Here is a 72,089-nt window from a genome sequence, read left to right as displayed (position 1 = left end):
ATGAATGAGGAACCATGTCATAAGCCTTTCTGTAATCTATCCATGCTACGCTCAGATTTCTCTTCTTCGTCTTCGCATCCTGCATTATTGCTTTATCAATTAGTAGTTGCTCTTTAGTACCTCTCGAGCCTTTCCAGTATCCCTTTTGTTCGTCAGAAAAAACACCATTACTCTCTAGATGTTCATAAATTTTCTCCGCAAATATTCCAGTCAACAGTTTCCACATCAATGGCAGACATGTAATTGGTCTATAATTATTGGCATCTGTTCATTTTGCAGGATCTTTCCGAATCAGTGTTGTTCTTCCCTTCACAAGCCAATCAGGGACATCTCCCGACTCTACAACCCTTTGCAGAGCAGCAGCTATAGGTGGATAAAGGCATGGAAACTGTTTAAACCAGAAGCCCATCACTCCATCTGGACCAGGTGCCTTCCAGTTTGTCATCCTTCGTATGCCAATCTTAACGTCATCGATGGTTATCTCAACGTTCTTCATCTGCTGCATTTCTGATAGCCCTTCTCTTACCTCTCCCAACCAGCTAGCCTTCTCATTATATCGCCCTTCGACGGACCAAATCCCACTCCAGAACTTCCTTGCGTCTTTTGTACTTGGAGTGTTGTTATTTCCCGCCTGTTTACTACCATTTAATTCTTTATACAGCTGAGATTGATTGTTTCGGAAAAGGTTGTTCTGCCGAAATGCAACACTTTTTTCCAAGAAAGTTCCTAATTTTTATATCACTAGTGTGGACCTTCTCTTTCAACATTGTTAGAACGTTCATTGTTCCCTTTTCCAGCAATCTATACCTCCTTTCAAGCTCGTCCTTAGCTTTCTGTCCTAGTTTAACTCTTTTTCTTATTTCTTCGATTCTACCAATGCCTTTCCGCCACCGTTTAATACTTTCTTTAAGCCGCCTCTACCAGCGTGGCCTTCTGTCCTTCATTTTCCCCGGTTTCTTCTATAATAAGCCAAGACGATTCGCAATAATGTATGACGCTGCATATAGAAGCCTGTTAAGTTCCGTAATCGATATGTTCTTTCTTATGATGTTGTGAATTACTCCTTGAATTATTTTTACCTCGTTTTTACCTTCCGCCTATCACTACTCTTCATACTTGGAATCTCTATAATATCGTTTCTAAGAAGAACCTCTCTTAACTTCTGAAGTACCTCTTTTTTCTACAGAAGTCAAAGTTCGAACTTCATCACCACTTCTCCATACATCTGCTCCTTTCACTGGCTCCATTGTCCCAGAGTCAATGATCTCATCTGCCTTAGATCCTTCAAACTCTTTCTCATTACTTCCCCTAACCATAGGATTCCATAACTCCTTAGTTGTCTGCCTCCCATCATCGTTTACATTTCCCTTCTGCACTTCCACTCTCTCAGTTCTTTCATCAGAGCTAGTTTCATCAATTTTACTTTCGTTATTCATTTCATTCCTAACCATCCATTCAATCTATTCTCTTGCAATCACTGAAAGTAGGTTGTTATTTTTAATTTGCTTTAACTGGGATACCAAACACGCGACACTTCTAGGTCCCCCTCCTCTTGATTCCCATTCTTTCTTCATTTTTCGGATATATTCACCAGATTTGGTACTTCCACTTCTTACAAAGCATTCTCACAGGACTCTTCTTTCCTCATCCGTCCATGTTTTTTTTTACATTTCCTGTTCCAACTCCCTTTGTGTCTTGGCTGGTGTAACGTAAAATACTTCTCTGTAAAATTCATCATCAATAATAATAATAATAATAATAATAATAATAATAATAATAATAATAATAATAATAATAATAATAAAAATAATAATAATAATAATAATAACAATAACATTAATAATAATAATAATAATAATAATAACATTAATAATAATAATAACAATAACAATAATAATAATAATAATAACAATAATAATAATAATAACAATAATAATAACAATAATAATAATAATAATAATAATAACAATAACAATAACAATAATAACAATAATAATAATAATAATAATAATAATAATAATAATAATGATAATAATAATAATAATAATAATGATAATAATAATAATAATAATAATAACAATAACAATAACAATAATAATAATAATAATAATAATAATAATAATAATAATAATAATAACAATAACAATAATAATAATAATAATAATAATAATAATAATAATAATAATAATAATAATAATAATAATAATAATAATAAGGATTAATTATTTACAAGAAGAGAAAATTATATACAGTTTATCAACAGGAAAACAAAATAAAAATATCGATTACATTTTTCTTTTTCTCGTATTCTACGATAATATTAAGATGGAGCTTTTTTTCTTTGTTTTTGATCTCTGATTCCTTGCTTATCGATCAATCACTGGACGAGTGTTTCACGCGCGGTGGGTGGGCCGGTAGACCGTCTTCCCAAAGCTCCAAACTCTTCAAAAACTTGAGATCAACTGACTTTTTCTTGGTCTGCACTGACTTATTTATGGAGGAATAGGTGGTGTCTGAGCAGAACAGGGGTTCTCACATAGCCAATCCCCGTTCACTCCATCATAATCTGATTCGCCCTGTTTGGATAATCAGCCACCTCCTCGATACATCCAATCATTAACTTTCCGCAGCCCAACGTTTCTCACAAACCAGTTGATTTTCGGCCCTGATCTCAACTGATGGTGTTGTTCTTTTTGTTTTTGTAACTTAATTTGTGGTTGATGGTGATGCTGTTTGTATTGCAATTGTAATTTAATTTGTGCTTGATGGTATGGCTCTTTGTACTGCAATAATTTGATTTGTTTTTGAATCGATTTATTTTGCTTTTTCCAATCTATTTTGATTATCTGACATGGTAGAACACATGGTTTTCGCAAATTTCATCAAGTTTCATGATTATATATCTTTTTAAAATACAACAGAATAAGAAAACTAAAAAGCGTCTCAACCTGGTCGATTAATCCAACGAATTGGTGATAAAAACCGTATTCGTCTCTTTTTCAAATAAAACTGCTTTCTACCTTCATACTTTTAATCGCCATATATCTGTTGGAAAGTTGACAGTCGAACGGAAAAAACTCAACAGAAAAAAAACGCACCCTAACAGATATATGGCGATTAAAAGTATGAAGGTAGAAAGCAGTTTTATTTGAAAAAGAGGCGAATACTGCTAGTTGAGACATATATATATATATATATATATATATATATATATATATATATATATATATATATATATATATATAGATAAATAGATAGATAGAGAGGGAGATATATATATATATATATATATATATATATATATATAGAGAGAGAGAGAGAGAGAGAGAGAGAGACCTTGAATAAACTGAACTTTTGTGAAAATGATGCATCCCTAGAATAAAAAAAAAAACACCAAGTAAAATAATTACTTTTTCGCTATTTTCTTCATCAGTCCGATTCTGACATCGGATCTTTATCCAACGGCGAACCCGACTGACCAGTGAGTGTCGAGAGTTTGAATGCCAAAAACCTTTTGTCCTTCAAGCTCGAGACGTTTGCTCCGAGGGGAACAGCCATTTGATCTCACCTTTCCTGTAATTGTCAGGCGAACCTACCGTCTTCGGTAAAATCGATTTTCGCTTTGAAATTACGTTTATATTTCAAAGCCATTATCCATAATTTTGGCTTCGTCGTTGGCAGAACGCACTTTTCACACGGACATACATTTCACTTCCCGTCGACTGTGAACTCTGTATTTGACCCAAATATCATACCGTCTGCTTCATCGTACTCTTCAATAATTAAACTGTTCTCTCTCTTTTTTTAAATTTTTTTTTTTAGTTAAAATGTGTTTTTAATAATAGGGTTTGTTTGTCTGGTTCCTATTGTTTAACACGAAATATAAAACAATATATAATGTAGGTGTCCGGTTCATTATGCATAAAAACATTAATTTAATTAGTTGAACCCTTGAAACTGATTCGTTAGATATATTTTACATTTATTTATTGAATGTGTTTAGAGATAGGCGACAAGATCAAAGTGTAGTATCTGTTCTTCAGATGCTGCACTTCTATTTCTTGTTCTCTTTCGGTGGAGGAGAAATCCTTCACGACTGAGAAAATTTTTATTTTTGTACCTTTTCTCCACGTTAAAAAACGACCCTGGTGTCTAACTCTGTCCCGTGGGGAGGCATAGTAAATAGGTACACCATCTTTGGTTGAGATCTATCTATGTATGGGAGTATTTGGTTTGTAGTTATCTATATATCTAAAAAGTGAGAATGTGTATGTGCGTGTGTGTGTGTGTGTGAGGATACTTCTAAACCTATATCCACAACGAAATTTTAATGTATAGACATTTGGTATATAGGGTATTCAGACCCGTTGAAAACTTTTTAATCGGTTTTCATCCGAAAAAAGATCTGTTAAGGGGTCAAAATTGAAAAATTGAAATGTAGGCCATCGGATTTTTATCTGTTTATCAACTTTTTTTTATAAATGTGCATGCGTGAATCGTTGAAGTGAGAGGTTCTTTATATTAAGAATAAGTAAATTTCAAAACATTTTTTAAAGATCGTGTCAAGCCGGCTTAATGGTTATCGTAATAGACTTACTGTCTTTTTGGTTTTGGTTTCGATCTCAGCTGAAGTATTCTTTTTTACTTACAAGAAAGAACTGTTTGAAAAAACACAATACTCGCATGCAAATGTCTCAATTTCTGTATGAATTAAAATATAAGATTTATACGTATTATGACCAGGCAACGCCGGGCGACCTGCTAGTGTATCTATATATTTATTAGAATCTGTTCATATATATCAATCAGTTTATTTTATGTATGTATGTATGTATGTATGTATGTATGGATGGATGGATGGATGGATAGATATATGTATGGGTGGATAGATGTATGTAGGTATGTATTGTATATGTATTTATGTAGCATCTATCTAAATATGTTCCGTCTATCTATCTATCTATCTATCTATCTATCTAATTTTCTTTTTTTCTTTTTATTCATATTTATCTATATATGTACCAAAATTTGTTTACATCTATGTATCGATTTCACAGTCTATTCATATGCATGCATATACGTGTGTGTGTATGTATGTATGTATGTATGTATGTATGTATCTATCTATCTATCTATCTATCTATCTATCTATCTATCTATCTGTCTAATTTTCTTTCTTATTGTCTTTCTTTCTATTCATATTTATCTATATATGTACCAAAATTTGTTTATAGCTATGTATCGATTTCACAGTCTATTCATATGTATATATGTGTGTATATGTATGTAGGTATGCGAGTGTATGTGTTCTATAGGTGTGTATATGTGTCTGTATATATTTATTATATATACCTATTAAATGCGTACATATGTATTATGTATCCTGCCTGTTCATCCATCGGCTAACATTCACGTCTGTGGACACTTCAACGTTCATAATGTCAATGTCTCGCCCACTCAAACAAAACGGATGATGAAGGGTGGTTCTGTCATGATTTCGCAATTGCTTATAAGATAACACAGATTGTTCAAGAACCCACCCGTTTGCTCGATACTGACAAACAATATGCAAGTCTCCTAGACCTTTTTCTTGTCCAGAACGGTGCCCATTTTCCGTTCTATCTCCACTGAGATCTCCCAATCAGTCAGTTGTATCAATTAAGATAAAACAATATGTAGTAAGTCCTCAGATGTATCCCGCCATCGTGCACTATATCGATACTTGGCGGCTGATTGAGATAGCTTCCGAACATTTATATCAGATATACCTTTGTATTTAAAAAGAAGGTGCCCTTTATAGTATAAAGTCTAGAGCATAAGATCTGACTGACTGATTAACGAGGATGAAACGCGAAAAATTCTGTGAAACTTAATTGCCACATGTTTTGAACGTTGCCCGATCGTACAATACGCTTAAACATGGTATTTTAATTTATGCAAATAACGTATGTTTTATTATAGAATCAATCCTCTATTGAATATATATATATATATATATATATATAATGATTTTCCACAGCCAAACCAATGTCGAAGCCCACAAGAGCCAAGAAAGCCAACAAACCGGAAGTTCAAAACTCGAGTTTCGCTCTCATTTGGGCTCATCAGTTAGACAGTTTAGACAGGATTTGAAACCCGAACCTCTTGCATGCTAGGCGAGCACTCTACCAGCTGAGCAAACACGCCACACACACAATAAGGTCTATTAACTTACACAGATCAAGCAACCCGCGGTACAGATCCGACTGTAGAAAGAACCTACTTCATATCGAACAAGGGACGAGGTATCAAACCAGCTTTAACCCCAGCCGACGTCTCACGAGTAGGAATTTTATATACTCGAAAGGGCGATGTCACTCAAGAAGCTAACCTTACGAGTAATCAATAGAAATGTTCAGAAAGTGTGAGAGAATATATATATATATATATATATATATATATATATATATATATATATATATATATATATATATATAATGATTTTCCACAGCCGAACCAATGTCGCAGTCCACAAGAGCCAAGAAAGCCAAGAAAGCCCCCCCCAAATATATATATATATATATTTTTTTTTTTTTTTTAAATTCAATTTTCACCCCAAACAAGGCACAGTGCCACTTTAAAGTAGAGGGCTACTATCGGAGACATAAGTTGCAGGGATATTATGAAGGGGGATGAGCAGCAAGATATCTGTTCACATTACACTTCTGCATGTCAGTACAGTTGGGAAAGCAGAATCTCGGAAGGGAGTGGACTATGGACATTCGTTACACAATCATCGGGAACAGTGGTCAGAAATAGATCTAGAAGTGAAGCATGTTGAGCTTGCTGGTCTGGGAAACGTGTCAGAATTGTAACCGTATGTGAAAGGGAATGAGATATAGCGATGCTATGTGTTATGCTGCGTCTGTGTAAGTAGAGAAACAAGCCAATTACTGTGGTGGACATTGAAGTCACCAAATACATGTACTTGTGCGCTAGTATCGAGGGAGAGTGCTGTATCTATGATGTCAGAGATTTGTTTATTAGGGCACCGTCCTGGGTCGAGGGAGATTGGTAGAGAAAATATAAGTAGCTAAGGTTATGTTGCATGATAATTCTGAAGTACATAAAGGCCTGATCGTCTGATTCTAGTTTTGTTTCGCTAGTCAATAGGAGGGTGTTTCGAATATAGACTCCAAGTCCGTGCATATGTGGCAGAGTGGGAGATAACCACACATTACGATGAATAATTTGCTCGGTGGACTAATTCGCCAAACAAAAACAAAAACAAACAAAACAAACAAAAAACAAAAAACAAAAACAACAAAAAATAATAATGATAATGTCGATCATCAAATTTCGTCTGTGTTTTTTTTTTACAATATCACGTCAACTGATATTTGGGCTTGACGATCTTAAAAATAGTCTTACTTCTCTTGTATATAAAAAGAAGAATTTTACAGTGGAGTATTTTACGTTACACCGGCCAAAGTTGCAAGGTTGTACTGTAAAATATTCCCATGTAAAATTCTTTTCTATCTATAAGACTATTTTTAAATCGGATTTTTTTGATTTTCGATATTTGTCGGATGAACTTCTGTACAAAACATATCTAAGAACACTGCCAGAAATATAAATTACTTTTGCATGATTTTGCAAAAGTTAGGCCCAGGAAGGAACTCACACACTCACACAAACAAAGTGTCTTTTATATAATAGATAGATAGATAGATAGATAGATAGAGATATCTGTCTAAATTCATTCATTCTGTCTACAAAATGTTCCTTATCTTTCTAAATATTGTTTCCCGTGTGGAAATCGAAGAAAAAACTATTTTAAATGTCGACAATTTTATTAGATTCGTCCCTTAAACGAATTTGTTTTAGTATTTCACGACATTTGGCGTCGATGAGATTTGATTTACGTGAAATAAATGAAAAGCGAATTGTTACAAATATTCTGGCGCTGACTGAACTCATTTACCGCCAAAGAAATAAAGCTTCAACCATTTTATGATCTTCAATTGTTTTTCTTGGTGTTTTAATTGTATTCTCGCCCACCTCTCACAATAAATAAGAGATTATAAATCACTCACTTCAATGATCTATCCATGAGTCAATGTTGACGATGCAAAAAAGATTGAACTTTAATTGAAGTTTAATTAAAGCGTTCGCTACCAACTCTGACAGAAGTTCGATATTCAGTAACAGCTGGCAGGTTCTTGTAAACAGGTTTTTGGTAAATGTGGGAGAAGGAACAGTGGAGGGAAGGGAGTTATTTACGGAATCTCAATGAAAAGACGTGGTGCGTATTTTAATTTTTTCCCTTTTTTTTATATCTGAATCTAGGTCTATCTATCTATCTATCTATCTATCTATCTATCTATCTATCTATCTATCTATCTATATGTATATATATTTCTGTCTCCCTGCCTATGTATGTATGTATGTATGTATGTATGTATGTATGTAAAGTACGGTATAATCACATTGACACACCGTTTCTCGCCAGATCACCGAAGTTAAGCAACGTTGAGCCTGGCTAATACTAGATGGGTGACCATTTGGGAATTCTTGGCGCTGTGTGTACTTTCCGCTCATTTCGGCATTGTTTCCAGTCGTCCTGAACCTCCATTTGCCACTGGTATTCAACAATGTCGACTCAGGAGAAGTGTGGTTGGGATTGCGCAACTCTTGCCTCGAAAATTTCATGCGCAGGCACTCTTAAAGAATATTTTTACAAAAATTTTATGTAGATATATGAAATAATAAAAAAATCTATCTATCTATCTATCTATCTATCTAATTTCTTTTATAGTCATTTATTCATTTGGTATATCCTTTAATACGCTCATATATTAACTTTCGAAAACTTAAAAGATTATTACTTAAGAACCGGTTTCTTCTGTGGAAAGTAACCATTTCTTTTCTGATGAGAACTTGTGGTTTTAACAGACCATCTGTCCGAAACATTAGCATGTCTAATGTGTCGACGTAGTAAATTTGTTTATATTAATAAAATATATCTTGTTTTTTTTTTTTATTGAGCACTCTTTTTAACCTGTTAAATTCGTTAGGTATCAATCTTGAATACCTATAACTTAGTAAATTTATCGTTCAACTGAATACTCCGAAAAACAAATTTGTTATTTGGAGCATTCAGTCGAACAATAAATTCAAATGTAAATTTTTATTTAAATTTTTAATTTCTTTTCTCTTATAAGCTATAAGACCCTTGAAAATTCAGTATGCTATTGTAATACATCTTATGAGATGACTGACCATTTTTAATGATTTCAGGTTCAAGTGATCAGTTACAGCAGGAATTTGAATACACCCTACTAAAGCTTAATTGTCACAGCTGGTGAATTTCAAAAATGCAATCTGAACGTAACGAGACTTTAGAAGAATTGTATGCAATAAAATTCCGTTTTAAACTCGGAAAAATGCACCAAAAACATATGGAATTCTTCAGACTGCTTTTGGACTATCTTGCATTAATCATGCATCAGTTTTGTAGTGGTGTAAGAAATTCAAGGAAGGCAGGAAACTTTGAATGATGATGCGAGGTGTGGGAGGAGTAAGGAAGTCAGAACACAAGAGTTGTTTTGCAAAATAAAGAGTTTCATGGATAAGAACCACTGTGTGTCTATAGAGTTAGTAAGTGCACAGTTTGATGTCAGTGTGAGAACTGTACACACATAGTTTGTGTATGTGAGGAACTGAAGATGCAGAAAATTTGCGCGAATGCACCAGTCCACAACTCTATCTTAAGACTATTTGTCAAAGACTATTTGTCAAAGACTATTTGACAAAGACTATTTGACAAAGACTATTTGTCAAAGACTATTTGTCAAAGACTATTTGTCAAAGACTATTTGACAAAGACTATTTGACAAAGACTATTCGACAAAGACTATTTGACAAAGACTATTTGACAAAGACTATTTGTCAAAGACTATTTGACAAAGACTATTTGTCAAAGACTATTTGACAAAGACTATTTGTCAAAGACTATTTGACAAAGACTATTTGACAAAGACTATTTGTCAAAGACTATTTGTCAAAGACTATTTGACAAAGACTATTTGACAAAGACTCTTTGAGAAATACTATTTGACAAAGACTATTTGACAAAGACTATTTGTCAAAGACTATTTGACAAAGACTATTTGACAAAGACTATTTGTCAAAGACTATTTGACAAAGACTATTTGACAAAGACTATTTGACAAAGACTATTTGTCAAAGACTATTTGACAAAGACTATTTGACAAAGACGAGCATCAAAACAATTCCTCATCATCCCTATAGTCCAGACTTTGCTAACTGTGACTTTTTGTTATTCTCTAAGCTCAAGTGAAACCCTAAAAGCTGTTATTGTGAGACAATTGAGGAGATGAAAGAGGCTGTGACGAGGGTCTTTGACATGCTTAAACAAGAGAACTTCCATGGCGCCTTCCAGAAGATGTTAGGACGGTACAACAAGTACATTGCAGCCGGAAGGGATTACATCGAAGAGGACTAGAGTTTCATGTGTGTACTATCAATAAATATGCTCATACGAAAAAAAGTCTGGAAATATATTGAAGGCACCTCATATGTATATAAGGGAAATATGTAAAACTTGTAATGAAAGAGGGAGTAGGAGAAAAAAGGCTTGTTTTTTTTCTCTTCTTGGCCTTCAGGCTAAAATGCTACTCTTAAGGTAATTTGTCTCGGTCAATGGAAGGGAAACCCTCTATACTGAGACAATTATTATTTTTGGTCCCAACCAGAGAGCCCCTTTTTGCCCTTCTTTTAGAGGAGCTGGTTTTCCCTCACATTAAAAACAACATCGTGCCATATTTTTCTTTCTTGGGGAAGTAAATAAATACCAAGCAAGACTGCAAAGTTCTTTCCCTCTTAGTAGGCTGAACATTCTTCGGAATGGGTTCTTTTAATAAATTATATGAATATTTCCTTTTTTTAATCGTATAACTACCCCAGTGGTCATGAAGATAATGGCGTTAAAAGTGTAAGAATTCTGCAACCGGTAGGACAATTATATTTAGCCACAGTGATGATTCTTGGTTAAGATGGAACACATATATGTAACTTTGTGAAACTGTAAGCGGCATATATATATATATATATATATATATATATATATATATATATATATATATATATATATATATATATATATATATATATATATATAGGGCACGGGCAGAGTGAGTATGCACGGTGGAAGAACGGCTTAGCATCACTCACTAGAAGTTAGTTTTTGTTTACGTAAAGTCTTCTACTTCATTTTATTTTACTTATTCAGATTCCACACATTTAAACTTCCGACATATATTTGAGTTCATTAACTAAGCACGCACAATTGCGAACACAAATGCACAGATGTAGACACGGGTGCGCCCTCCATTCCCCCTTACAAACCCTATATACTATAGTATCCCTCTATCAAGATATACAGGATTAGGTTTATTATTATTATTATTATTATTATTATTATTATTATTATTATTATTATTATTATTATTATTATTTCTATTAGTAATATTTTTATCATTATTATTATCATTATCACCACAATAGTTATTAATATCATTATTATTATCATTATTAGTAGCACTGTTGTTATTATCATTACCAATACCATTACTATGATTTTACCATTATTATCATCACTTATTATTCTTATCCTTCTTCCTATTATAGCTATTGTTGTTGTTGTTTTTATTATTATTATTATTATTATTATTATTATTATTATTATTATTATTATTGTTGTTGTTAATATTATTACTATTATTTTTAATATTATTGTTACAATTATTATTATCATCGTGATTATGATTATTATTATCACTATTATTATTGTCATTATCACTAATATATGTGGATATGTGTGTACGTGTATGTGTGCATATATGTGTGGATAGGTATATGTATGTGTATATATGTGTATTTGTATGCATATGTATATGCATATATGTACCTATATTATTATTATTATAATTATTATTATTATTATTATTATTATTATTATTACTATTATCATTATTACTATTTCTGCTATTGTTGTTGTCATTTTTACTATCATTCAACTCCTCCTTTAAGCATTGCAAGACATATTTCAGTTTCATTTCCAACATTAAACGTTATTAACCTCTGATTTCTCTAACCGGCATATCGAGCTTCCAATTTTTGTGATGGCTTCTAATTTGGAAACAATACTTACACTCTGCACCAAGCACTTACTGTATGTATGTATGTATGTATGTATGTTTTTAATCCTCCTTCCAAAGGGCGAATGAACTCTTTTTCTGGGTCAACGGCCAACTAGCACCGTGTATATTTGTGTGTGTGTGTATATGTGTATTGGGGTGGAGAGGTCTCCCGTAAGCCGTGGTGAAGGCAACCTTTCTAGGAGAAGCAAATCTCTGATTTAAAAAACAATAAAGCGGGAGACCAGTACCCGCATTAAGCTGGTCTGCAGTTTAATTTGTTGCTGGCTATCTTGCTCTTGCTTGTTGCTGGATCTCAACATTTTGAACCGAGAGAGAGACTTAGCTGTCGTACAAAGCTAAGACTCTGTAACATCATCTTTGTATAGATACTCCCTCATGCATTTGGGCTCATGGATTTTAAATGTCTGAGGGAGTGGCACTCGTCTGACAAGACGTTGCAATCATCATGTATGTATGTATGTATATATGAGTATATATGTGCATATAGGAGTATGAATGGGTGTGAGAGAAGAAAGAAAAAGAACGATCCGAATAATTTAATAAATTTTAATATGTTTGAACCAGAATAGAATACGTTAAGTCAATGATCAAAAGAATATCGTCTGTTTATTTAGTTATTTTGCTTCATTTTATTTATTTTTTTTTCAACATTAAATGTTTGTATATATCAATTAACGAAATCTACAGGAGCGTTTCAAAAAAATAAATAAACGTGTGTGTGTGTGGGGGGGGGTGTAGGTGGGTGGGTGCGTACGTGCAGACAATCCGGGCACCCAGACCCACAATAAATACATAAGTCCAAGCTTTTGGGAAAGACATTCTAATTCGCACCCACTTTGCTTATCATCTACATCTACTCATCAATCTCCAGCTGTATATATGAACACGTCCATAAACGTGAGTGCGCGTATCCTGTGTATGTATATGTACGTGAAGAAGCATGTGTGGTAGTGCGCGAGTGTATATACATGTATCTTCACGTACACGAGTGTGTTCGTGGGGTGGCGTGGAAGGACTTGGTTTTGAATAGAGGCCACACAAGTTGCTGACCATTCCAAGTCGAAAATGCTGGAAGGGTCATATTCAGATAGATCCTTACCTTAATGGCTATACCCATGCCCCTTCCCCCCGCTGCTAACTCTGCCCGTTCACTCATGTTTTCTATCATTCACACTGAGGAAGATCGAAGGATCGGTCGAAAATTATGTGCTTTTGAAAGAAACATTCTTGTTTTTTTCAAAAGACTTTTTGTATTCCTACACGTCAACACACAGGAAATAAATACAGAAAATATAAAAACATTTGTATGTTTTTCGTATTGATTTTTTATTCATATATATTTAAATATATATATATATATATATATATACAAAAAATATATGTGTATAAATTAGGCATCGCCAAAAATGGCCGCAAAATCAAGTTGTTGTTGTTTTTTAAAACTAAATTACATTTATTAAAATCCATTATTTCTGAGTAACTTTTTTTTTTCCAGAAAGATAAAACCCTGAATTTTATCATATAGAAAACAGAATAATGTAAAACTTTTTCTACTATTTTTAATTCAATTTTAAATGTTAAATTTTCCCAAAAAGTTAACAATTGACATTTTTTGTCTTGCACAAAAAACGTACTTAAATATTAAAAAAAAAGGGTTTTTGAAATAATTAATTTATTTATTTATTGTCTAACTAAGATTTAGGATGATTTTCTAAGAGAATATGCAAAAATATTATAATATAAGTACCTGAATTTCAAATAATTCCACTTATTCATATAGCTAACCAAATATTTCGCGTCGACGTAGAGTTCAGATCGACTCTGTTTACGTTTTCTTTTGATGATAAGAAAACTATGGAAGACCAAACAGGCCAAAAAAACTTATTTTTCAGTGACGAAAATTTCAATGTATTATTAAGCTGAGGCTGGCCAGTACCAGATGGGTGACCATTTGTATGAGTTTGGTTTTTAATGTGTATGTGTGTGGGGGCCAGGCTCCCCAAAATGGGGGGGCAATTTAAAGCAGAATAAAAAAAAAATAATTTCAGCGCGTTTGGTCCACCGTAGTCGAAAGGCGGCAAACGTTTTCAAACGAGATCGAAAAAAATGATGCTATTTTAACACAAAGGGCACAATATTTATCGAATTTTTTTTTGTATCGATTATTCAAAGCATGCCCTGTTTAATAATGGTCATGCATTATTCGGCTCGCTAAAAAAAAATTGTTATCAAAAATTTTAAAATGGCTTTTTTCGTATAAATATTAAAAAAATTTTTTTTTTGTTTTGCTTAACTTAAATTAATTATTTTACTTAACATATTCACCGAATTTCACACTTCAAAACTCAAAAGCGGGATAATTAAACACAATCGAAGTTCTGATATTCAGACGTCAAAATAAGGTATGCAAACAATTTTTTTTTTTTTTTTTAATCTATAATTCTGTCCCTTACAACAACACAATATGTTTTGTTCAGTTTCAGATGATTATTTTAAGCATATTTGTTCCCACTTCAAAACAAGGGGGGGTTTGTAAGCAAAAACATATATATATATAAATATCGTTTATGAAAAATAAGTACACTGTTATAAAGTTCATTCTTCTCCTAATAATCGCTGAAAATTTCGTATTGATCGGATAATTACCTGATTTTTGGTAGATTTTTAAAAAGACGGTCCGTCAAAAAGTACTGACCTGCCCCCCCCAGTTTTGGCGCTGCCTAGTATAAATATAGATATAGACATACAGATATATAAACATGACTTTTCATTGTAATATAATGCGTACAGAATTAAGAATGCGTGCATACTCCCCACATTAATATATATATATATATATATATATATATATATATATATATGTGTGTGTGTGTGTGTGTGTGTGTGTGTGTGTGTAGATATTTATCAGGGTGGTTGTGTGTTCTAAATATCTCCGCAATTCTATGTAAGTGTAAAGATCTCATAGGTAAAAAAAAAAGAAGAAATAGACAAATTGTATAAAACTACTTAAGACGAATGCTAATTATGTTTGGGTTTTTCAAGTTTTTTTTTTTCAGCGAGATAAAAAGGAATTCTAGAAAACGTCACGCAATCTTGTCTATCGCTGCGTATTTACAGGTTTACCGATAACACGATAGCAATATATATATATATATATATATATATATATATATATATATATATATGTATATATATATATATGTATATATATATATATATATATATATATATATATATTTATCATTAAACCATGAATTGCTGCAAAAATATGTGTATGTCTGTGTATACATGCATTCTACTATTAATTTTCTCGCTCCTAATACATTAAATACGTAAAATGCGCATAAATGATATATTTTGATTAATGCAGAATTCTTATTTATTATAAACAGAAATACCGTAGGTATTAAATGTAACGTTAAATTCCTTAAAATAAAATGAGGTAAAAAAAAAAAAAACAAAGAAACGGAAGGAAACTGAGACATATGCACGTGAGTATTATGTTTTTCTAAACAGTTCACATTTTGTAAGTAAAAAAAAATATACTGGATCGAAACCAAGCTCTAAACACGGTGAGTCAAGTACGATAATCATTAGGCCAGCTCGACAAGATGTCTGATCAGGTTTTCGAACTTATATTTTCAAGCTTATTTCTCAACAAAAGTAATATGTCATGAGAACGATTCACGCATGCGCATTCGTTAAACAGTTAGCAAATAGATAAAGATCCGATCATTGAAACGTACCAATTTTTCAATTTTGACACTTTTCCGGATGAAAACCGATTAAAAAGTTTTCTACATATATAAATAGTCTATATACCAAATTTCAAGTTTGTAGATAAAAATTCGTTGAGTATATAGGTTGAGAAGTGTTCTCACACACACATTCTATACTTTCATAGATATACTAGCAGGCCGCCCGGCGTTGCCCGGTCGTAAAATATGCATAAATATTATATTTTAATTCATCTAGAGACATGTGCATGCGAGTATTATGTTTTTTCTAAACAGTTTACTTCTTGTAAGTAAAAAAGAAGCTGAGATCGAAACCAAAGCCTAAATACAGTAAGTCAAATACGATAACACTTAGGCCACCTTGATACGTTTTTAAAGGTGTTTTCAAATCTACTTATTCATAACAAGGACTTTGTCATGGGACGATTCACGCATGCGCATTCGTGAAACAGTTGACAAACAGATAAAAATCCGATGACACCCCATCCACGTACCAATTTTTAAATTTTGACTCTTTAGTAATCCTTTTTCCCGGATAAAAACCGATGAAAAGTTTTCAACATGTTTGCATCCCGCATATAGCAAATTTCTAGCTTGTAGATCAAAAATTCTGTGAGTATATAGGTTTAGAAGTGTCATCGCACACACATTTTCACTTTTATGGATATATAAATAGATAATATAAATCAGTTTCATAAAGATCCTATTAATTTATGAGAGAATCTAATTTTAATTACAGAAGACAATCTACGATTTAACATTAAATAAAGCTTATATATATATATATATATATATATATATATATATATATATATATATATATATATATACAGATAAAGAGTGGGGGAAATTATTGATTGTGTTTTCTGTTAGACGTGTGTTTCTTGTGAAAGTTTGGCGAGGGGAGACCATAGATTGGAGCTCAGTCGAGGCCTTGCCATGAAAATAACGATAAAGCAGAGACAAACTCGCAACATCCCTTCTGTGAGATAGAGGTTGCAGGGAAAAGAAAAGGACATCCCCTACGAGGCTATGAAGTCTATTTTGAACTATGTCAGGGCAGGATAAGTCCTTTCTTAGATGATATATTTCGTGTTTATTATTATTATTATTATTATTATTATTATTATTATTATTATTATTATTAATATTATTATCATCATAGACCCAATTCTTTACGAATTATTATATTGTATTCCATATATAGAAGTCATTTCAAAAGTTATAAAAAATATGATTCGAGTGCCATCAGCTAGAATCGAAATCAAAACGTATAACTCTCCAGCCCTTTTTTTTCTTTAGGGGTCACCACTTATCAAGGCCCGAAGGCCACTCAGGGATAAGGGTTATTGCGTGTACAGTAATCAATGAAATAGTATTGTAGTAATCATTAGTATTGGGGGTTTTGATAGAGTGTCGTACTTAAGGGAGCGGTTTGTCAGGAGTTTGTTTATGTTGGACTTGTTGACGTCCAAGTTCCCAAATCTCAGTACCCTGTACATCAAAGTCCGAGTCTGTAGACTTAAAATTGTCAGAGTTATTGCGCAGGGAAATGTACACACACAGACACAGACAGATACACAGACACGTTCAATTTATAGATATATAGATGTATATATATATATATATATATATATATATATATATATATATATATGTGTGTGTGTGTGTGTGTGTGTGTGTGTGTATGTGTGTATGTATATATGATTACGGTGCCAATAGCTAGAATCGAAACCAAAACATATAAATCTCCAACCTCCTTCGTTACTGTCCTCACAAACATAAAAACTAACAAATAACGTTGTAAAAAGTATAAATGCATACTTTAAGTTGATTTTCATCTGCCAAATATAATTATTTTTTTTATTCAATTTTGACTCTTTAGCAGATATTTTTACCGGCTACTATTTGGGACTCAATCTACAGGAATACTACGTAGGGAGTTGATCACCAAGATGTCTGTTTTCATTATACTTGAACTTCTCCAAGTCAGGGAGGCAGTAGAAAGGAAGAGGATGACAGAGTCCAACTATTTGAGTACCTATTTACTATGCCTCCCCACGGGACAGAGTTAGACACCAGGGTCGTTTTTTAACGCGGAGAAAAGGTACAAAAATAAAAATTGTCTCAGTCGTGAAGGATTTCTCCTCCACCGAAAGAGAACAAGAAATAGAAGTGCAGCATCTGAAGAACAGATACTACACTTTGATCTTGTCCCGAGTAATAAACTATTTGAGTAGAAATAGGAACCCTATATAGTATAGTATAGTATGGGTTTCTGCTGCTTGTCGAATTAGACGAGACTGTTTACGTCGAAGGTGCACAAGTGCTATAAGTTCATCGGAGCACATTCCATAAAAATAACAGTCATGCAATATTGTGGTGATCGGACAGCAGTTGGACTTTGGTGAATGGTGCGGGACTGATAAGGTTGGAGACTCTTTTGGACCCTGCCTAAAATGGAGGGACAGTGATAGATGCACCGCACAGCTATGGCAACAACACTATCGATGGTGAAATGATTTTTTATCCTGTTAATTGTAATCCAGAGTTCATCAGCACATCTTTTGTAAACCATCAAAGGCTGCTTGATTAGTATTTGATTTACGCTTTTATAAATCGTGTCGACAACACGCATACAATTGTCGCCGTCATCGTTGCCGCGGTCTTCATTGTGGTCTTCATCGTCGTCATCGTCGTCGTCTTAGTCTTCCCCATCATCGTCATGATCATTTTCATCATCATCAGGTGCCTTAAAAGCATGGTGGTGGTAGTCATCGTGGTGGTGGCGGCGGAAGGTTTAGCGAGGTGAACGCGCCATTTGAAGTAAAGACGCTGCCATCATCTCGGAGCCGACGGCCTATCTTTTCCTTCTGACGTGATGTTCCGTCAGTGGCGGTTTCCGCTAGATTACTGACACCAGGGGTCGTGCACGGGGTTAGTGAAGAGAAGCGAGCAACCAAAACTCGGCAACATGATCACGCAAGCCGCGTTGATGCATTCCAACTCACGCACATTCACCCCCACACACCCCCACATGCACGCGCACAAACACATATTTACGCATTCATATTCCTTACACACCTTCAGAAACATACTCATACATACAAACACGCACAATATACATGCATAATTCTCCTCCCCCCCAAGACGATAATATAGGTAAATGTGCACTTTTGAAGCACAGTATTCATATTTTAAGTGTTATATGTATACTAGAAAACCTGTGTGCCTTTCGCTAGACTAGTATATTCGATGGTTTGTAAATTCGATTTTTTTTTACAAGGTGGTCACCACTTATCAAGGCTCGGAAGCCACTCAGGGATAAGGGTTATTGTAAGTACAGTACGTTAGTGTGGAGATTTAATAAAGTGTCTACTTAAGGGGACGGTTCATCAGGAATTTGTTTACGTTGGTCTTGAAGACACCCAGGTTGTAGTTAGGTGGGAAGCAGGCAGACGGAACAGAGTTCCACAGGCGTGCAGTTCTAAGAAAGAAGCTTTGTTCATGGAATCCACGTTTTGATTTAGGCACAGATAAAGAGTGGAGAAAATTTTTGGAAGTGGATTCAGCTAGACGGGTTGTTTTTGTAAAAGATTGGCGAGGGGGAACCAGAGCTTTGAGTTCAGACAAGAATCTGCCATGGAAATACCGATAAAACAAAGATAGGCTCGCAACGTCTCTTCTGTGAGAGAGAGGTTACAGGAAAGAGAAAAGGGCATCCCCCACTAAGCCACGAAGTCTATTTTGTACTCTGTCAAGCAGAATAGGCTGTTTTTAGCAGCTCCTACCCAGATATGGCAACAGTATTCCATCGTACTTGACTTTTATATAGATAGAGATTTGCATCCGTAGTGAGATATCTTCTGGAGCGGTAGAAGGATCCCACCATCTTTCCAGCGACCTTGGCAACAGACTTGATGTACGTCTTCCATTTCAGATCAGGAGTGAAGGTCAAGCCCAGAAGCTTGTCAAAACACGGGGCCTCACCCAGACGAGAGCCATCCATCACAATTGATGCCAGATGGGGATCAGAGCGTTAATGATGTAAAGATAGGAGTTTGGTTATAGATGCATTAACGGTAACCAGCCACATCTTCCCCCACTGAATCACGCGCTCGAGATCAGAGGAGAGGGGATTAGAGAGAACTTTGTCATTTATAGCGTTTCGTGTGTTGCCGTAGATGGTCGTGTCATCAACATAGATGTCAACGAATGATTTAAGTATGTGTTTAGGGAGATCATTGATGTAGATCAGGAAGAGAGTTGGGCCCAGGATGAACCCTTGAGGGTCTCCAGCATTAATACTGTGGGCCTCTGATTTTTGTCCATCGACCACTACTCTTATGATCCTATCGGAGAGAAATGATTTAATGATTGAGAAAACATTTCCAGTTATACCGTAGCTGGAAATCTTGTGAAGTAGGCCTTTATGCCATACCTTGTCGAAGGCCTTTGATATGTCAAGAGCAATTGTCCTAGAAAGGAAGCCTTTGTCAAGAGATTCACTAATCCTATGAGATATAACCATTAGCACATCTGCGATAGATCTTGCAGAGCGGAAACCATATTGCGTGTCACTAAGAAGGTTATTTCTGCTGAGGTGGTTGACTACTTCTCTATTTAATATGGATTCCAGCAACTTACTCATGACACACAGTCTGTACTGAGAGGGAGATGATTTATCACCTGAATTCTTAAATACAGAGTATACTGATGAGATTTTCCAGGATGTTGGAAAGCACTTCTCCTTAAGGCAACGCTTAAACGGTTTCGTAAGTATGGGAGCAAGTACTGGTTGAAGCTTTTTCAACACTATAATTGGGATGCCGTCATGGCCAACTGCTTTACTGGAATCAAGGTTTTTGATTAGCTTGGCGACCACATGCACATATATTTGTATGTTACCTAGCGTGTTCTGTATTATAGGAGCAAATATGGGGAGTTGATGGCCTTCGTCGCATAGGGTAGAATTAGTTGTAAAGTTCTTGGCAAATAGTTTGGCCTTATCTGATACTGACGAGATGACCTCTGGTCCATTGACAATGGTTGGGAGAGAACGCATACTTCTGTTCAGGATCCTATTTGTTATTTGCTAAAATTGGTGGGAACCAAGCCGCTGATCAGCTACTTTGGATTTCGCAGACTGGGCATATAGCTCTCTTGCATTTTTTATTACTCTTTTATAGTGGTTGCTGGCGTTCCTGAAAGCAGCTTTAGTCTCAGTACATCTATTACGTTGGTAGCCGTGGAAAAGGTGATTTCTGTGCGCGATGGCAGCAGCACATTCTGGGGAGAACCATGGGTGGCTGTAAGGTTTTTGTTGGAATTTTTTAGATGGTACGAATCGGTCTATGCCTACAATTAACCATTCGGTCAGGTCTGATACTATAGAGGACACATCCTTTTTAAATATGGAATGCAGAGGTAGATCTGATATGAATGTACGGAAGCTATCCCAGTCAGCCATGGAGTATCGTTATAATCTTTCTTTTACAAATATCTCACAAGTTGTATGCACATAGCTGTGATTCATATGCATGGAAATTAGATGAAAATCGAAATTCATAATATTAGGCAACTATTTGTCAGCGTTTAAAGCAGATTACGTAAATTAGATACCTTATTTACTTCGGTAAACAGTGTACGCATGCGCACACACACAAGGACATACCAACATACCACATAAGTTCGCACATTAAAGGGTTCATCCATCATCCCAAATCTATTTATTGTAGTTTTTTACAGTCATAAAATATTTCAATCATAGTCATTTGTTTTCCTAGTTTTGCATATGAATAACAAAATATCTGATATTTCCCCCAAACTTCTGTCCTTGATGGAAGGGAGACTAATGCTTGCTGCTATGGTTTCAAATGTTCTGAAATAATATCAAGGGGAGACTTGATTCCAAATATTTCTCATATGTTATATCTCCTCTCTTTGGTTTTCATAAATAAAGTAAATTTCACAGTGTATAAAGATCATTTAATACTGGAGATATTCATAATCTTACTATATTTCCAATAGAGGAGAGATATAACATATGAAAATATTTGGAATTAAGGCTGTTATTTCAGATACTTTGAAACCATAACAGCAAGTTTTAGTCTCCCCTCCACCAAGGCCAGAGGTTTTTGGGGGAAATTATCTATATTATATCTCTTATGCCACTCCAAAACTTATGCTTGATTCATGCAAGACAGCCCGAAAGCAGTTGGAAGCATTCCATACGTTTCTGTGGCATTTTATAAAGTTAAAAACAGAATTTTATTACATATCGTTTTTAAAAGTGTCCTCACGTCTGGATTGGATTTTTGTAGGATTATTCGAATTCGTTCTGTAGCTGTTTATATGAACCTGAAATCATAAAAATTGGTCAGTCATCTCATGATATGTATAGCAATAATATACTGAATTTTCAAGTATCTACCGCAATTTTAAATACCTGTACAAAAAATCTGTAAACTTATTGAAGGATTCTCGTACATTATCATCATCATCATGTGCTGTCCTTCGTGTCCGAAGACGACTTCCTGTGAACCATCATTCTCTACTTGTCACGGTCGCGACTGAGGGTCTGTCAGATTCCAGTAGGGATCAACCTGTTCTTTAGATTTCATTTGACGGTGTCACGAAACCTGAGCTTAGGTCTGCCTATGCCTCGTACCCATCCTCCAGGTGTGAAAACAGTATCTGTTTTGGTAGTCGGGAGTTCTCCATTCTGTTTACGTGCCCGGCCCATCTCAGGTTTTTCCGGATGAGCAGGTCATACATGCTTGGGAGGTTGGCTTGTGATAGGATCTCCCTGTTGCTGACAAAGTCATACCACTTGACATTTAAAATCTGCCGGAGGTCTATCATCATATATGTGTTGAGCTTTTGTACACTGGCCAAGTTTCTCGTACAAGTTAATACGAAATTACGTGTTTCACGTATTTTTCTTGTTATATAATGCATCGCATTATCCATTATTTCAAAGCAGAGTGAACACTGGAAAATTCAGATAGGCAAGTGCAATAATAAAAATAATGTTCTTATCAATCGTGTATGTTAAACATCATAATCTAAGATGAAGACTATGAAGTATTCAGTATTTAAACTCAGAAATTATAAACAGAAGTATTCGCAACTTATATCTATAAATGTAATAATGTGATAGAGTATAACTTTAATGTGCATTTGTAAGGTTATAAACCGGTGAAGGGAATATTATGTATTTCATTAAATAAATGACATCGGTGTAATGGGTGTCAGTCATGGATGATATTGAGTAGAGGATAAACACTCCGCTAATTTTGTCTTAATAATAATTAAAAAAAAAACCCTGAAATATCATACCGGAGTAAATAGTTAAAGCTAATAATGTGAGTGAAAATAATAATTTTCATAACACGGACCAATTAGGGCGAAAGGGAATCTTAAAAAAAAAGCAAACTTTCTTTTAGATAGCGTAGTTTATTAATCTATTCCAGTTAACTAAAAAGAGAAAACCTTACTTGCTTTTGTCTTTTTAACTTCAAACAATGTGTAATGCAACTTAGACATAAGGGTCTACTATTTAGGATCATCTAGCAGGTGACTGCATGGCGTCGAGCAGCGAGATGTTTGTTCACATTACTTTTAAACACCTGCATGCTAATACAGTCAGAGAAACAGTAAGCAGGGAGGAATTCCAAAGGCTAACAACCCGAAAGAAGAAACTATTAGAACATAAGGGTTTCTGAAATTTAAGGACCACAACAATGAAAGGGTAGAATTTTGCTGTTTGTCGGGTTAGTGGAAGGTATTTATGTCGAGGAGGGCACAAGTGCTATGAGTTCTCCAGAGCGCACTCTATTAAAGTACTTCTAAAAGAGACACAAGGTTGCGATATTTTAGCGATGGGAGAGAGGTCGGAGCTTGGCCGATATTGCGGGATCAGATTTGCTGGACTCTTTTTAGATTTGAGACTCTTTTTTGGACAGTGTCTAAAAGGGAGAGACTAGTTGTGTATATACTAGCCAAAATATAGCAACAATACTTTATGGTTTTTATGGTCTAACGGTGGCTTTCTATAGGATATTCTTAGGTGGGTGAAATTAAAAAAAATATCGGTTCAGCCGTTTCAGAGTCTATAGAGAACTTTCTTTCTCACACACACAGACAAAGTGACTTTTATATAATAAATGAATAACGCGAACTTGTGGAACTGGTTGCTAATTTAAAATAAAATAAATAATAAACAGTTAAAAGTCTAGACAGTTCGACTATTAGACCATTCGTGTCTTCCACGTTTGATAGATTACATCATAGTTTAATGACATCATCCACTGTTCATGGTTACCCTAACGACTTTTTTAATGATAGACATCACAAAACGATGACGTCAAAATTGTGCATAAGGACAAACAAACAAACAATCAAATAAACAAACACATAAAATTCATGGAATTGTAGTATACTATACCTTCAGGTATGTGGACATTTTGGTTTAGATGATGTCTAAATAAAAAGCCGTAAAAGATATTTTATACTCTCTCTATGGTTTCCCGGATGACATCACCATTTACGACGTCATCCAACGTACGCAGTTGTCATCACTTTGTTTAAATAAATGACGTAACAATACGTTATGACGTCATTCATTATGCAGGGAGAAACAAACAAGCAAACAAATAAGGTTCACAAAGTTTTATTTACCTTTGTAATATATATATATGTATATATATATATATATATATATATATATATATATATATATATATATATATATATATATATATATATATACTAGCTGTACCCGGCCACGCGTTGCTGTGGCTCAGTTTGTTAAAATGGAACACATGTGAAAGTAGAGAAAAGTTTGATTCTTTTTTTCAATAAAATGTACAAATTATTTTTTTTAACAGATGTTAAGAAAATAAACAGAAAAATACTTCCATCATTAATTATGCAAAAAAATAAATAAAATGTTGATTTAGTGTTTCAATATGCTTATAAATTATGATAAAACTTGCTGAGTATGCACTGTTTACGGTTGTTGTAAAAATGGAACGGAAACTTAAATTACGCTTCATTTTAATCTTTCTTAATTTTTTAATTGTGCCCCCCAAACGAATATAATCAAAACAGTAACATTCAACAATTGTACTTTATGTATATAAAACACAAAATATTTATTAAAAAAAATTTAAAAAAAAAAAGTTAATAACGAAAGGGAAATAATTCCATTTTTAAACGAAAAAGTCAGTTTACCTAACTTACTGTATTAATGCTATGTTTTTAAGCAAGAAAAAAAAAGGTAAATATCCAGATACACTACTACAGAACACCGATCACTCTAATTTGTTTTTGTATAGGTAATTGAGGTCGCTGACAACGAATCTGATAGTCAAACTTGGGGCAAATTTACCTTTTGCATGGTATTTACCCCTGAACCCACGAACCCACGAACTTCTTTCCACCATTTTGCAGCTTCCGTTTATGCTACGCGCATGCACGCTGTAGCATAAACGACGGCTTCACCAAGCAAACTACGTTGGGGGGAGGGGATTTTTTTTTCCAGGACATAGAATTTTCTAATTTTCAAAAATACATTATAGCGCTTTTTGGTTGGAAAATTTAAAATTAGCCGAAAAAGAAATAAAATAAGAAAAGGAAAGCACACCAAGTTGGAGTAGGGGGGGGGGTTAATTTATCTGTTTTTTTTTTTACCTGGAACATCGAATTTTCAAATTTTCCGTAAGTAACGCACCGATATTTACCAATTAGAACACCATTTAACATTTTCCGAAGATTTTACTTTGTACATTGGGGGGGGGGGGCGGATGATGTTGGGCGCGCGCGCGCCCCAACATCACATTTCCCCCCCTAAACAAATTAGAGTGGTCGGTGGGGTTTGTATTACTGTACACATAGATTCGAAAAAGTTGTCAAAAAACAAATATATAAAAAATAAATGTTATCAAAGGCAAGATAAGTTACTTTTCTACCAAACTGGATATATTTTTCGTGTTTTTATTCAATGTAACATATTGGGTTTGTATTACTGTACACATAGATTCGAAAACGTTGTCAAAAAACAAATATATAACAAATAAATGATATCAAAAGCAAGATAAGTTACTTTTCTACCAAACTGGATATATTTTTCGTGTTTTCATTCAATTCAATTCATTCAGCTCGAAAAACATACAGTGTTTACCGATGTATTGGAAAATTCAAGATGGCGTCTGATTCTCTCTTTAACACGGTAAGTTTGGGAAAAGGTGTTATAAATAAAAACCCAGATAAAATACTGTTAAAAACTCGCTCAATATATGTTACCGTGACATTGGTTGACATATATTCGGCGGGTTTTTAATAGTACTTTGTATAGTTTTTTTTTTATTTATAACACCTTTTCCCAAACTTACCGTGTTAAAGAGAGAATCAGACGCCATCTTGAATTTTCCAAGTCATCGGTAAACACTGTATATTTTTCGAGCTGAATAAATATGTTGGGTTTGTATTACTGTACACATAGATTCGAAGAAGTTGTCAAAAAAATATAACAAATAAATGTTATCAAAGGCAAGATAAGTTACTTTTCTACCTAACTGGATATATTTTTCGTGTTTTTATTCAATGTAACATGTTTATTCAGCTCGAAAAACATACAGTGTTTACCGATGTATTGGAACATTCAAGATGGAGTCTGATTCTCTCTTTAACACGGTAAGTTTGGGAAAAGATGTTATAAATAAAAAACCGGATAAAATACTGTAAAAAACTCGCTCAATACATGTTACTGTGACATAGGTTGACATATATTCGGCAGGTTTTTAATAGTATTTTGTATAGTTTTTTATTTATAACACTTTTTTCCAAACTTACGGTGTTAAAGAGGGTGTGAGACGCCATCTTGAATTTTCGAATACATCGGTAAACACTGTATGTTTTTCGAGCTGAATAAATATGTTACATTGAATAAAAACACGAAAAATATATCCAGTTTGGCAGAAAAGTAACTTATCTTGCACTTGATAACATTTATTTGATATATATTTGTTCCCTCCCCCCCCCAAAAAAACAAATTAGAGTGGTCGGTGTTCTGTAGTAGCGTATCTGGATATTTACCAAAAAAAATATATTTAGGTTTGGCTATAAACTCCTAAACTTATTTCACCCTAAATAATTTAGGTGACTGAAATAGGAATCTAATTGAATCTTTAATTTCCTGAATAGTATCCGATAATTCATTTTTCTTCGAGTTATATCGAATACATTAATACGGACTTTAATGTTACTGTAAAAATTATTTTTTATTGTTACAAATTACGATGCTTTAAAAAAAGCAAAAATAAATTCTTGCGTTTTTTATTTACTACTGAAAACCATAACCTTAGTAAAGGTATTTTTTGTTTAAACAAAATAAAATATTTTCACTAAGAGTTAAGTAAAAATAATTAGTTCATTATATTCTGCGATCATTATTTGAAAAATACTGCAATTTTCATTAAAATTCGTTAATTTCCTGATTTTTGGTGAATTTTTAAAGGAAGGAGTCAAAATGTGTATACACTTTGAGCGTCGTCATTCATTTTGAGACCACGTGTGGTTAATTTAAATATCCAGTTTGGCAGAAAAGTAACTTATCTTGCCTTTGATAACATTTATTTGTTATATATTTGTTTTTTGACAACTTTTTCGAATCTATGTGTACAGTAATACAAACCCAAACTTCGGAGGTTGGAATCCCCCCCACCTAAAATGTACTTGGAAAAATCGATTTTATAGTTAGATTTAAGAATGGTTAGTCGAAAAAAAGGTGAAAAACAAAACAAATAATCAATAAATAATTGTTACCAAAGGCAATAAATGCTACTTTTTTTTTACTTACATTGAATATTTTCAAGCGCTAATGCGGGTGTGTGGGTGCCAAATACCTCCAGTTTTTCTAGAATTTCCCGCTAGATTGTAACCAAAATCTCCAGATATAGCAGGAAAACCGCTAAATTGTAACACTGGTCACGTGACAGGAAGCGGTAATAAATAATTGTCCCTAAATAAAAAAATGGCCTCTCGGTAAAAAGAAATCCACCTTTTTATCATAGAAAAATTAAGTATATGTTATAATTAAAAAGAAATATATAAAAACACACATGGATATAGTAAACATATTATACCAAAACGTGGAAGCCATCCGTCCAGTGGTTTTTTAGACAATTCATTCCGAACGAACCAACATTTACATTTGTATATATATAGATATATAACTACTTCATTCACTTACATAAATTTAATATACGGAAGTATAGATTTATGCGTAAACTTTAAGTATTTACTTCAAAAGTGCTCAATACGTAGGTAGAGCTAGTTAGTAATTTATAAAATATATATGGCGATTAAGCTACACTGAATATTCTCCGTTTCATCCACTGTAGGATTCGTCAGGCTTATGGTATATATATATAAACAAACTGTCCGGAAAAAAAAAACAATTTTCATCAGTTAGCTGTTTTGAAGGCTTTCCAATCGGATTATATGCATCGTCATGCTGGACTTATTTTGGACTCCATTCTCTCTAAAGAACTATTTTGCATTTCGGATCAACTTGAGAGGGTTTTCCTGCAAGCTGAAATATTATGCGCGGTTTGTTTATATATATATATATATATATATATATATATATATATATATATATATATATATATATATATATATATATATATATTAATTGTCTGTATTTTTGAGATGAGGTGTTTTCATTTATTGAGAGTGTCGGACTGACTTCCTCATCTTGGTTGTTATAGTCACAACGTTTCGGCCGTTTTTCGCTCCGGCCTTCATCAGGTGTTTTGTATCGAACTGGGGAACCGTTTGTTAGGAGTCTCGAACCCAACCCTTTATTATTATTACGGGGGTACCGTGTTCGGACTCCAGCTAGGCTCTGGAACATAGTTGCTGATTCTCTGTTTTGAATGTTACTTTTCTCTACCTTCGTTCGGGATTGAACTCAGCACCTTTGGGTAACTGCAAACTTTGATACAACTCGGCCATATTTCACTAGGACAATTCTTAGTTGGTTTTTGTTTATTCAAGGTTTTCTCTCTCTATCAGAGGTGTCCAAATTGCATTCAATATGCTTGGTTTGCTCAGTAGGTTGTTATGCTCGAGCATGTGAGCTGTTTCTTTAAGTTTTCTCACTTTCCAGTGGGTCTCTCTGTTTATTATTTTTACTTCATCCCATAGGGGGTGATGGTCACCTCTCTCCATCCAGACATGGTTGGCTATACCCGATTTTTCCGTCTCCCCTTTAGTTACCGTACGGTACCCCCGTAATATATATTTTACATACCAAACATTTTTTTACTTCTTTTTTTTATTTGTCAATTTATAACTACAATAAATTGCGGTTTAACTTAACTCGCAAATTCTAGCATTGCTACAAATATAATTTGCTAATTTCTTTATGTCCTTGATGAGAATAAGAATAAGAATAGCATTCTTTGAAACTCCGCGGAATAAGGACTTTGTAAATTGATTTTTGGAGTATTCAGTCGAACAATAAATTTTGATTGTAAAGTTCAACTTACAGTTTTAATTTTCTTTCTCTTATAATAACCTCTACTCGCTGTTGCATATTGAGATTTTTTAATTCGGATGGGACTACGTTATATATATATACATATATATATATTTATATATAAATACTATTATTTATATTAGTTTGAAGTTTACCATTGCGTATATCAGGTAAACACTACATCCCTTTTATTTCATTATATATATATATATATATATATATATATATATATATATATATATATATATATATATATATATAATTCCAATAGTCTTGCTTGCTTTGGTGTGTAAACTGTCCTTCCGGTTCCGGCTAAAGAGTCAGGTTTAGGATCTCTGGTTTCGCGGAAACACTTCATCCATACGGATGATATAGGCGAGATTTATTAATTACCAGAAATAACGGTCTTATCGTTTAAAATAAATAAATATAAAACCATGATCAATTCACGTGATTTAAAAATATTTCTATTGCGTAATGTATATTTGTGCGTGATGAAAACACATTTCTTCTCCGGTTCCGGTATAAGAGTCCGGCTTAGGATCTCCAGTTTCGCGCAAACACTTGGTAAATAAGAAATAAAAATAAGGCAAGTGTTCAAAAGAAATAAAAAAAATGATAACTTTGTTAGTTTCAAAATCTGTAGTAAGAGCCAAATTTTTATTGCATTAATTAATTTATTTTTTTATTTTTCATTTAAAGGTACATTATAAAATACAATGAATCAACCGGAAGTGATGAAACACATTTCTTCTCCGGTTCCGGAATAAGAGTCCGGCTTAGGATGTCCGGTTATAAAATATAATGAATCAACCGAAAGTGATGAAAACACATTTCTTCTCCGGTTCCGGAATAAGAGTCCGGCTTAGGATCTCCGGTTATAAAATACAATGAATCAACCGGAAGTTGGTCACGGCTGGGAGTTTTAAAATTAATTGATTAACAACAAATAACGATAAGAGGAGCGTTTAAAACAAAAATGTTTTTTTTTATTTAAAAGAAATAAATAAAAATGATCAACTTACGTGATTGAAAAGAAAATATTTTCTTTGTCTAATATTTATTTGTGCATGATTAAAACATATTTCTTCTTTCAATTCATTAAAAGACGCATGCGTATATTATTATTGACGATTTTTCTTGGCTGATAAAAATCATCAGAGCTTTACATACTCCAATATTTTATATCGATTGCCGGCCGCGCACTAGCCGAAATCCTGATGGGTAATTATATAAATTCTTATTATTGTTTAAATAGTGTTGCTTGCTTTTGTCATGTTTTTAAAACGAACACTTGAAACTATTTGGTTATATTTTTTTAACGTGTATCCAATCAATTTTAATTAACTCATTTAAGATTTTAAATTATTCGCAAACTTTTAAGCAACATTAAACCAAAAGAATTCGATGTAAATTCTTTGTACATTTTTCGTAGCACTTTATACATTTATCCTTCGTTTGACCATCTCGAAATGTTTGCTGAAAATTGCATATAATAATAATAGAATAATAGATCATAAGTGTATTGAAAAATTTCCCAGACAAGTCAAAGAATATTTGTCATTTAATTCTGTTATTGAAAGAACAGAAGATACACATTACTCAGCAGAACTTCTCAATTCGATAGAGTTATCAGAATTTCCTTCTCATAAACTTGAACTCAAGAAAAAAATTTCACTCATTTGATGGGGAATATTGATCCACCATGTTTATGTAATGGTATCAGATTATTAATAGAGGAGTTGTATAATAATTTGATTGTTGCTAAAATTATTGCATAACAGTTTCAAGGAGAAATCGTTTTAATTCCACGATTGAAAATTGTTTTATCTGAGAAAGATGATATTCCGTTTTCCAAGGTTCAGATTCTTATAGAATTAGCATTTGCTATGACTAGTCATAAGTCTTAAGGACAGACTTTACAGAAAGTTTTAGTTTACGTAGACAAACCTGTCTTTCAACATGGAAATCTTTACTTATACCCTATACGTTGCACTTAGTAGAGTTAAGCGAAAGGATTACATAAAAGTGTTTTTCAAATTGTACAAAAAATGTTGTAAATTGAAGAGTATTGTCTTAAGTTTTATTGACTCTGTTATTAAGGTATACATTAAATATTTATTTGACCCAACCGATCATGGAGAGAGAGAGAGAGAGAGAGAGAGAGAGAGAGAGAGAGAGAGAGAGAGAGAGAGAGAGAGAGAGAGAGAGACAGAGACAGAGACAGAGATTTTCCAACATTTCTTTTATTTTGGTTAAAACGACCTTCTTCATATTTTTTTTAGACAGTGATCACCACTTATCAAGGCCCGGAAGCCACTCAGGGAGAAGGGTTATTGCAAGTACATTACGTTAGTGTGGAGATTTGATGAAGTGTTTATTTAATTCATTAGGAATTTGTTAACGTTGGACTTGAAGACATCCAAGTTGTAGTCCGGTGGGAAGCAGGCAGACGGAACAGAGTTCCACAGGCGTGCAGTTTTAAGAAAGAAGCTTTGTTCATGGAATCCAGGTTTTGATTTAGGCACAGATATAGAGTGGGGGAAATTTTTCACAGTGGATTCAGCTAGACGGTTGTTTTTCGTGAAAGATTGGCGAGAGATTGGCATATTTGGTCAGAAAACGATTACGACGCTGTTTTATCACAGTACAAACGCTTATCCTCGAGTGATCTTCTGGCCTTGATAAGTTGTAATTTTCTCATGAATAAAAGATAGACTTAGCCATTAAGCAGATTCTGATATATAAGCCATAGATCAATATATTCGACGAAGAAGCGGTTTTCAGTCTCTAGAAAGACGCGGGTACATTTCGGGCACATTTTATGTAAATAATTGTAAACGTGTGTGAGTATACGAGTATGTCCGTATCAGAATGGATGCGAATGTGACGCAGTCGCTTCCTATCAACGGTCTCCTTAAGAAAAAATACGCAAGCACGCGCAAGCGAAAATCGTTATCTACATAGTGCGCAATATCCATACATAGATCTGCGTCGATTTAAAGACACCACGGCTTCTCTACGGAACTCTTCACATGAAAAGAGTTATAAGCTCCACAGTAGTTTAATCTTCATTTTTTTTAAAAACCTGTTTTTGGTTTTTCTAGATTTCCAGTATTTATGAGTGTGTGTGTGAGTGCGTGTGTGTATATGTGTGTAATTGCTTCCGAAAATCTAAAGTTGTTCACGAACTGTAATTTTTTATCTTTTTTCTCCGGAAAGCGAATGGTAACGATAAAAAATATAAAAAAGATAATATATATATATATATATATATATATATATATATATATATATATATATATGTTCGCCAGGCGACCTGACTCTGTAATGTGGGCTCTCACTTAAAACAGGTCTACACGCAAACATTGATCGATGCTGGGTTGGCTTTGAAGGATACAGGAAGGTCTACACCGGTGACGTACTTCTAGACCATCACGCACGCTTGCATGCAATCGCAATCAGAAATCGAGTCAAAGAAAGAAAAGAAAGAGCTGCCCGCGCTCCGCTATTATTAGGACATACTTTATCGTCTGAAGTAGCAGAAATAATAATAATAATAATAATAATAATAATAATAATAATAATAATAATAATAACGAATAAAATAAGGAAAAGGGAAAAAATTATTTCTTTTTAGTTTATTTTTATTCGTCATTTTCCAGTTTTCCATAATGATATCTATCATATCTATTCAGAATATATCTTGGCGTTGCTGAAAATTGTAGGTTAAAACGGAAACGAAAATATATTGATGAACACACACACACACACACACACACACACACACACACACACACACACACACACATATATATATGTGTGTGTGTGTATAATATATATGTGTGTATAATATATATGTATAATATATATATATGTATATATATATATATATATATATATATATATATATGCGCTAGATTTTTTTAGTCCATTAAAAACGGTAAAAAATTAGTCTGTTGACTTCGAACGAGTGCTTTACGTAAAATTCATGGTGTAATATAGTTAAATTTGTGTTAATTTTTATATTAATACTAATCGGTATTAATCCTAACTAACATTTAACTGTACATCATACGGATACCATAATACTTGTTTCGCTGCAGGTTATCATTTAAACTTCAGCCGAAACGGATCAGTAGTGTCCGAGACAAAGTGGAACCTATAGATAGACAAACCAACAAAGGTATATATATATATATATATATATATATATATATATATATATATATATATATATATATATATATAAATAATCTTGACAACAGAAGTTGTATGATTTCATGTTTAATAGAGTTAACGGCTTTTAAAAATCAGTCCACCCCAATGAAACCATGGTACTTCTCTGAATATGTTAGTTTTAAATACATGGTTTTATTTTAACTCTCACATTTGCGATCAAGGACTTTATTGATTTGTTTTGAATACATTCTGACGCCCTATGCAGCTCTTGTTGTGACATATTTTTTGTACACTGTATTTTTTGTATGCTGATTATATATATATATATATATATAAATATATATATAAATATATATATATCTTCTCCATCTTCTTCTTCTTCTTCTTCTATATAAATAAAATGGAGTCCTTTTTCCCCTCTGAGTTTGACCTTTATAGGATTAAACTCAAGACATTACATGCAAATGTAATATGCACAAACTGCAGCACATTATATGAGGTGTGTTATATGCCTATTACCTCTACACTTGCTAGATACTCATACATTCCTATATTTTTTCTGGTGAGAGTGTATCATTGTGGGTTGTATTATTGATGATGTACCAAATATGCGCGTATGTTACGTGAGTTCTTACTTAGATGACGACTTATATATTTGTTGTTGTTCATGTTTGTGAGATAGAGTCTTAAACATGTATATATAATGAGAGAGAAACTTCTGTATATATATATATATATATAATAGACAGTGTACATGTTACTACAATAGCCAATGAGAGGGGATTTGATATATAGATAGATAGACCGAGAGTTTGACATTTATACTTTTGACAGTTCTGTATGAACGGGAGTGTTTCTATAACATTTATACTTTGACACATATACTTTTTAACACATATTTTTTAGATGATGATTTTATCAAGGTTCTTATAACATAAATGGACGATACCTTTTCTGTTGAATAACAACACGATGACGCAGATACAAAACCACATGATGACGTCCTTTATTTCATGACCGGTCCGTATTTCGCTCGAGGAATTCAAAGTTTCTTTGCATGACTTTTCGTTAACCTTCGCTTCCAAGGTTTGGTGTCAGCGGATGTCTTTGACGTCTCCCTCGGCCCTCTCTGCCCTCTTTCTCCCAGACTGCACCTAAAACTCTACCTATATTGAGAACTCGTCACGTCATCTCATGATTAAACATGTGATCATCGTGCCCATTGCCTTGACATGCGTCACGTTGCAAAACTTGACAGTAACCTATTTTTAGAATATACTCTTCACAAAATATGTTTACGATTTCAATTGACGATTAAATTCCTTATTTTAATTTTCACAGAAACAAATTTCATCATTCCAATAAACAGATATCTAACTATTTTGTGTGAGGTAAACAATTGCGATTCAACATTCCTTATTTTCAATAACATTCTGTATTTATTTTAACTTATGATTGGAATTTTCAATTCCAAATCTAGCTTCGCAAGTTCGAATCCTGGACTATCCTATTTCATATTTACTCACTTACAAGAACCGGTTTCTGCTATTGTAACAAGAGTACACTACCAAAACCTGTAAGAATCAATGGAAGTTGTAAAATCTTTTCTCTCTATTTAATTTCTCCTTTGCCTGCTCCCCATTTACACCGCTGCCCCGTCTTTCACGAGGAACCAAAAGTGAACGCACACCGATTTCGGATTTTGCATTTGCATACAAAAATTGAAATGCTTCCGCACCACGCCTATTTATACATTGCTTATTTACACTTTAGTTCGAAACATTATTATCTTTTCTCTTCTCTATATAAAATGAAGTCATAAAAAGGTTATCTCCTTTTCTGAGTGATTTCTTTTCTTTTCCTTTTTTTAACAGATAATATATCGTTTCCTTTACATTTACTTTCGTTTCGTTCAATGCTTTCTTTTTTTCTGTTCACAATTCTCCGATTACAGAGTTAAATATTATTTTCCCGTTAACGCAGTACACATTCAATTTCGATTACAAATTCAATTTCGATTACTAACAAATCAATTTATGAGCGCTTTTAAATATTTACCAACACGGATCGAGAAATACTACAATTAAACATGTAAACAATGCATTTCTATATGCATCTCGAAAAACCTCAGTGCCGTTTTCCTGCGTTTCGTATGCTTTCGTTCCGTTTCTTTCATGTTCCCATTTTTCCGATTACATTGCGATTGTTAACATCGTTACGCTATAAGTCCTAGCAAAATGAATTTCATTACCGATGCTATTTTTAGCACAAACAACGTGTTTTCGTTTTTGTAATATTTACAAGATCACTTTAGGACTTTACTAATTATCTTTGAATTATACCAAGAAAACTTAGATTTATCTCTAACTGGATTTTTACATTGGATTTAGTAAACGTCTACATTAAACTGCATTGGTAAGCTTGCCGTAAATTGCGTAGACAAATTATAATTTTAAAACAAGAATTTCGTTATGCAAGCAACATCGGATTTTTATAAAATACTTTTTTCTTTCTTTTTCGTACAAAAAATTCTTGGATACGTTTTTTTTTTATTAAAGCAAATTGGAAAGGTCAACAACAAATACATTTTACTGAGTTGTTTTTTCATTTATTTATTCTTTGTTTTAACTGCAATCGTTCTCCATTTAATACTTAAATATTTTTTATTTCATGCTTCGGTCATAACTTTTTCTTGACCCCATGTGTGCACACACTTTCTTTCACTTACGGGAAATTTGGTCCTTAATCTTTCAATTCCTATTTCAGTCACTTAAATTACTTAGTGTTACAGGAGTTTAGGAATTTACTGCCAAACCTAATTATTATTTATAATTAAATATTATGAACATTATTAAACTATGTCAGGCAACATTTGCATAGAATAAAATGCTTGACAGTTGTGGTAAAAATGTAACGGAAATTAACTTTTCCTTCCTTTTTCAATTCGGTACATTATTACATTACGTCAAACTCATCGTTCACATTACACATGTCAACTTCATTAGGCTTTCGGGTACGCTGACAAGATTAGGGGTGTCTATTCCGAAACCCGTTCTTAACATGGGGAGGTTTGTGGTGTCTATTCCGAGATCGGTTTCATTGGAAAAATGACATGATATATTCATCATGGTTTAAATTGGGTGAGCGTAATTAGACAATCAAATAAAAGAATAATAGCAACATTTGAGTTTTTATAACATATATATATATTTTTTTTCGAACAAATAAATATTTGGAAACGTTCATTTGAATTAAAGCAACTTTGAAAGGTCAACAACAAATTAATTTAAATGATTGTTGTTTTCTTTTTTTTAACGGGGGACGGGGTTGTTTTTTTATTTATTTTTTGTTTTAACGGCAATCGTTCTACAGTTTAAATTTAACCAGGATTTGCACAGAAGGTGCGTCAAATAAAATGGCGTCTCCAATTTCGGCAATAAAGGGTAGAAGCACCGTTATTCTTTGCATTGTATTCGTTGAGGGTACAATTAAAAAAAAAATTCCTCTACTTTCACCTAACTATTTACAGTGTTCATATAAAGCATTCATCTGTTCTTTTTATAATAAAAATTCCGTTTGCAAAAAGAAACGTTTACTGCCAATTTTCGTTAAAAAGGTGCAACATTTCCCGAAAAACAAAAAACAAAAAAACAAAACAAAACAAAAAACCGTTCCCCTAACAATTTATGGTAAAAAAGGAATCTTTTTTTTTGAGGAAAAAAAAATTGCAGAAATTATTAAAAGAAAATAAACAATAAAAATGCTATTTTTCTTGAGGCATGTGTTCCATTTTAACAAACCGAGCCACAGCAACGTGTGGCCAGGTAAGCTAGTATATATATATATATATATATATATATATATATATATATATATATATATATATATATATATATATATGACTACTTCAGTTAATCACATAAATTAATATGCGAAAGTATAAATTTATGCATAAACTTTAAGTATTTACTTCAACAGTGCTCAATACGTAGAGCTAGGTAGTAAGTTATAAAATATATATAGCAATTAAGCATATATATTTTATAACAAACTACTATATATATATATATATATATATATATATATATATATACTAAGGTCGTTTAAAAAACTAGGGCTCCTATTTTTTAATTATAAAAAAAAATTGAAGAGATACAAAGACTGGCACAGTTAAAACGGGCGACATTTTGTGTTCCAGAATTTATTTTTCTACATAGTTACCAGCATTCTCGGTGCCCCTTTTCCAGCCTCTTTTCATGCCTCAGTTATAAAATCTGGGGCGCGCTTTGTCAATCATCGCAACCCTGAAATCAACGATTGCATCTCCTAACTGTGCTGACATTAATTACATCGGCTTTGTAAACGTTCAACGTGGCCGGTGAATGTTGATCGGTTCAATTTTTCTACAAGAATTAAATGGCGCATCTTTGCTTCTGACATATGTTCATGACAGGAGTTGTTTTCTTAGCTTCTCATAGCGTCAACAGCTGCAACAGAAAGATAAAACTTTCAGGTAATGGATGGATGAATTCAGTCATCTTAAAAATTCAACTTACAATCCCTCTAATGCATTCGGACAGAATAAAAAAAAATAGGAGTTGTTACTTTTGGAACATTCCTTGCACACACACACACACACACACACACACACACACACACAAACATATATATATATATATATACTTATTCTAAGTTTAAAATATCCAAAAGTACAAACCTTTGAATTTCAACGAGTGTGTAGATAGTGCGCAATAAAAAGAACAGAATATTATTTTAATTTAATTTATGTAAACAAAATTACTATAAGTCGCTACAATAAATCTACTATTTCTGTAAAGACATCGTGAGGCGACAGTAAACTTTCTATCTCACTCGAGCCCAGTCCTTAATTAAAATGGAAACCAAATAGCAAAAAAAGAAGAGTCCTTTAATGAAAATGAAAAACTAATAGAAAAAAGAAAACAAAAAGAAAACACTTTTGAAGTGCCTTTCCTTAAAATTAATAAATTGTCTGCATCGAGACACATATTGTAACTGTAAGAAAGGAGGAGTTGGTTTGATCAGTTATAATGAAGGTACATTTCGTTACTTAAATTATGTTAAAACGTCTACGCGCGTTAGGTAACAGAAAATAAGGGATTAAGTAAGAGAAAGCTGAATACGAAAGAAGAAGGAGGGAGTCAGGCGTTTTCTGTCTGCGATCGGTTCCAAATATAAAGAGTACATCTTCCCCCGAAGTTATATAACTCAAAATCGAAAAAGAATCAAATCAAGGCACAAGATTTTTATATATAAATCATAAAATCGACGGTAGCCGTGTAGCAATTTAGCTAAAACTACTGACGATGCTCGAACCAATGCAAAAATACAAACTTCTTTAGCACAATACAGCTGATAAGGTGGCTGAAAATCAGGAATTTATGATGATGCCTGATAAAATGTTATCACTAAAACCTTTGCTTTTTTAAAAAATATTTTCATATATTTGAGTTTGATTATTTTTCGCCTATTTTCTTGTGACGTAATCAACCTGAGGGAGCAATTTGCCCTCATTGGGGAGTTGTAGATCCCCCAGGGGTCTGAGGAGAGCCGAATAACTATGCTAAGATAGCTTTTGACCGATCCCGGGTAACGGCAGGTGCCCCGGGGATTTAGGGTGGATAAATATAAATATATATATTTTATTTCATCGTCAAAATAGATATTGCTTTTAGCATACAGGATTCAATGTAACAACCCTCAGAGAAGGACCAGACGATCCGACCGAGTTTCCAGAAAAAAAGGGTCCTAGCCGAGCTTCACCAAAGAGGGGTTACATTCTATAAATAATAAAAATCACAACTACATTTGAATCGTTTTCCTGTAACTTTAAAGAACGAAATAATAGGTTCTTGCCCTGAAGTTTCCCACATTAAAACATAAAAATGAAGAAAAATCCGTACAACGTACCTACTTGTGACAAAGCGAAAATATCATATACCAAAAATCAAGTAAATTTATCAAACAGTTTTATTTTAAACAAGAAAATAAAATTTTATGTGTATCCGAGGAATGACTCTCACTAGCCATTTAAAAGATGGTAAGAATCAAAGGGAGGTAGCTCTGCAATAATTCATACGTACTAGATATGTTGTTATGCCTTCCCATTACTTGCTTGAAAATGACTTTCTTTATCAAAATAAAACTACTTGATCAATTTACATGATTGTTTTTTGGAATGTGATATTTTCGTTTCGTCACGGATTCTTTACTTAATATAGGGGAAATTCTGGGCAAGAATAACTAATGAATTATCTGCTCTTGATCTGTATATTTTGTTTTTTACATTTTCACCCCAAACAAGACACCGTGTCACTTTGATGTAGAATTTACTATCAGGGATATAAGTTGCAGGGATACTATGAAGAGAGTTTAGCAGCAAGACTGTTTACATTACACTTGAATTTTGCGTAGTACAATTGGAGAAGCAGGAACCCGGAAGGGAATTCCAAAGTGTAGCAGTTCTAGGGAAGAAACTATTAGAGTAGAAGGACTTCTTACATCTAGGGATCTCTACTGTGTATGGGTGGGATTTAACTGTTTGTCGGGGGTATTTACGTCGAGGGGGTACAAAGACTGTAGTTCGTCGGAGTATCCACCATTAAAATACTTGTAAACCAAGCAGATGGATGTAACATTTCATCGATGGGATACAGGCTGAAGCCCTGATGACAGTTCAGGACCTATCGAGTTGGTGACTCTCTTTTGAACCCTGTCCAGAAGAGAGACAAGTAGCAGATGCACCAGCCCAAATGTGACAACAATACTTCATACATGGGCAAATGGTGGCCTTGTAGAGTTACAGGATTCTTTCAGGCGTAAGTAGCTTTCTAGCAGAGTAGAAAGAGCACACCTTCTTCACAGAAGCCTTGGCAATGCTCTCAATGTATCTGTTTCAACTCATGTTCCCTGTGAACGTTATGCCGAGGTGTTTGAACGAAGTACTCTCAGGTAATGTATCTTAAGTCATAGCTATTGGTGGTTGAGCAAATCTCTTGTAATTATTCATGGAAACGAGCTTGGTCTTGGCAGCATTGAACGTTACTATCTGTTTTTGATCCCATTCCACTACAGACTGAAGACCTTCCTCCTGGGCTTCTGCCATTGCCTTAGATATGTATTCATTCGTTTTTCCCACGTGCCTCTTATAGAGATTGGTGTCGTCAGCAAATATAACCATCTCAGAAAAAAATTATCAAGGAGGTTATTTATGAATATCAAGAATAACACAGGTCCAATAATCGACCCCTGAGGCACACTCACATTTATATCATATTGTTTAAACACACGACAATCGAGGACAGCCTGGATTCTTCTCTTATTTAAGAAGGATTAAATTATGTTAAGTATTCGTCCAGTAATACCAAACTTAGTAATCTATCTATATATATATATATATGTTCCAACGCCAGTTTGATGCTATCTATGTGGGGCGAACCAGTGTTCACTTTGAAACAAGAATCGGACATGTACGTTCAGGTCTTCGTAATACAAGCAAATATAAAAATAAAATTCTCCTCAACTCTACCCACATAATTTAGATTCTGAAAATGGCCAACATTTATTGGATAATCTAAAATGCGGGTTAGCATATAAGAACGATGCTTTTCAATTTTGTTCCGAGGCCGATCGAGTAGTCATTTGAAAACTCTTGAGTCTGTCTCCATCGCACGTCTCAGGCCCTCTCTCTACCGGTAGAGGAGGTCCATTAATACATTGAATCTGTTAGATGACTAATGAGAAGATACCATAATTATATATGTATATATGTAACCATGTATTTTTATATGTTTGTATATGTATAGGTTTCCTGCCCACCCCCTCTCGTGTATATTTTCTTTGTAAGATATACAAATGTTTTCTTTTTTTTTCTCTCCCGTATATTTATATGCGGGGTATATTTTCTCTACTCGTACTCTTTTACGAGTTTTTTTCTCCTTCAATATCTGTTTATATATATATATATGCGCCTGAGAAGGGGTGATTTTCAGATCGTCTAGTGTGGCGTCTGTTCGCAAAGGAAAGTAAGGGAGGGGGTATTCTCAGAAAAATCAGATCATATGGTATCACTGGAAGAATACATGACAGAATTAAATCCTTCTTAGATAAGAGAAAAATCCAGGTTGTCCTCGACGGTCGTACATCTAAACAATACGATATAAATGCGGGAGTGCCTCAGGGTCTATCCTGGGACCTCTGTTATTCCTAATATTCATAAATAACCTACCTGTGAGATGGGTATATATGCTGACGACACCACACTCTATAACAAGCACGACAGGAAAACAAATGAACACATATCTAAAGAGATGGCAGAAGCACTAGAGGATGACCTCCGATTTGGAGCGGAATGGGGACATAAATGGATGGTCACATTCAATGCTGCCAATACTAAACTTGTTTTCTTCAATAATTACAAGAACCGTTCTCTACCACCAATAGCAATGGATAATAACTCTTTATCTGAAAGTATATCCTTTAAACTCCTCGGCTTAACGCTCTCAGAAAACATGAGTTGGAACATTTACATAGAGAGTATCGCCAGGACCACTGCGAAGAAGGTAGGTTCTCTTTACTGTGCTAGAAAAATACTAACGCCCGAAAGTATCCTATACCTCTATAAGGCCACCATTCGCCCATGTATGGAGTATTGTTGTCATATTTGGGATGGTGCATCTGCCATTAGTCTCTCGCGCCTAGACAAGGTTCAAAAGAGAGTCGCCTATCTCATAGGTCCTGAACTGTCATCTAAACTCAGCCCCTGTCCCATCGACGAAATGTTGCATCCCTATGCCTTTTCTACAAGTACTTTAACGGTGAATGCTCTGACGAACTGCAAGCACTTGTGCCCCCTCGACGTAAATCCCCCCGACAAACCCGACAAGCAACTAAATCCCACCCCTTCACAGTAGAGATCCCTAGATGTAAGAGCGCCTTCTACTCTATTAGTTTCTTCCCCAGGACAGCTAGACTTTGGAATTCCCTGCCGAGTCCCTGCTTCCCCAACTGTACTGACATGCATAAGTTCAAGTGCAACGTGAACCGACATCTTGCTGCCCAACTCCCTACACAGTACTCCTGATGCCCATGTCCCTGATAGTTTCCCCCTACAACAAAGTGGTAATATGCCTTGTTTGGGGTGAAAGTGTAATAATAAAAAAATATAGTCTTCTTTTTTTTTTTTTTTTTAAATCAAAGTCTTTTCCCCTGATGAAAATGAAAAAAGACGTCTCGGATTAAATGGAACTCTCTTTTCTGTCATAAAGTTTGTACCATTAGCAAACTCTTTATATATATATATATATATATATATATATATATATATATATATATATATATATATATATATATATATATATATATATATATTATAAGAGAGGTGAGCGATCAAAATCACTAATCAATTACACTTTGTTAGGCCCTACAATTTATAAGTCCACATACTGCCTGAGTTCAAATGGGGTGCACTTTTTCTCTCCTCTGCTCTCTTTTTGGACCATGTAACGTCAAATCCGTTTTTATTAATTTCCATAGTTTTACCTTAAGTTCATCAAATTAACCTCGGTTTACATTCCATTTCCTGTTATTCTCAACTAGCTATTTTATATACTAGTGTTTTATCTTACCAAATATCTAACATTACTGCGTTGGAGAGTTTTCCATTGTCAGAAAAAGACTAGAGAATATGGATTGGCTTAACAATGAAACTTATGGAAAATACGAAAGAATTAAATCATATCGCAATTTGTAAATGATGTGATCAACCACAGTATAAAAATAAGAATAAAAAATGCAGATTCTCCAATTTATAAAAAAATCGATAGAATTGGTTAAAAAAGCACTAGCATTATAATATCTATCGATAAAACCACGATCATAAAAGGATTACGTAAGTAATAATCAAAGGGACTTTTTCTCGGTGTACACCGGCAAGACGTGGCAAAGAACTGATGGAGTCCTACTTGCTTTTTTGGCTAGGAACAAAGTGTAGTATCTGTTTTGTTACTTCACTTCACCTTTTCTATCCTCGGTCAGTAGAGGAGAAATCCTTCATGAATGAAACAATTTTATTTTTATTCCTATCCTAAGTGCCCCTTTTTAGGGAGCTGGGTTGTCCCCACATTAAAGATGACCTTGTGTCTAACTCTGCCGCTGTGTGGAGGCAAGTAAATAGGAACAGAAAGCGGAAGTCAAAAAAGATTCTATATATTATATGCGGATGATTTATGTGTAGTTTTAGTTTTGCATACGTGTGTGTTTGTAAAACGTTTGCACTAAAAGAGCGCGTATGGACATGGCTGCTTTTGTAATTTTGCATACTGCTCTGAGACACTGAGAGTATCTAATCACGATAAGTGGTTGGAAAAGAGATAATGAAAAGAGTGGTGCGAGAAGAGAAATAGATAGCATAATAACAGTGGAAGATGACATTAAAATGGTAATGCACATAAATAAAAAATGTAAGCAAAAAAGAAACAGAAAATACTAAAATAAAATTAGCAGTATCGAGGAAGAAGCACAAATTATTCAAGGAAGACCCCAATACTTTTTTTTGCTCTCAATCCGCGACCAGGAATGACAAAACTTGTTCTCTCTAGTTAAACATTCTGAAATGGTTTTCCAGATTTTTTTCTTCGCCATAAAGTGTCAATATGGCCGCGTTCCGTAACCGAACATTGTCACCTCATACCCAACTTCCGCTTGACCCATGCATAATGCATGCGCAGATTACATTTCCGGGACAATTTTTTCCCCACCGCGGGATTCACGTCCTTTATCTTTACACCTTATTTTATGACGTAAACATTTTTCCTTCTTGCTATAATTACCTTTTACTCTCTAACACCCTCCTTTTCCTTTTCATGATTTGTTTAACTCTTTTTTTTCTTTCTTTCAATTATTGGTCTCTAACTTTCATTTTTCATAGTCTGTTACTTCCTTCCTTCCTTCCTTCCTTTCTTTCTCTCTTTTTCTGTTTGTATTCTTAGCGTTTTTTATTTGTTTCATTTGTTATATTTCCCTTTAGTTTTTTTTCTTCTCGTCTCTTCGTTAAACCCCGAATATGAAATCTGTATACTTTCCATTTTATACATAATCTAGAACGACTGTCTATATTTAAACGACATATGTGCATTGTGTTTCTTCTCAATTTACTTGTTCATACAACAGAATCCAACGTAAAATGTGGGCCAAACTGCAAAATGTAACAATTGAATATAATACTCGTACTACTTTCACAAAAAAAAAAACTTTAAATAAGTCATAATATCTACAATGAATAATTTAAATATAAAGCATTGTTTTGAAAATATCCACGGAATGGATGAAGGTATTTTAATTCTTGAATATACCCATAAACGCTTCCTGTCAAAATTTAAATGCCGCTACAGAAAAACTAACGAAGAAATTGAGAAACCTTTCGGAAGTGTTCTCTAGTGGACAATGTAAAAAATGACTGCTAAGCTGGTTAAATAATTGGGTTCAACCAAACAGTCATTTGTTTTTTTACGTTTTCACAGTCTACCAAATATCAGTTTGACAAGAAAGTCCTTGCGGTTTTTAACGTTTAAATTCAGATTAAACTATCTCGGCTCAAACAAAAAATTATTCATCAAAATAGGCACCATCAGAATTAATACACATTTACCGCAAAACAAGTGTATTTATGCCAGTAACGTACAAATCTTGCGTTCTGGTGGCGATGAAGTTTAGGTTTTTGAGGCATTTTTTACGCAGAAAGTTGTCGAGATGCTTGAAAAAGTAGTAGTCGGTAGGTTAGAGGCCTGAAGATTATGGTCGATGAAGCAGTTTCGTATCTCAATTTGTTCAACTTCTGCAGGGTCGATTTAGTAACGTGCGGTTGGGCATTGTCGTGGAGGAGAATTGGATCTTTTCTGTTGACTAATGCTGGGTGTTGTTGTCGCAGTTTCTGATGCGTTTCGTTCATTTGTTGTCAGTACTTCGCTAATGGTTTCGCCTTCATAAAAAACAAAAAAACAAACTGTAATGGATAAGACCGGTCGTAGACCAGCAAATAATCAGTATGACTTTCTTTTAATCAAACTCTGGCTACAGGAAGTGTCGTGGAGCTTCACTGGCGTCTAACCACTGATCTGAGCGTCGTCGGTTGTCGTAAAGAACCCAGTTTTCTTCTCAAGTCACAACCCGATCGAGAAACGGGTCGTTTTTATTGCGTAAAAGAAGAAAAGATGATACGTCATAATGGCGTTTCTTTTGGTTATCGTTCAATTTTTCTTTTCAATCTCTCTGAAGTGGTTAGAAATCGTCGTATACGTCACGTCTAATTCAGCATAAGTTCTCGAAAATTGTGCGTGAATTGGCTTCGACTAAGGCTTTTAATTCATTGTCAACATCCGATGGCCGACCATTACGCTTATCATCTTCAAAACTCTCGTCGTTGCCACGAAACTTATTAAACCACTATTGTGCTGTGCGTTCAGTCGTGGTTCATTGGCCAAACGCTTCGTTGACATCGTGAGCTGTTTCAAGAGATTTTCAGCCTAGCTTGAATTGAAATAAGAAAATTGTACGAATTTGTTTTTTTTTTCCATCTTGTATTCAACGTTTTGAAAAGAAGACATAACTGTTCTAAAACGATTGTAATTTAAACGATTAGATAAAGAGAAAAAGGCTCTTTAAAATGAAACCGGAAGTAAAGGTATTATAACGGAAACGCATTTGAAATCAAAATTAAAAATTCCACAATAACTTTCCCATTAACCCAACAGAAATGTTTATTCGCGTCATTAAATCAAGATTCTATACCACAGTCATCAGGGTTTTCGGTGTAAATTTAAAGGAGTTTTCTCTGTCAAAGCACAACCTTTATATAGTTTCAGCTCATTTCAATATAACGTTTCTGAATTTTTGAGATAAGGATTGCTTCTTCCTATTATTTGGATTCATCGAACTACTTGAGTGTGATTTTCACAACGTTTCGGTCGATGTAACATCCGATCTTCTTCAGGTTTATCTTGTCGAACTCGGGAATGTTTCTGTCAATCTAGGGAATTTTGACGGAATTTCGAACGGAAACCTTTATTTAATTCACGGGGGGGGGGTAGCATGCTCTCGTTTCGTCAACCATGACTGGATAGAAGTCCTAAATAATTCGTAATTGTATTTTTCGATCGATCACATTGAGGAATGAACCCTCAACCTTCAGAAGAAAATCACTTTTACAATTAATTTTTTCCAAGCGCTCTAGCCACTATGTCACGGACCTCGTAGCACAGAAAAAAGTGCATTAAAGTGCAGTGCACTAATTAAAAAGTTCCGTTCGAAATTCCGTTCAAATTGCTGAGTTTGATAGAAACATTTTGAATGTGTTTCTCCATACTTGTCCAAAATGCATTAGACCGTTCATGTTCGACATGAAATTCTCTTAATATTCTGTAATACTGTACTAATGACCAGTCGATCGTCATGCATAATCACAGATTGAATACACTTTCAAGATTGGCCGACGTTTCTCTTTGATTTGATTTTATGTATTTTAAAACAGCGTCGTCTAATGCGTGTTTTATTCTTAGTTCATATTGGTGAGTGAAATAACAAATGAACGTATAATGTCATGCTCTTTGTGTAAACAAATGGAGTGTTGCGCATTTGGACAATGTATTTTCGCCTACTTACTTAGCACAATTACTTAGGACGTGGAAAACCAAAAACAAGAATATCGGACAACGTGAAGGACATCGCGGACATTAGCATGGCTGAGTTGCTCAGAATGGCGTAGAACGTGAGTCAATGGCGACGATTTGTGAAGATTGTCACGACTGATCAGTAGTCACCATTCAGTCAAAGACACTTATCACATTTTCACAGAAATAATGAATAGATATTTCAAAAAAAAAAAAGAGAAAAAAAAGTACGTAAACATATTTATTTGAAAAAAAAAGAGAAAAAAAAAGTACGTAAACATAATTATTTGAAAAAAAAACGAAAAAAAAAAACGTACGTAAACATATTTATTTGAAAAAAAAGGAGAAGAAGAAAAAAACAGTTTACAAATATTCTTATTTATTATATTTGAAAACAATAGAATCCCGGGATACTGTGGCCCTATGATAAGGTTTTTTCAGGTTATGTGGAATACGATGTTTTTCGGCCCCTGGTTACGGTATTTCCCCCCCGGTTTACTGTGTCATTTATAATGCGATTTAATTATATACATGTGTATTATATACTGTGTTTTATATACACGTGTATTATATACATGTGTATTATATACATGTGTATTATATACACGTGTATTATATACATGTGTATTATATACATGTGCATTATATACTGTGTTTTATTTTGTTACTAATTTTAATGCTGTATCCCGGGGTACTACTGTATTTTATAAAAAATATGAAAAAAATTAAATGAAACAAGCAAGAAATCGTGGAACGTAATTTGGCTGGGGCGCCGATTTGACTAACACCGTCCATTTCCTATGACGTGTCATGACGCAGATATATGCAATTACTCAATTCATACGTTGATTTATAATTTATACGCGTGTTAGGTTTGCATTTAACGAGCAATTAGAACAGTGAACGCCATTCCACCTTTTCTCTGTTACAAATTGAGTAACGCGAAGGTACTAGTGTAACACCGACAGAATCTGACAATGTTTATGTTGGCCTAGTCAGTCTAGTCCTTACTATAGTATAGTAGCACCTCACATATTGCATTGTTTCGGATAAAAAAAGTAAACTACGATTGATAATTTTGCAAGATCGCATATTTTTTAATCATCGCAATAAACGTGAATAATTTGTTTTGAATATAAAAATTACGAGTAAAATTCTTTTAGCACATGTGTAGATTATCATTTCGCAAAATCACGTTTCTTTTTCTCTAAATCGTCACAAGATACGCGGCTAAATATCTTCTTAATAAAAAGGTATTTTGAAATTCACACGTGCGGGAATTACATTTTTTGAAGACATGTTTTTTTATTTTAAATCACGCTTGTTTTTGTTTAGGATCGTCATTATAGACGTGAATAATTTCGTTTTATTCATGTAGAAGTCAGGTTTATATATATATTTTTTTTTAACTCAGAGGGGGCATTTTTTTTAGCAAGTGTATGAGTTATGTTTTATTTATTTATTTTTTTATTTTTCTTACAAAACCATGTTTTTAAGTCACACGAAAGGACAAGTTTTTGTTCCTGTAAAGCTTAACAGAGAAATAATAATTATATGAACATGTTTTTGCTTCACAAACTGATAAAGAATATTTCCGCTGTTCTTGCATAAACACACACACACACACACACACACACACACACACACACACACACACACATATAATCTTTTGTGATAATAGAAGGTTCTCGTTGTCAAGGTGACATTCAGTTTTTTTGTACACCCTAATTGTTTCCCTTCATAACAATAAGTGTAAAGTGACCGTTACGCTCGAACGGTGTTCATTACACTTCAAACCTCTTTTGGACCCCCCCACACTGTCAGGTACAGTCGCAAAGGAACAAACAAACAAATAAGTCCAATCCGTTTTTTGTTTTAGCAAAAGGCATTTATTACCGTTACTTTCAAAACAATGTGTGCTTCTTTTTTTATTGTTCATTTCGTCTGTCATGAGATTAACAAAACCCTGCCGTATCGACACCAGCTTAAAAATCTCTCACCACTACCACGAGCCTACACGTCCATCTCGCTCGTAAGGCACTTTTCGACCATGTGTTGTCCCTTTTTCTTTTTCTTGTGACGCAAGGCAGCGCACACTTGCTAATTTATTTAGTGCTCAAACGTCTACTGCTAATTCTTTCGCTAACTATCCTTCGGCTTCTGTTGATATTTTCACACGCGCTCACACGCGCTTTGTTACATAAAAAAAAAACTTATATTAATTTTGAGAAATAAAGTGCTCTTGGCAAAAGCGTCAGTCACTTGTTGCTTGTCGAAAACGCTGAAATAAAGCATAGATAAGTCAGCGATACATGATAATACGTATAAAATTATCGTATCTAACATGAATGGTGCAAAACTAATTGCGACTGTCGCTTGATTAAAAGACCAACTATTGACAACATTATGTTCCCTTTAATGTTTAGTACAAGATGTCGCCATTGATTCAAAATGAGGTGTGTTAAGAAAACAGAAACCATGCTCAGAAAAAAAATGTTGAACAAGGATTTCCGTCTTCAATTAAGTGCATGCTGATTGATCAAGAAGAATTGAATAGTCCGATGAGATGCGACTATGTAGAAGACAAGGGAGGTAATTCACTATCAGAATGGGGACGATTATATAGCCATTTAAAGAGTAAAATGAGAAGTAATCGTTTTTATAATATAAATAAAAGAGATGTTCTGTCTTCAACCGTGGCATTGTGCTTTGTTTTGGGTGGAAATGGAATGAAAAAAGAGCCATTGTAATTCCTTGTAGAATTTTCTGATATTTTTCAGCATTCATTTTACCGTCTATTATTGATATTTTACAAACTCCCTTTGCTGAAAAACAGCCCAAGATAATTATACTACCACCACCAAACTTAACAGTAGACACTGTGTTTTGTGGTAAGTAGACCTCGCCTATTTCTCCCACATATGATTTCAATACTTATGCCAAACAATACGTATGCACATTTTTCCAATACAAATCATCTTCATCCTCATCATCTCTAATATAAATCTCACCTGTCTGCTTAAATGTATGTATGTATGTATGTATGTATGTATGTATGTCAGGTCATGTCATATGCTACTGGTACCATGTAACCCAGTACTACCTGCCTCATGGTCGGGTCACCGGCGACTAAACTGGTTCCCCCACCAGACTTGTTTGGTGAGGAGGGCGGCTAGTCTCCCTGAAGGATTAAAAACAAGACCTTCCAAAGGGCGAATGAACCCTTTTTCTGGGTCAACGGCCAACTAGCACCGTGTATATTTGTGTGTGTGTATATGTGTATTGGGGTAGAGAGGGCTCTCGTAAGCCGTGGTGAAGGCAACCTTTCTAGGAGAAGCAAATATCTGATTAAAAAAACCCCATAAAGTGGAAGACCATTACCCGCATTAAGCTGGTCTGCAGTTTAATTTGTTGCTGGCTATCTTGCTCTTGCTTGTTGCTGGATCTCAACATTTTGAACCGAGAGAGAGACTTAGCTGTCGTACAAAGCTAAGACTCTGTAACATCATATTTGTATAGATACTCCCTCAGGCATTTGGGCTCATGGATTTTAAATATCTGAGGGAGTGGCACTCGTCTGACAAGACGTTGAAATCATCATCATCATGTATGTATGCATGTATAAAAATTTCGACAGAGGCGACGGATTTGCACAAGATTGGTATCGTTTTGAAGCTCAACCCTTCAGACGACAAATATCGAAAAATTGGCTAAAACATTAATTCCTTCCAACTGAGCACTTTTCTACATGGAGGGTCGCTTTTTATACCAATATTTTCGAAAGTCATACCCTCATTTCGATTGACTAGCCTTAATTTAAACCTTCGCCACTTCCGGTTACGCGATGGACGCAACGGTAAAGACGTCACGTTTTTCTTTTTTTTTTACATTCTTGTCCTCCTTCGCGGTACGGGTTCGAGCCTGCCTGTCTACTACAATTTTTCTTTTTCTGCTCAAAACACACCTCCAAACACTCGGGCAATACCGAGCACCCAGGCTAGTCTCTAATAAATTTTAGCCAAGCATCTTGTATCGTTTCAAGAGGAGTGGAGTCTTCTTTGCGGTCCGTGATTTCAGTCTCTGTACATGTAGTTCATTACTTATTTTTACGCTTGAATATATTAATGCCTGAGGAACTCAGATATTCCTGCAGCTCTTCTCGGATAATATGTGGATTTTTCTGAATCTGGCGACCAAATATCCTTGCTGAACTTGGAGAAATTTTCTTGAAGTATCTGTTCGTCTTTGGTTTTCAACGCCGTTACGAGTTTTAAACCTCAAAATGAACGAAGCAATTGTCGTAAAAGCAATATTCAGGTTTATAAAAATTGTTGAGTAATTGATCCCATCTTTCCAAAGAGAAATAATGAGTTGTTTTCGTAGAATAGGTATTTCTTTATGTTCTTCCTTCATTGTTCTTAGAACCTTCTCGTAAGACTACCAAATGCAGAATATTTGACAATGGATTTGAAAACAAACTATAGTTACTGATAACATTACTGGAATATTCTAGAATATAATAGTCATAAATATTCAGACAATGCGCATTATTCCATGTCAAAATTGAATTGTATGAATAATATTTTCAACAGGTAAAAATATATAAATATATTAATTTTTATTAGAAAAAGAATTAGTTATTGTTGAAGGCGTCACCTTTTTCTGCCTTTCTTGTTATTTTATTTTTATTTGTAGGCGTATATACGTGTACGTTTTATATATATATATATATATATATATACTAGCAGGGGTGCCCGGCGTTGCTCGGGTGTTTGGAGGTGTATGCTGTGCAAAAAAAAAAAAAGCAAAAAAACAAAAAAAAAATGGTTAATTTTTTAAAACTTTGACCCGTATTATGATCCCTTAAAATTTATTGTTTCGGGCTCAAATCACTTTATTAAGTTAGATCCATGTTCAAGGAACCTATATCTAAAATTTCAAGTGTCTAGACCCAAAATTGTCGGAGGAGTTTGGTAGAGTTCTTAAAGGTCAAATCGTTGAAATTTGACCCCTTAACAGCCAAATTTCTGGCTGACACCCGTCACATCGATTTTCCCAAATCTCAGTACCCGGTATTTCAAATTTCGAGTCTATAGACTAAAAATTGACAGAGTTATTGCGTAGGGAAATGTACACAGACAGACAGACACACAGACAGACAGACAGACAGACACGTTCACTTTTATAGATATATAGATATATGTGTGTGTGTGTGTGTGTGTGTGTGTGTGTGTGTGTGTAACCGCCATTTTCAAGAATAATTCTTTACTGCTTTACAGTTTTGTTCTCCCATTCCGACTCGACAGATACACGCATTATGCATGCTTTATGTCGCGTTCACAGATGAACTGAACATCCCTGGGCGAACGACGATTATTTCGAAATCCGTTTCAAGCATTTCCTCTATACCTTCTCCAGAGATTCGTGACATTTTCCAATATTTCTTCATAACATTCCGACGATTCAACCTCAAAAGAAAATGGCGTCAGTTTTTTTTCCACCCTTTAAAATAATTTTTGTTCCTGATACCCTTCTTTTACAGATTTTCTTGTTTTTCTTCGTCGTTCACTATTTCCACCAACAAATTAATATCTACTCTTCTTAACTTTTATATCTGACAAAATCTGTGAATTCACACTTTCATCTGGATGCGTCCGGTGGCTGCAGTAATTGCGTGTCTATTTATTATCCATATTTCGATCAGTGGCCGCAGCTTGGATTTGAAAGTTCTAAACGAAAAACGAAATTCGAATTAACTAACACGTTGCAAAAATTTAACATATTAGCATTGATTTGCATTATTTTACTCCTTTTCGCTCTAAACAAGGCGTATTGTCACTTGGTACTTAAGGGGCTACTATTTGGGATCATGCCTAACAGAAACCTGTAAGAAGTGAACAGCAAGATATCTGTTCACGTAATATTTAAACTTCAACAGATTAGTACAGTAAAGGAAGAAAGAAACGGTGGGGGTGAATTCCAAAGTCTAGCAGTTTAAGGGGAAAAACTGTTAGAGTAGAAGCTTTCTGACATTTATGAACTTCAACCTTGAAGGGGTGAGATTTTGCTTATTTTCAGATTAGTCTGGAGTATTATGTCGAGGGGCCACAGGTACTATAAGAGCGCATTCCATTCCAATAATTTCCATTGGATTTGATAGTGTTATAAGAAAAACAAAATTCGCATGAACTTAGATTTTGCGACAATTTGACCGGCTTGGATTTAATGCTATTGTTTTCCTCAATTCTTTTCAGAATCAAGTAATCAGTAAAATAGCCACACGAAGGTTGAAAATGGTTCACTTGATAATAATAGACACGAATAGGTCGAGCCAACATTGACATTAAAAAATTAAAATGCTGATTTCCAAAGTACATATATGTTGCGTTATTATTGGTTCTGCACCTTTCTGGACAAATCTGTATTTACATAGACTAGAATATATGTACGTGTGTGTGTGTGTGTGTGTGTATGTTTGTGTGTTTGTGTGTGTGTGTGTATACATGTCAACATTAATAAAAAATGACATATCTAAAAATATAATTATCATGGTTGCAGGAGATTTATAGACAACCCTATACAGATAATATATGATTATCATGATAAATGAAAATGAGAAACTGGAAAAAAATAAACATTTGATTTATTCTAAGGAGTTAGAATTAAACTGTGAACATAAAAGAACAAACCTTACATTCCTGGATTAAGATACAAAAGTTGAGGATTGAATATTTATTTATAAAATGTTCGATAAAGAAACTCCTTCCTCTTTAAAACAGTACATGTCTTATATATATATGTTTTACAGTAGCATTATGTCCGATATTTAAATAATAGCTCGTATACCCTAAATTTGATAGATTTTATACTTGCATGATCTAGTTTAGTAATAAGAAGATTAAACAAGATGGTTAAAAAGCAAAATATATTTAAACAGTTAAATAAAGCATTTACTCGTATCCTGATGCTTTAAATCATATCAATTGGTGCTACCAGATCAGACTGTCTGAAGATATTGTCTTCCTGAGACAGAATGCACCTAACATTGATGCTTTTTGTTTTTCTACTTCTTTTACCAAAAGTTAATTATGTCCTTCAAAATTAAAAACAAAAACAACACACCCTTTTTCCTTCTTCCCATTTCTTCTTTTCTCTTTCTATACCCCCACTTCCTGACTGGTTTCTAACTTAAAATGTGTCAAACATTAATACTGTAATCCTTTTTCCTCTCCCTTTGCGATTATAAAACAACCGAACCAAACCAAACCAACGGTATTCCAATTATAGTACTCCAAAAACTTACACCCGAACTAGCGCCCATACTTACAAAACTGTTTAAACGTTGTCTTAAGGAGAATTGCTTCCCATCACCCTGCAAAATCTCATCAGTATGCCCTGTATTTAAGAATTCAGGTGATCGTTCATCCCCCTCTCAATACAGGTCAATAAGTCTCCTGTGCATCATGAGTAAGTTGCTGGAATCTGTGTTAAATAGAGAAGTAATCAACCATCTCAGCAAAAATAACCTTCTTAGTAACACACAATATCGTTTCCGTTCTGCTAGATCCACAGCAGACGTGCTCACAGTTATATCTCATAGGATTAGCGAATCTCTCGACAGAGGCAACCTTTCTAGGGCAATTGCTCTTGACATATCAAAGGCCTTTACTTCACAAGATATCCCGCTATGGTATAGCTGGAAATGTCTTCTCAATTATTAAACCATTTCTCTCTGATAGTAGTTGATGGGCAAAAATCAGAAGCTCACAATATTAATGCTGGAGTCCCTCAGGGGTCCATCCTGGGCCCAACTCTTTTCCTGATCTACATTAATGATCTTCAAAATCACATCCTTACACCATTTGTAGACATTTTTGCTGATGACACTACCATCTATGGTAGCACATCTAAAACAGTAAACGACCAAGTTCTCTCTGATTCTCTCTCCTCTGATCTTGATCACGTTGTAAAATGGGAAAGGAGTGGCTGGTTACTTTTAATGCATCAAAAAATCAAGCTTCTATCTTTACATCATCAACATTCTGATCCACATCTGGCATCAATTAAAATGAATCGCCCTCGTCTTGGGAAGGCCTCAAGTTTTGACAAGCTTCTGGGCTTGACCTTTAATCCTGATCTTAAATGGAATACGTACATCAAATCTGTTGCCAAGGCCGCTGGAAAAATGGTGGGATCCTTCTATCAATCCAGTAGATATCTCACTGCTGATGCAATTCTCTATCTATATAAGAGCCAGATACGTCCAAGGATGGAATACTGTTGCCACATCTGGGCAGGAGCTGCTAGACAGGACTTGTCCTGCCTTGATAGGTTCAAAATAGACTTAGTGGCCTCGTGGGAGATGTCATTTTCTCTTCGCTGCAACCTCTTTCTCACAGAAGAGATGTTGCGAGTTTGTCTCTGCTTTATCGTTATTGTCATGCAAAGTGTTCGACTGATCTTCAATCTATGGCCCCCCCTCGCCAAACTTTAGCTGAAAACACTATCAATAATTTCGCCACTCTTTATCTGTGCCTAATCATAAACGTAGATTCCATAATCAAAGCTTCTTTCTAAGAACTGCACGCCTGTGGAATTGTCTTCCGTTTTCTTGCTTTCCAGCTGTCTATAATATGGTTGTCTTCAAGACCAACGTGAACAAGTTTCTGATGAGCCGTTCCACTTAAGTTAACAAATTTATCGAACTTCCATTACTATCGATTACTATATTGTCCTTTTGACTACTGTACACTCTTTAACCCTTATCCGTGAGTGGTCTCTCGGCCTTGATAAGTGGTGACGCCTATGAAAAAAAAATAAACACTACAAACTAGTGATTGAAGATACAAAAAGCTTGAAGAATAAAAACTTTCCACAAAATAACTGGATTCAACATGAATACTAATTCCAAAATATTTGGATTCGGCATTAAATAACCAGAAAAGGGTTGATATGCCTTAAAACAAAACAAAACAACAAAACAAAAAAATCATATCAAACAAACCAATAATTTTTGTGGCTTTCTCCGATCTTGACAGACTATGGATACCCACTGTAAGGGTGCCGGCGCGTGAAATTTGTGTGGCAAGAGTTGCGTAATCCACAACCACGCTTCACCTGAGTCGACATTGTTGTATACCAGTGGCAAGTTGAGATTCAGGACGACTGGAAACAATTCCGAGATGAGCGGAGAGCACATACAACCCCTAGAATTCTGGTACTAGCCAGGCTCAACGTTGCTTAACTTCGGTGATCTGGCGAGAACCGGTGTGTCAACGTGATTATGTCGTATAAACAAACTTAGATTAACAGAAAATATTCAGAACCACATGAGTAATATATGATACATCTAAAAAATGATAGGATAATGTGTATAAAAATGTATATATTTATATTATTTCTAATTTTATACATACTTTTATATAGATCTTATATATTTTTATTAACTAATAATTATAGAGATAGTACGAGTAAAGGAAAATGTAAATGAAAAAATATTAATAACAAAGAAGGCGTGATAAGTAGTAAAATCGATTCGACCAAACACTATATAAAAACAGTAGTTTGTAAATAGGCACATAAATTTGTGGAGAAATGAGCGGATGACACAGGTAAGAAATATTTTTTTAAATGAATTGGTTAGTCTAAATTTATCTGGAGGCAAAAACTAGATCCAGTATTAAAAAATAATTTTGTTCATGTGTTTTAAGGGAGATGGTGTTTGATAAAAACTGCTGGGGAGCCATTGTTTTTGAATCCCCGAAACAGTGTTTCATGTTAAACAACTGATGATCCCTTTAAGAACATATGATCTTCACCTTCACTGAGGTGCACGACTTATATGACCTTCACCTTCACCAAGGTGTGCGACTTGACACAAAAAACAACAACTTCTTAATCAACTGCTAACGCACGCGTCACTGTAACGTCCAATGACAACAACAACAACCTTCTCACTCGACCTGCCTTTTATACCACTCTCTCAATCCCTCCTCTTGCGCATGCGCCCGGAGATTCCTGACAACCTCGAGACTTCCGCTTATAAAAACCCAAGTTTTGTTGTCGCGCATGCCTACACAAGGCACAAACACGTGGGCGTTTGTTTTGTTGGTAAGTACTACAGAACATTGGTACTATCATTTGTTCATATAACTAAAACTATTCAGCGGTACAGAAAATTGACTTACTGACAAAATAATGTGCTAACGAAGGACAAAATTGTGTCCTTTTATAGAATTAAAGAAATGTCCAAGAATATATATATATATATATATATATATATATATATATATAACTTTCAGAATGTGAGAGAATATAGAATTATTTCCACAGCCAGACAACGTTGCAGCTTACAAAAGCCATCAAAGCCAACAAACCGAGTTTAGCCCTCATTTGGGCTCACCAGTTAGCCACATCCGAACTCGGGATTAGAAACTCGAGCCTCTTGCATGCGAGGCATACACTCTACTAACTAAGCAAACGCACCACACAGAAGAAAGGCTTATTAACAAACACAGTGGAATGAACCTACTTTCGTATTGAACAAGGGACGTGAGAAAACACTATTTAATGAACACTATGGAATCCATTTTTCTTTTAGGGAAAACCATGTACTGCAATAAAAAGTTACCTACATTTCTTCCTTCCGAGTTTTTTTACTGTGATTGTAACGTATAATGAAAATACACAACTTGTTGCTATCAATCCGATCTTTGTTGTCTTGATTTTGTTAAACCAAAATATGAATGCTCGATTAGAAAAACTGGTAATTTTGAAGCTTTCAAATTAAGTCACCTTATATTGACTTAAACTTTAGTGGTATATGAATAATTATTGAATTCTCAATTATCTGAAAATAATAAAATTCGGATTATTATAAATAAGATATATATATATATATATTATAGTATATATATTTTATAGTATATATATATATATTATAGTATATATATATTTTTATAGTATATATATTGTAGAGTATATATATTGTAGAGTATATATATTGTAGAGTATATATATTGTAGAGTATATATATATATATATATATATATATATATATATATATATATATATATATATATATATATATATATATATATATACTTTTGGAATATTTTAACCGAATAATTCTTTTTATGAGAAAACGATTATCACTGTCTTCTTAATGATTTCTTCTTTGGCTTTTTTTTTTTTTTTTTGGTAATTTAGAAGTAATTTAGTTTTTTCGCAGATGTCTTCAAACCAACCGTTTTTTAGCGACGGTGAATGGTGAGCTTTGGTGAGAGAAGAAACCACTAGCATGACTAGTGACCAGACGTCCCGGAGAACGAAAGTACTCTCCGAAAACGCGTTGATGTGGAAATTGTTGGCACACTGACTTAAAGTCTGCACGCATTTGCGCACTTCTGAGATAAATTTTACGATATATGTGTAGTTCCAGCGTTCGGTGAATTGTCTGAATAATTTTTAAAAGGTCTGAGACTAGACGAAGGTGTTATTTGTGATACCACAGTTTGAGATTGCAGTTAATTTGTAACCCACTGCTACTATAGACACTAGTTTGTGGGAGGTAAGAGTTATACAACAAACAAAACCACCCATAATATTTAAGGGCAATCGTCAGAATGTATGAGTATATTTCCCATTAAAACTTAAAAAAAATTCTCTGCAAACCTCTATAAATCCGTACTTTGTTTAATTGGCGGAAATATAGCATCCACAATTTAGAAAAAACGATTTATTCTTTGGTGGTCAGATGACCATTTCTATCATTTAATTTTATTAAAAAATAAACGCGATTAAAAAAAATGTTACTATGAAAAGGAAAGTAACACTGATTTTTTAAAAAAGTTATTTCCCTTGTGTGTGTATGGCTATAGAGAGGGATGGGCTGTTCGAAGACAAAAGAGTGAGTAAGTAGGAGTATTGGAAAACAGGAGAAGGAAGAAGAATTATGCTACATAATGCTGGGTAACCGTGCAGGTTCAGTTGTAAATCTCAAATATAATCGTTTGCAAACCAATTTTGATACGCCAGATGAGTTACAGTATTTTCCCCACGCACTGGATTAATCGTCATTTTTTCCTTTTAAATTTGAATGTTTTTGAGGGAAATCGAAAAATGTTTTATGATACGAAAAGTGTAAGGTGCGCAAAAATTTTCACAAATTTCAAACACGCAATCAGTCTAAGTATGGCGCCAAATGAAACTGATGACTGACGTTATGAAAATTACATGATTTCATATTTAAGAAAAATAAGTTTCACATCAATCATCGACTTCGAATTGTCGGACACAATTGAAATCGAAAAAGAAAGAAGCAAAACTATTGTCTATATTTTTTGTATCCCCTTCAAAAGATGAATTATTGTGTTCAGAAATTATGCGAAAATAAAGGAAAAATAAAACATTAATTAACGATTTTCAGAAAAAATAGACTTCTCGGAAATTTTACGAGCAAAGTATGATAAATGTTTATTGCGTTGTGAAAATTCATAAAAATATTACAAATTCGTTGCGGCATAAATATTGGGAATTAAAAAAAAATGGAGTAGACACATTTGTTGCACTACTTTGGCGGAGTTAACTTGCTAACTATTCTGCACTTTCAAATAACAATGTCCTAAGTTAAATTCAACACACACACACACACATTATATATATATATATATATATATATATATATATATATATATATATATATTCAAGGTTATGGGAGATGCAAGACACAAAGAACAATGTTGCTTTAAAATTTTTATGTTTTATTTTGATATTTCGAGTGGACCTCCGCTCATTGTCACAAAATTTAGCGAAATGGATCAAAATAAAAGATGTTGAAAACAACAATGTCCGGAGTTAAATTCGATACACTACTGTCAGAACTGGCCACTACAAAATCCGAATCAACCCAGTTTCTTTAAAATAGACTTATTGTTCAAACCAGCATCATCTCAATTTGCTTTAACATAAGTTTAACGCAAAATAAAACCTTTTTAAGTAATTTTAAAACCAGCAACAAGTAAGTGATTACTGATCAGGGGTGTAATAAATGCCACGTTACAGAAACTCACTTAATCGTAGATGCTATAGTTTTTCTTCGTACATAATAGTTGCCCTACCAATACCTGAGAGTCTTGTCTACCCTACTACTTAAATCACAGTTGAAGTGAAAGCTATAAATACACATATATTCTCTCTTGTAATGAGATCCGTACAGAATTAAAATGCGTATTTAGAAATAAGTTGCCGTCGATATTATCGCTCACCCAACAGCCCAAGGCTTGGTAAAATTCGAATTGAAGACAAACATAGTTACTGCCACTTAAACGTAGGAGATTACCGTAATGGACTCACCTCAGTCGATTAGTAGTGATATATTATATTTGCTGGAATTATTTGGATTCTTTAAAGCATTCGAAAATGACTTACAAGCAGATTTTTGATATTTTAAGAAAAGAAAAAGTGAAAACATCTCTTTCTGTAATTGGTCAAAGGTTCGAAGGCGAATACTCGGTAAAAGGGACATCTAGATCTGGTCACCCTAGAGCATTCACTTTAAAGGACGACCACAGGCTTAAATGAATTATTTGGAAGGATTGAAAAAAAAAACTTATGTTGACCATAGCAAAGAATTCAAAACAGGGGCTGGAAATTCTCTTTCTAAAATATACAATATCTATACGAATGAAAGAAATGTGATTTTCTTCTAAAAGGTGTGCAAAGAAGCCATTTTTATCTAAGAAGAACATCTATGATAGAAAGAGATGTTTTTCGTGTTATGGCAAGAAAGATACAGACTGGTTCAGGAATGTTTTCTGGTCAGATGAATCAAGATTTTATCTTGTTATTGATGCCCCCGAAGCTCCCGAATAGTGCAATCGAAGAACTGGAGAAATATTTTTACCAAGTTGCATAAAAACGATAGTTAAACACCGGAATGGAGGGATAATGATATGGGGAACTTTTACTGCAGCAGGAGTTGGGGAACTTATTAGATGTGAGAAGTCAATCAATGCAAAGGAATACATTCGAATATTAGAAACAGGACTGTTACCAAGTATCCAGAAGCTGGGAATATCTCGGAACATTATTTTTCAACATGATAATGCCCCTGCACACACTGCTAAAGTCACAAAAAATGGTTTTCTGATAATTCAATTTATGTGATATTTTGGCCAGGTCAAAGCTCCGATTTAAACCCAATTGAGAATATTTGGTCCATAATATCTCGTGCATTGGATGGGAGAACTTTTTCTAACAATGACAAACTGTGGAAAGCTGTGCAAATCTCCTCTTCACAGTGTTCCACTTTGGTTAAAAGCATGTCTATAAAAGAAAAATAGAAATCAAAAGGGAATGCGATTCCATCCTAAGCATTTATTAAAATAAATGTCTTGTTCTGTGTTATTGGTTTCGTTTAAGTTTCCTTGTCCAATTGTTCATTGTTCAATATAGCATGTAGTGCGATAAAATGTATAAAATTTGTTTGGCCCATTTTTTTTTGCTCACGAGTGTATAATATGGGCTCCCTTTACCGTGCTAGAAAATTACTCATAACATTTGTCAATGCATGAAGTATTGTTGCCACGTTTGGTTGGTGGATCTACCACTAGTCTCTCCCTTTCAGACAGGGTTAAACAAAGTCGCCAATCTAATAGGTACCGCACTATCAACCAAGCTCTAAACTCTGTCCCATCACCGCAGTGTTGCATCCCCGTGTTTATTTTACAATTACTTTAATGGAATGTGCTCTGATGAACTTTGTGACCTATGGACTAACCCGACAAGCAGCAAAACCACTGAGGGAGAATTGATTCAGTGCGTTCATACTTTCATTTTTTAGTTCAATTATTATTTTATATTTTCCCCGGACAACACCGGGACATGGATCCTGCTAATTTATAAATTCAAGTAACAAATTAAATAAAAAAAAAGCTAGCGCACATAAAACAGATTATATAACCAGGGTTAAAAATCAATGGTGATCGAAAGCACTTTATCAGCTATAAAGATTAGCATCATTTTTTTTACCATCTAAACCATAGACATTCGTAACAGTGCACGACAGCAAAAACAGACAACAAGCAATAATAACAGGACAAAATTGCGTGGATTACAAACACGACCGTCATTAATAACGACATGTTGAATATATATATATATAAGAGTGCAAAAATTTAGTTTCGCGTCAAAAAATTCAAACGTTAACAAAAAATATTGTTTTCGACACAGACAAACCAGCACGACCTCTGGTGTCAACAGAGACATGAAACATTAGTATGTCACGTGTTGGTACAAGAATGGCGTTCGTCTGTCACCTGATGACTTTAGTCTGCGGTAGGCAAGCAGGTGACACCCAGGCCTACAGAACTGATTGGCCAGGTGCACATACATGCCTCCCCTCTTCCCTGGCACACACCGCAATTGCTTCCTATGCGTTTTCATGAGATTATTCACTCCCCTCCTTTCCTAACCTCTTTTCTAGATATGACCAGGTACTTCTATAAAAGGGACTGGCTGTGCATAGGTTTGTCAGGCTTTACTTTTAAATAGCATTTTCATCGGTTTGGTCATGCTGTTTTCTGTCTCGATTAAGTTATTGATAACATTTTAGGTGGTCTGTCACGTTAGTGTTTAAAATAGCATTTTCTTTTGCATGTGAGGCTTAAGTTTGAAATAGAACTTTTATTTGACTGTCTCCCTTAAAGTTAAAATAGCATTTTTATTGGTCTGTCAAACTTAAGTTTTAAATAGCATTTTTGTCGGTATGTTACACTTAAGTTTAAAATCTTTCCATAACTACCCGCCCGTGGAACACTGTTCCGCTGTGTTGCTTCCCAGTTTAATACAACATTGTAGCCTTCAAATCCTGTGTAAACAAGTTCTTGTTGAGCCGTCCCCATAATAATAATAATCATAATCATAATAATAATCAAATTCTACCAAATTTACACCATTAGCGATTATTGTACTACCACCTTACATTCATTAACCCTTATCCCCGAGTGGCCTTCGAGCCTTGATAAGTAGTGACTCCCAAGGAAAAAGAAATAGCATTTTTCTCGGTGTGTCACACTTAAGTTTGAAATAGTATTTTCATTTATAAACGGGCTGATTAAATGGACGTTTTCACGCCGTCATCGTTCATTTTAAGGTTTACCTTTCCCCCCTTTCAGTTGTGGAAATTTTTCTGATTATCTTTCCGATTTCGTTTCCTTCTTCTCGTGTTTTCTTTTTAGTTTGAAGTTTATGTGGTTTTAAGATGGTAGAATGTCTCTTGCAGAAAGATCAGTCAGTGCTGTCGTAGTGACATTAAGGTCGTCTTATTTAATATGGCAAAGGAAACAGTTATGACGTCTGATGATCAAATATGGTGTCCCAGACGATATATATATATACATATATATATATTTATACATATTTATATATATACACGCATATATATATATACGCATATATATACGCATATATATATATATATATATATATATATATATATATATATATACTTGTTTATTGTTATATAAACATGCTCACATCCCGCTGCTACAAATAGCCACTTGTTTCAATCAAACAACAGATATCATCAGGCAGCGACTTGACTATTCAAAAGTTCATTCATACAGTTTATTCATTGAACTTTTGAATAGTCAAGTCGCTGCCTGATGATATCTGTTGTTTGATTGAAACAAGTGGCTATTTGTAGCAGCGGGATGTGAGCATGTTTATATAACAATAAACAAGTATTATCAGCTCTTTTTATTGAGCACTATTTAACAACCTCGTTGAATTCATTAGTCCATTACTTTTGAATATAAAAAAAACCCCGAGTATATATATATATATATATATATATATATATATATTAGCTGTATATACTCGGCGTTGCCAGGTTGAACAGAAAAATAGCGGGCGGACGGTTTAGTCACCTACTATTTAAGATACACTGAATATCCTAACTTCTTACAAATTTCCCTGAAAGTGAATCACATGTTGAATTAATGGAAGCATAAAATACATCAACTTTCGTCTTTGAAAATTAAACATGGAATAGCTTCAAAGGGAAACAACTCTCACAGCTTCAATAAATAAACTTACTTCCATTGTTAAAGCAAACTGGTGTCGGATAATAATAACTGAAAATAAATAAAATAAAATAAAAATCAAATTAAAAATAAATTAAATAAATCAACTTTAAGTAGTATTTCCATATGAATTATAGTATATATAGAATATATATGAATTATAGTATATATAGAAATCATGCGGGAATATAAGTGCGTAAACATTCGTTTTCAGTATAAAATATATAATATAATATAATATAAAGCTGAACGTCTGTGTGTGTGTGAGTGTGTGTGTGTGTGTGTGTGTGTGTGTGTGTGTCTGGTCACGAATAGGCTCCTATATGGTTGACTCTTATAGAAAACTGATCACATATAATGATAGAAGATGTATCGAGACACAGGAATGGGTATGTTTGATCTGGCATAATGATGATTCATTAAAATTGTGGGGTCTGCGTATGCGCTTGGTCCACAAAGTATGGAAATAATTAAAAAATTGAAAAAAAAATGTTTACAAGTGTTTTTGATATAGATTTACATAAGAATATTTTGATAAGTATGTTTTAACTTAAATAGGGATGGTATAATAAAATTGTGGGGTTTGCGTTCGCGCCTGGCCTCCATAATAATGGAAATAAGCACAAACTTTAATAAAGACTTTTTAATATCTATCTGCGTAAGTATACTTTGATAATTATGTTTCAGTTTGAAGAAATATGGTATAATAAAATTATGGGGTGTTCGTTCGCGCCTGACCTCCATAGAATGGAAATATGTCACAAAGTTTAACAAGGTTTTTTAATATAGATCCACAGAATATTGTGATAAGTGTTTCAGTGTGAACAGATATGATATAATAAATTATGGGGTTTATCTATTTTATTTTTACTTTCATCATATTTTGTTTTGGTTTTGATACCCCCAAATTCGAAGCTATCTATTTACAATTCTTCCTTTTCATAACCTATCATACTTTCATAAATCAGAGTCCATTATCTGTAGGCTGTTTTTGAACCCAGTCAACGATGGGTACTTTTGCTAGTAATGTATATAAAATATATAATATATATAACATACATTACTTTATAATACACCTTACTTTTCAGCACACGTTACATTTCAAAACGCCTTACTTACTTACGACCACCTGCCATGGAAATAATGATAAAACAAGGATAGGCTCGCAACGTCTCTTCTGTGGGAGAGAGGTTGCAGGGAAGAGAAAACGCATCCTCACTAAGCCACGAAGTCTATTTTGTACTCTGTCAAGGTAGGATAGGCTGTTTTTAGCAGCTCCTGTCCAGATATGGCAGCAGTATTCCATCCTTGGAGGTACTTGGCTTTTATATAGATAGAGAATTGCATCAGTAGTGAGATATCTTCCGGAGCGGTAGAAGAAACCCACTATCTTTCCAGCAACCTTGGCAACAGACTTGGTGTAGGAGTTCCATTTCAGATCAGGAATAAAGGTCAAGCCCAGAAGCTTGTCAAAACATGGGGCTTCTCCTAGACGAGAGCCATCCATTTCAATTGATGCCAGATGGAGATCAGAGCGTTGATGATGTAAAGATAGGAGCTTGATTTTAGATGCATTAAAGGTAACCAGCCACATCTTCCCCACTGTACCACGCGCTCGAGATCAGAGGAGAGAGAATCAGACAGAACTTTGTCATTTACAGCCTTTGATGTGTTGCTGTAAATGGTCGTGTCATCAGCATAGATGTCAACTAATAATTTAACTATGTGTTTTGGGAGATCATTGATATATACTAGGAAGAGAGTTGCACTCAGGATAGACCCCTGGGGGACTCCAGCATTAATACTGTGGGCCTCTGACTTCTGTTCATCAACTACTACTCTTATGAACCTACCAGAGAGAAATGATTCTTTTTTTTTTACATAGGCATCACCACATTATCAAGGCACAGAGGCCACTCAAGGATAAGGGTTAAAGTGTGTACAGTAGAAATTGAACAATATAGTAATCATTAGTAATGAAAATTTGGTAAATTTGATAACTTATATGGAACGGCTCATCAAGAACTTATTTACGTTAGACTTGAAGACAACCATATTGTAGTCAGCCGGAAAGCAGGAGAACGGAAGACAATTCCACAGGCGTGCAGTTCTAAGAAAGAAGCTTTGTTCATGGAATCTACGTTTAGGTTTAGGCTCAGATAAAGAGTGGGGGGAATTATTGATAGTGTTTACAGCTAGAAGAGTGTTTCTTGTGAAAGTTTGGCGAGGGGGGACCATAGATTGAAGCTCAGTCGAACACTTTCCATGAAAATAACGATACATCAGAGATAAACTCGCAACATCTCTTCTGTGAGATAGAGGTTGCAAGGAAGAGAAAAGGACATCTCCTACGAGGCTACGAAGTCTATTTTGAACTCTATCAAGGCAGGACAAGTCCTTTCTAGCAGCTCCTGCCCAGATATGGCAACAGTATTCCATCCTTGGACGTACCTGGCTCTTATATGGATAGAGAATAGCATCAGCAGTGAGATATCTACCGGATCGATAGAAAGATCCCACCATTTTTCCAGCGGCCTTGGCAACAGATTTGATGTACGTGTTCCATTTAAGATCAGGAGTAATGGTAAAGCCAAGAAGCTTGTCAAAACTTGAGGCGTCCTGAAGACGAGAGCCATTCATTTCAATTGATGCCGGATGTGGATCAGAATGTTGATGATGTAAAGAGAGAAGCTTGGTTTTAGATGCATTAAAAGTAACCAGCCACTCCTTACCCCATTGTACTACGTGCTCAAGATCAGAGGAGAGAGAATTGGAGAGAACTTGGTCGTTTACTGTCTTAGATGTGCTACCATAAATGGTAGTGTCGTTAGCATAGATGTTTACTAATGATGTAAGGATGTGATTTGGAAGATCATTAATGTAGATCAAGAAAAGAGTTTGGCCCAGGATGGACCGCTGAGGGACACCGGTATTAATACTGCGAGCTTCTGATTTTTGCCCCTCAACTACTACTCTTATGAGCCTATCGGAGAGAAATGATTTAATAATTGAGAAGACATTTCCAGCTATACCATAACTGGAGATCTTATGAAGTAAACCTTTATGCCATACCCTATCAAAGGCCTTAGATATGTCAAGAGCAATTGCCCTAGAAAGGAAGCCTTTGTCAAGAGATTCGCCAATCCTATGAGGTATAACCGTTAGCACATCTGCGGTAGATCTTGCAGAACGGAAACCATATTGTGTGTCACTAAGAAGGTTATTTCTGCTGAGGTGGTTGACTACTTCTCTATTTAATATGGATTCCAGCAACTTACTCATGACACACAGGAGACTGAGAGGGAGATGACTTATCACTTGAGTTCTTAAAAACAGGGCATGATGATGAGGTTTTCCAGGGTGTTGGAAAGCACTTCTCCTTAAGGCAACGCTTAAACAGTTTCGTAAGTATGAGAGCAAGTTGTGGTTGAAGCTTTTTAACACTATTATTGGTATGCCGTCAGGGCCAATTGCTTTACTGGGATCAAGGTTCTTGATTAGCTTTGCGACCTCACGCACAGATATTTGTATGTTACCTAGCGTGTTTTGTGTTATAGGAGGAAATACGAGAAGTTGACGGCCTTCGTCGCATAGGGAAGATTTTGCTGCAAAGTTCTTTGCAAATAGTTTGGCCTTGTCTGATGCTGACGAGATGACCTCTGGTCCATTGATAATAGTTGGGATAGAACGCATACTTCTGTTCAGGATCCTATTTGTTATTTGCCAAAGCTGGTGGGAACTAAGCTGCTGATCAGCTATTTTGGATTTAAGGGACTGAGCATATAGCTCTCTTGCATTTTTTATTACTCTTTTACAATGGTTGCTGGCGTTCCTGAAAGCAGCTTTAGTCTCAGTGCATCTATTATGTTGGTAGCTTTGGAAAAAGTGATTTCTGTTCGTGGTGGCAGCAGCACATTCTGGGGAGAACCTTGGCTGGCTGTTAAGTTTTTGTTGGAATTTTTTAGATGGTACGAATCGGTCTATGTCTACAATTAACCATTCGGTAAGGTCTGATACTATAGACGACACATCCTTTTCAAACATGGAATGCAGAGGTAGATCAGATATGAATGTACAGAAGCTATCCTAGTAAGCCATGGAGTATCGGTATACAGTACGGTGGAGGGGTACGTCTGGTGACTTATTACATTTCGTTTTTATCTTAACTGATACAACGAAGTGGTCGGAGGATCCTAGAGGAGAAAGAACGGAACATGAGCATAGCTCAGGGGAAGTGGATAGAAAAAGGTCTAGAAGGCTTGCATACTGACCGGTATTATCGGGCACACGGGTGGGCTCGCGAACAATCTTAGTGAGGCCATAAGCAATGGCAAAATCATGACAGACCCCCCCCTCATCATATGTCTTATTTCAGTGGGTCAGCTATTCCACGTTATGGACATTGAAGTCACCACAGATATGAATGTTAGCCGAGGGAGTTGCAGACAGGATGTGGTCTATTTTCTCAGATATACTCTTAAAGCTAGTGCAACCCGGAATCACGTATAAGGTAAATTAGGGCCTTCTCTGGAGATATCCTTGCCCCACTGGAAGCCATCTTTAATGTAGGCGCATATGCCATGCCCATGGAGATCTTGGCGGTGAGATTTAGATGTTAAATTAGAGTATCCGTTAATTATGAACTCATCTAGGGAAGTGGTCGATCCTATTCCAGTTTCGCTTAGAAATAATATGTTCGGTTTCGTCTTCTGTAATTGGGTTTCAACCTCTGGAAAGTTGGAACGTAGACCCCTGATGTTGGAGAAGGAGACATGGTAGTAGGGGTCTACGTTGGAAGATGGGGTTCTAGGTTTATTCGAGTTTTTTTCTGGAGATATTTCATGTTGAGGTTTTGGGACTTGTGGAACAGGTCGGCATACTTGGTTAGAGCAGGATAGAGGGGGGAAGTAAGAGAGAAAAGGACAGGAAAATGTCTTTTCTATGTAGCACATGATAAGGTAAAGCTGCAACAATTACCTACTAGTATGGCATCGAGAGGCCCTACCAGAGACTACTACATGGTCCAGAATCCATTCACAAAAAGGCAATATACCAACCTCAGTACTTTGAACCTGCTGATAGGACAGCCTCCTTAGTGATTAATCCAAGGTTCGGATCCCTGACTATCAGGCGGATAACATCAGCCCAGATGAAACGTTTACCTCCAGCACCCTCACTAGTGACATGGCTACAAGGATAGACATAGAGACAGAAAAATTTCCGACATCTCATACTACTGTTCTCAAAGTACTACCGACCTTTAAGCAGCTTTTTCTTCACCCTTTGTCAGAAAAATCACTCATTTGAATGAGGACTGAGGGACAAAATAAGAGAAGCGAGAGTTACTGGAGCTGCCGATAAGAGATCCACTGCATTCAGTTCCGAGTTTTAAGTCAAAGCTGCAATAAGAAAAGAAAAAGGGGGAAAATATTTGCAATACAAACATGTTAGCGGTAATAGCACAAAATAGATTTCAAAAAGTTATAGATAAGTTTGGTTTTAGAAGCAAAGCATCGACTTCAGCTCCGTCGTTGAATTTACAAAATAATAAACGCGTTTTTTCCCCCGTAGTTTTATATGTATTCGCTAGATAAAAATGTACAAAAAAGTTTTTTTCGGTAGAAATTTGTTTTTAGGAAGGAATGAAATTTGGTGCACTGGCGTACTTTTCGGCGAACTAAAATGTCGGATTAAAATATGTCGAGCTGGCGTCCCAAAAAAGAATTACCGATTATTTTATGTTAAATTTATATTCGAAACTGATCATCTACTCTAATTACTAAAATGGTTGCTCTTCTTTCCATCAAGATTTTTTAAAAATAATATTTCATTTTGGAATGGTGATTTAGCTGAGAGTGTAAATCTACAAATTTATTATTATTATTATTATTATTATTATTATTATTATTATTATTATTATTATCATTATTATTATTATTATTATCATCATCATCATTATTATTATTATTATTATTTGCATCTCGTTTTTTTTAAGGCAAGGAAAATCATTTTAATAACCGACTAAAGTCTTATAATGAAAATAAAAATTAAACTTCATGCATAGAAGGAAGGCACATAATAGTTAACAATGGTATTCTAAATAGTAATATTATTATTTAGAAATGCGTTCATAACAATGAAGTGAGGGTGCGTTGTTAATATTTTGTTCTTACATCGTTTTCTCATTTTGCCTACCAATCGTCGACTATTTTCAACTGTTTATGAAAACTTTCAAGTAGCATGTTGTACGCTAACGGCGAACTGATACAATCTGGCATTGTTTTAAATCAAAATAAATCTCTTCTTGTCTTAATTTTTAATCAATTACATGGAAAACATTTGAGATAAAATATACGCAGAAATTTCCTGGGCGTTTATGTAATAATTTGAAAAATTACAAAAAAAAAAAAAAAAAAGCAAAAACAAGCAAAAAACAACAAAAAACAAAAACAAAAAAAAACTCTAGTTAAATATTTAAAAAATATAAAAGAATCGGAATCGGGAATCACATCGGAATCGGAAATTTAGAACAGAATTAGTAATTGGATCGGAATCGGAAATATTTTGATATCGTCCCATCACTAATATATATATATATATATGTAGGAATATGATTTTTTAAATTATATTTCACTTTTTTTATATACTAATCCTTAATTTATGAAGCTTAATGTTATTACATAGCATATAACAAACAAATGACAAAAGTCTATATTCCAAATATCATCATGCTGACCATCTTACAATTTTTTCCGTTAATTACGTTTACGATTCTTGACAACAACTGTTTCGTAGCGCAAAATCATTCATTTAATTATTATATCAAGCAATAAATTTATTTTGCCCTTAACTCATCAGAAGAAATAGCAAATAATAAATAAAAGAAATAAAAGAAAATGTATGATTACACAATCCAAAAATTGGAATAGAAGTTGCAATTACCTTTTATTTTATTACGCCATTTTTAATAATAATAATAATAATAATAATAATAATAATAATAATAATAATAATAATAAGCACTCCCCATATATATATATATGATAAGAGATCAAGGACAACCGGCTGTTGCGATAACATAAAGCCATCCGCGCTGGTTATCAAGAGAGGTGCATCATCGTTGGCTAAAACGGCAATCCTATTTATTCAACAAAGTCCTTGTCCAGCAACACTCTGTCGATTTGCTCACGTAGGCATACGGGAAAATGTCAACCCTAACAGGACACCCGACGGATATCATTCATATTTAGTATGGCCTTCATTAAAACTCCTCGACGTCCTCTTTTACTTTCATGTCATATATCCAATTCCAAGAAGTACAATGCTATACCCCACGTTCACCCTACAACGAACCCTCACAGGCGACAAATACAGAATGGAATAAAATTGTATATAAGCGTATAAATGCCCACCATTTTTTACCGCAATTTTTTTCCATTTATTTCTTTAACCTTGCCAGCATTTTGTCGTCTCCTTTATTTTTGTTATTAAAGGACCCCTTGTGTCTTGTTAAGACTGCGCACTCAACACTTTCCGACGTGTCCCTAGTGCCTCTCTAATACCAACCGCCCCTTGGCGACACGTGCAGTTGATTATATTAACCAAGCCAT

The sequence above is a fragment of the Euprymna scolopes genome, chromosome 10, assembly GCF_053919585.1.
Source record: "Euprymna scolopes isolate OS-2025 chromosome 10, ASM5391958v1, whole genome shotgun sequence".
Lineage (NCBI taxonomy): Eukaryota > Metazoa > Mollusca > Cephalopoda > Sepiida > Sepiolidae > Euprymna > Euprymna scolopes.
The sequence above is the reverse complement of the archived record's forward strand: the minus strand, read 5'-3'. Positions refer to the sequence as shown.